Here is a 72,089-nt window from a genome sequence, read left to right as displayed (position 1 = left end):
TACCTACCCACATGCAAGCAATATACACATTCCTACATGAGAGCGAAGGGTGAGAGTGATCAGCTCTGAGTGATCAGTATCTGTGGGCTTGTTTAAGATGCTAGCATGTCCCCTCCATCTTACTTAACAACCTTAGATATGGCTTTAAAGTGGATCAATGCAATGTTAGTACCCAGCACCTTCCTCCCAAGAAATGTAGTTTATCCAACAGAAACGTTGTACTTTGATAAACTAAACGTGTGCAATAATGGTCATGTTAGTCTCCATTTTTGGGGGGTAACCATTTTGAGTTCTAAAAAGAGAAAAAAGAAAAAAAAACTTTTCAATTAAAAAAAAAAAGAAAATCACATGTCCACCAATCACTGTTCATTCCATGTATTTGAGTGTGAAACTGTCCAAGTTGAGTTTGTCGAAGAGTCTGTTATTGATGGGTATACAGGTATCGGAAATGTGCTACAAGCAGGAACAAGTTCTCTCAGCAAAAGGGAGAGGTGAGGCTGCAGGCTGGGGCTGGAGCCGCAGGCCTCTTGCCACACGCTGCTGCCCAGGCAGTCATGTGACCGTCGTCACGGTGTTCAGAGTAAGGCCAGGGAAGGTCCAAACCACATACTTACATTCGAGCGTCAAGTTTTCCAAAACTTAAGTATGCAAGAAGCTGTCTAAAATTTCTGGATGTATTCTTGTACGAATGGGAACACCTAACAACACATTTATGCCTATACATGCATGAAGTGTGGATCGCTCCACGATGTCCTAGTGCTTCAAATCTGCCTGCTTAAAATCACTCAGCGGCAGTAACGAGGGAAGTCACTGACAACCATTAGCAATTTACAAGTGTTGCTTTCCTGATGTTCTTAACTGGATATTATAACAGGAGGTTTGATGAATATATTATCATATATGTATAAGGTCAAAGGTCATGACGTGGACAGGAAGTGCATTCCATATTTGTCTGTGCTACACTCAGACTTGGGAGCGCATGCTCAGAAGAATCCTCTATATGCAAGTATGTGACCTGGAACACAGCTAGTGCCTGCATCACGAACGCTTACTTCATGCTTAATTGCGTCACCTGGGCTGGTTCTGAACACGGTGACGACGGCAACACAGGCAGCACACGCAGCATCCTGGGCGCTTGGTCCAGCTCTCGCCCGCAGCCGGAAAGACGGACCCCTGACACCCAAAGCTCTCCGATGAGTAGATCTCATCGAAACCTTCTGAATCCTGAGCAGCAGAGAAAGGGAGCATTTTACTGGTGCCAGCTGCAAAACAGACTGCTCAGAAAAAAAAAACAAAAAAACAAAAAAAAAATCTTTTGTTAATGGGTAAGAGTGTACTAACAGCAGTCACTGAAATATGCTGCCCCCTTGTGTCAGAAGGAAGGTAAAACAGCACAGTCTCTGCCCACCACTCCAGCAGAGCTACCACCCACCCCTCTATTACTTTTGCAGAGATCAGTGTTGCAGCTTACTGTATGGGCGATGTCACACAAAAACACACTTCTAAAACTGACAGTCTGTGTCAACACAAAGCTCTGTCTTGGTTGTTTTGTTTGTTAGGCCCCTCCTCTTCGGCAGGAGGGCCCAGGGCATTGCTTAGTGAGCCTGTTTGAGGTTTGTACCCACAGTAGTTCCACGTCTTGCGGCCGACACGCAAACTTGTGTCATTGCGGCTATTTTTTTTTTTTTATTTTCCAGTATAGAGCTCTATTGTCTTATTTAAATAAAGTTATTAGCGCAACCAAAAGCAACAGCTTTCTACCTTTACTTATTTGCAGTGTGTGAAACACAGCGGAAGTGTACTGGACTGTGTGCATGGATCTCCCTGAACAGGACCAACCCAGGACGAACGCTTACACGCAACAGCTGCCTTTCAGCGGCTGAGACCGCAGCATCACGGAACAGACTCCCTTATCAGAGAGACGTTTGAGTTATGTGGAAGAGAGTATTAAACTATTTCAAATGCTTCGGTTTCAAATACACTGTATTATACAGATTCCATCCACCTGTCCTGTAAGCTCATGTACACAGGAGCGTAGTGAGAAAAGTTTGTTTTAGTGTTCATTCTGTTTAAAAGTTTAGAAGTGCAATATTGATGTGTGCAAGGAAATGCAATTTAACTGAAAGTATATTAAAATTTATTATTGTCAAATTTGTTAATGTAATTACCTAAATTGCATTCATTTCGACTGCATATTTTCCACATGTAAGGTATTGTTTTTACAACACATTTAAGCCTGCAAGGTTTTAAACAAGTCAATATTAAATTATGATGTTCAAAAATGATCTAAAGCATCGTTTATAGTGTTTTCATAAACGCCATCATGCGTTTTAATGGAACAGATTCTGTTGTGTGTTGGGGCCACAGTTTAAATAATTCCACTGGTAAAATAGCTAAATTTCAAACTGGAAAAAATTAGTTGCGGACAACAAACTAAACAAACCCAAAAGGTGGCCCAAGGCAAACCCCCCAGTCCAAGGCAACAAAGGTGAACTTACCAACACTAGTGATCTCCTCCCGGGCCAGCCACGTCTGGGCTCTACAGCCACCAGTGTTCCGGCTAAAACAAAGGGTTTGTAAGCCTCCTGACAAACTGCGCATTACTGACCCCCCCCCCCCCCCCCCCCCCCCCCCATCCCCCCACCCCCCCCATCCAGATTTCATTAAAGCCATAGTCACCAACCTCTCTGTTTGGAGTTAAAAGTTACCACCATGGAACTATGTTTTTCCTCTTCCTGGCGGAAGCAGTTCACCTTCTATACACACCTGGAGGAGAGTGTGTCAAACTGCGGGACAGCATGTGCCAAAACCCAATCAAACAGAGCCGGTGGGTGTGTGGCCCTAACCCCAACAAAACAACAAAAACTTTTTAACAGTAAAACCATTTGCGATATCATTTCAGCCTCCAGCCAGAAAATCCGTGGAGCACTCATTTAAAAGTATGAAGAGGACAATGCGGGGATCCTTTTTTAATTAGGGTAAGTGATTTTAGGAGTCGCAACATACCACACAACTCGCAGTCACTGAATGTCCAATTACACCGCCGGGTGCTAAATCTTTCTAATGGGTTTTCTAAGAATTCTAAGAATTTTGCTGATGGCTCCAACTCTGCAAACGCTTTCTCGCACCTGACCGATATAGCGATTCAAACTCTGAAGAGGAGGCAGGACTCTGAAAACGGTCAGCAGGAGTCAGCTGACTATGCGTGGCATTCAGTGTGCAAAGGAGACACGCAGGACACAGAAACACTACAACTGTCTTATTGCCGTAAATTCTCTGCAACCAAGGGGTGTCATCAGGGTAACAATAACTGACTTTTAAACAGATAATGTACAGGTCTTCTAAATGTTCTTCAGATAAATGTTCGTTCTTCAGATAATTCAATTCAATTCATTTTTATTTGTATAGCGCTTTTTATAACACAAGTTGTCACAAAGCAGCTTTACATTGTTCCCAGGCCTGAGACCCCCTGAGAGCAAGCCTAAGGCAACAGTGGCAAGGAAAAACTCCCTATCAGGAAGAAACCTTGAGCAGAACCCGGCTCAGAGGGGGAGCCCATCTGCTTCTGGCCGGCACTGGGCAGATAGAGTTAAAGACAAGTTATGCAATGTACTTTAAGATATTTAAGATTGATAGACAATAGTAATTAACAGCAGAGTGATTATAAGAATGTCTCCTAGGATGTCCGGTTCTTGGAACGCAGTTGGCTTTGATGGGCAGGGCAGCGAGGTAGCAGGACTGGAAAACGGGATGAGACATGAGATAAGATTGGGGTGAGATAAGATTGTTTTGATAAATTTAGTATATCGCCGTCTCATTGATTCATGAACACCAAATTCCAGATTTGAGTGATTCTCTGTTCCGTGGCACAGTTTGCTGTTGTTGTTTGTTAGATTTAGATGAAACAATCAAGATCAGTATTTAAGAAATATGGTCGAAATTAACATGTAAAGCGACCAGTGATCAGGAATCGCAAAATTCGCCCTGCGGTCGCCGTGGGTGTGCCGTTTTTATCCAGAAACGCGCGTTTAAGCGCCTCCATGTGAACTGAGGGAGTGAGACGGGAGGTTTAAAATGTCCCCGTGGGACACCATCCGTTCTTATGTATCGTAGAGCAATAAAGGTATGAGAACTGGTAAGTTGTTGTTGACCAACCAGTCAATAACAACAGCGTGATTTAGTGTTAGTAACCCAGAGGTTGCTAGTTCCAATCCCAGGTGGTACGCTGCTATTGTACACTTAATTGGGCAAAGCAATTAACCAAAATTGCCTAGAATAATATTCAGCTGTATAAATGGATAACATCTAAAAAAAAAAATAAGCTCTGGAGAAGAGTACCTGCAAATTCACTAAATTAGCTAGGGACCGACCTACCACATCATTAGCAAGATATTTTACATTGCCAGGCAGCTAGAGAAATAGCTGCGACCGAATGAATTGATTTAACCAGATAACTTCATACATAGGGAAGCATTCGGAGGAGTATGGAAACAAAGTTCTTTAAATCCTCCTTTGTAATATTTATTCACATACTATTTATTATTACTGTATAAAAAGCCTATCATAGGCTAAACAATGTACAGTTTTGCGTTCTTTTAGTTTTATCAGGTCTGGTCTACCCAGTCTGGTACACATGTCCTTTACCCCATAACCACGTCCGTCTCCAAAACGAATGATTATTGGCTACTAAAAATGTATTACCTAACGTGTCCTTTAGAGCAACATTATTGCATCATAATTATGGGAACATTGCACCTACGAACGACTTCTAAATGTACCTTAGGATGTAGTGGTTATTTTATGCCATTAGATGAACGCCAGCCTGCGTCATATTTCTATACTCATAGTGAATAATGTAATTATCTAAAACAGCCAAAACGCTGAGATTTTCCCGGTGTTATTAATGTCACATGTTCAGGTTGTTGTGCTCTGTACATACCGGTCTTCGTGTGACGTCTCTCTCTTCCACTGCTTAACGGGCTAAATACTCTGGATGAGATCATATACCACGTGAATAAATGTTGGTTGGCATGATGTTTAGAGTTCCTGAACAAGAATCCTTACATCCACACACCTACGAAACGTGTCTGTAGTACCTGACAGTATTATAAACATTCATTAAAATAATTTATTAATTTAATGTAAACTAATTATAACATACAAAAGGATACACGAAAAGGGTTCGAGCCCTGAATATCACGATCCTGGCCACCAGATGGCAGTACAACTCCGTATAAAAAAGAAAAATGTTTTTCTAGATGCAAAGGTGACCTGCAGCTTTTGTGGGATATTGAAGACAAAAGAACTAATACATGTTTGCATATGACATAGATTTAATACATATATTTCTTGGAATATAGAATATGTATGATATACAGTACTACAGACACATTACGACTACTTTTTACCGTATATAGTGTATGAAATTTTATGCATAAATGCCTACTCCCTGTAGTGATTGATAGCTTTTGTATAAAGTTACTATGAATTAAATAAGACGTACTGCAAGCTTATAGTGCAACGCATTCTATTCATTCATTTTATGCGTACAATCTATATCTGTGCTTCTTTTATGCATACAAGTGAACATTTGCCGTATTTTCCAACATCATACCTTATTTCGTAAGATAATTTTACAAAATTTATCATTAGACGTTGTCTGCATTCAGTTTGGCTCTGTTTCAAGTTTGTCTAATCGGATTTGTGCTGAACTCCATTTCTCCTCTAATCTCTCGTCTGTCCCCCCCATACCTACTCAGACAGAGAGTCTATAACAAAGGTACGATTCATTCTTATAAAATCACATTATGCAGTGAAAAGCCTCTTGTAATCTCCTGCGCTCTGTCTTTCTTTCGGCCGTATTAACATGTTCCTATTCAACTCTAATTTGGGGGGAGTCGTAATCTCGTTTGTTTGTTTTGTTTTAACCTGCTTACCGTTTCCGAATTCCGCTAAGACCAGGCTGTGCATGGGTACGTGGAAAGCAGTAACTTCAAACATTTTAGCAGCTCCTGTGCCTACACGCCTGCATCCAGGCTACTGCAGCACGACATGCGGTCACAACTGTACGTGACTGATCGCACTTCAGATCTGCCGTTTCTCTGCTTCGCTTTGAGTTCCACCTCATGCAATCAGTTCATAGAGCAATTAGAAAGGCCGCAATCAGAAATCCTAGCTACAAAAAGGCACGGAACGCACACCTGTTACTAAAGGGTCCGCGCAGACTCTTAAATCAATAACTCAGTCATCTCAATTGTCTATTTCATAAATTAATTCATGAATCGTTTTGTAATCGCCAGATACATAATGCAAATGGTGCAAAACCACAACCCCCTTGGGTCCGGCATTTCAACCACCGTGCCACTGTGATCGATACCTGAGAGAATGCAGGACTGAGTTTTTCCCCGAAATGCACGGCCACATTTCCCGGTGAGGGGAGCGCCTGCGCGCGGCGACGCTGTCACTCACACCTTTGAGTGCGCGCGGGTGCGGTGGAGTGGCGCGTGTCACCGTTTCACAGACCTTTTGTGGCGCGAGCGTCGCATTCTTCTCCTTTGGGTGATTAATTGTTTTTTTCGCCTTTCAGACAAATGCCTCCAGGAAGACAATAATCAACGAAAAAATAATAAACCACCCTTTGTTTTACCGACCCTTTTTCTTCACAGGAAAAATAATTTATGGTAATTAGGGCTTTATCGTGTACAATTCAGACGTGACGGTGACATTATTTTGCTGCCAACCCGTGTGTCGCGTTCAGCCCAATCCCCGATCTAATTAAACGCAGGAAATGTCCTGTCTGACTGCGGAAAGCAGGCCAGCCTCGCTAACGCATTACATTATCCCAGCATTGCTTCAGCCTTCAGAATATTACGGAAAACACCGTACAGTAAATTAAAGCTACACCAGTGCAATACTATAGTAATTGTAACTGTACAATAACCATTACGTTACATTATATGCGTTTAGCAGACGCTCGTCTCCGATGCGACTTCCACCGCAAGAGAACGTGTATCCAAGTTAATGTAAGCAACAGTGTCGGACCTGGTTCATTCTGCCGTACCAGCGACTACATGTAGAAACCCACACAGCTCTGGTCCCCATTCTTTACCATGCTGAAGAACGTCATTAGGATGTTGCGCTCTTGTTTCTAATCACAATGTATTCTTAATACTGTCAAACTAGTATGAGGTCAACTAAATACAAGGTGTTAACCATAAATGTTATGTATGTTTATACATTCATATATGTATATGCATATATATGTATATATGCATAATCTCATAATATCATAAAATATATACATATGTACACAGATGTGTAAGTATTGAACTGAATCTGTAAGTATAGAACTGAATCTGACACTTAAGTATGTGTGTGTAGGCAGACACATACTTAAGTGTCAGATTCAGTTCTACATTGCAAGGGCACAGCCCTGAGAGGGTTGAATGCGAACGGGGTGGTGAACTCAAACGGCCTTGTATAAATGAGTTTCCTCCACCAGAGATTACGGGAGGACCTGCGCTTTGGAGAGCCGAAATCAGAAAAAGATAAAGACGCGCGAAAAAAGAAAAAAGTGTAGGGAAATTACAAATACAACTTAGTGCTATCATGCCTCTGCAGAGCTGGAAGGCCAGAGATACGGCAGCAGCGGCAGATGCAGGTGCGGAGGAATGACCTTTCAGAATATCTTAAACAGCACGATGGTCAAACATCCATACTTGTCTACAGCAGCATAACGATTTTGTGCAAGTGCTTTCCCCTGTATCAGTTTAGAAATTGAATGTTAAAGTTGCTCTTAATACAGAACGCTACAACGTCACACCCAGCGAATCAGAACGGGATTGTTTGGGGTGACTAACGGAGCCCCCCTTCATCCATCAGAACATTTTATGTAGCAATTAAGGTCAGACACACCTTGCTTAAGGGATACAACAGCAATGCCCCGCCTGAGGATTTGAACACGCAGCCTCCAAAGGCCATATCTTCGTGCACATCCTTTCAGACAGCAAAGTGATCCGTTTGATGAAATAGAAGTTAAACTCTTAGGAGCATTAGAATGATGTAAGAGTGGGATTCAAACTGAGCAGAGTAAGGGTCTACTTTCAGCCAGCTCACCTCAGACTGACCCGGACTCTCCCAAGCACTTAAAATGCGTTACTAGATATTACAAACAGCAAGACAACAGTGACATTGAATATCCTAAGGATATAAAAAATGAAACAATGAGAAGCCTACTGCCCTTAGTGGTCTATAAATAATTGAATCCTAATAATATTTTCTGCCCAATACAAACTTAACGAATATTTTCCATGGTGTAATGGGAAATGGTAACTAATGTGCTATTACAATGTAATTACGGTATACATGCATGTTATAGTTCTGAATAAATTTGAATAGTCAAAGTGAAATCAGAACATTTGTAACACTGACTACAACCTAAATGTCTGTCACTCTTAATTAAGATGGTGACACAGAAGCAGCTTGTGCTGTAACAGTAACTATATATTTAACTTGTTTATAATTACTAAAATATTATCTTTCTTATCTTAGTTTACTGTCACTAACAAGTTGAGTATGCAAGGTAAGTACAGCAGCCACTGGAGGAGCTGAATTTGTCTTAACCGACAAGGCTGCTGTACCAGGGTCAGTTGTAACTGCCAATGTCACTGCACCTGAATCAGCTGACTTCAGTGCTGCTGTTTTAGGATCAGTGCGGGTTGAGTCCTCAGCAAACTGCTGTGTGCAATGACGGGCGCGGCAGACTGACCTGGATCAGGGCGTCAGGTAAACCGATGGGCGGCGTTAGCGTCCAGCGCTGTACCTGGCGTGGGCCGCACGGCTCTGTAAGGGGGCTGTCACCCTCTCGCTAATTCGGTGATGAATCGGAGTGATGGCGGGTTTTATGGCCGGTGCGGCGGCTTGGGGGGGATAAAACGCTCGTAAACAAGGCCACTCCGACAGACTGGCCAATTCCAGCAAGCGCCGGAGCTCCATTAGCTGCTCTCTTTCACAGCCGCATGACCTTTGGAAATGTGCAGATCTGGGGTATTTCCCTCTGCTGTGGGAGAACCTTCTGAAACCAGAAGGGGTGGCTTTATCATACAGTTCAAAACTCTCCCAGAAAAGGATTTCGGTTTGGTCTGTTACGTCTGCACTGTCTGTCAGCATTGGAATGTTAGGTGACAGAAGGGAAGGTCCAAATCCCATCAGACATGATTATGGATGAGGTGGAAATTTTTCCATTCACAGCAGAGAGAGGCAAAGCTGAACCTTTTTTTGGCAAGATTTTTGAGGAAGCCATTTTATTGGTTGAGGAAGCATAAACGCGAGTGATGTGTTGCATTGTGGGATACAAGGGGAGTGCGGTGCAGACTTCATGTACTCACGAAGAGCACGCATCAGCCACACCACCAGGGGGCGATATTACATTGGCTCCACCGTCTGTCTCCTCAGAAAAGGGAATGGAAATAGCGGGCCTGTAACACAAGGGCAGTAAGACCATTACACAGAATGTGCTTGCAGTGCAGGCAAAAAAAGGAGAAACACATTAGTTAAATGAGTTCCTCTGGGGCATTTGGGCAAAGGAGGCAAAAAATTTGGCGATCACCCTCTCCCAAAAGAGCAGTGAACTAGCTGCAACATACAAGACTATAAGGACCCCCCACATCCTGGCCAGCCAATCAGAGAGTCTGATTTGCATGGTGGTGGGGGGTCGTGCTGTGCAGGGAGGGGCCAGCAGATGGTGTGCTGGGAAGAGACTGGGATGCACTTCACATTAAACAGATCAGTTATCCTTGACAGGTCATGGAGATCGCTACAATAGCATGGTGGGGGGGCTCGTAAAAGGGCAGTTTAACAGAATGTGTGTGGAACCTCTGTGCTTGGTATTGTCAGCGTAACCATAGTAACGTGGAGTGCAGGTCCAGAGTGCTGAAGTGTAGGCCTCTTCCTGTCGCTCAGGTAAGGAGGCAGCGGGTCGGGCCACAGAGGGTTAATGACCTGAGCTTCAGACGCTGGACCACCTGCCATACGCCTCGTCCCTCAGCGGAATGTTATCAAAACCTCGATTCAACGCGGAGAACGTACACATAATTCATATGGCGGCCGCGTGCCTGTCTCCGCGGTCTGTTGGGTCTGAGTCACTGTAGGAAAGGGCAGACTGGCAGAAAGCCTGTGGAACACTGGGCAAAGCATCGTCACCGTAACCATGGCAGCGTCAGCGCAGAGCATTTTGGGTTAAAGTGCTCCGTCTCTGACGCTGAAATCGTGATGGGAAAAAAAAAGATTAGTAAGCATTTCCCTGGAAGTGTGGGAATAAGAAACGCAGAAGTAGAGGACATTTAAGGTTTTACCCGACGCTTAACATAAAGTAGCTCCATTCAGTATGAAGACCTGTTTAATGCATCACTCCAGCTGTATTAGAGGAAGCAAGCTGGGAGGGGCTCATTTGCCTTGACTCAATCATGAAAACTTTTGTGGGGTAGCAATACCGTCTCTGTTTTGAGAGATCTAAAAACTGCCCTCACTCATGCTCAGAATTGCAAGCAACTGAGTTCATCTGAAGTTCTTTTGAAATGCTAAAACCAGCGGCTGGACCTCCTGGTGGTGAGAGCGCCGAGAGGTTCTGGAAGCGCCGAGAGGTTCTGGAAGCGCTGAGAGGTTCTGGAAGCGCTGAGAGGTTCTGGAAGCTGTGGCCGAATGAGTTCAAACGGTACACTCTGAGCGGCGTTTCCTCCGGCTCTGTACCGCATGGCATTAGTGTTTCTGTGCACGGGTAACATACCTGTTCCAGAAGTGTCCTCTCTCCCCTCGTCTCTGCCATGAAGAACCCAGCAGGGTTAAATCTCTTTTCTTTCATACAAACCTTATTGGACTTGCAAATTACACATTCCGCTCCCCTCTCTGTTCCGCTCATGCAGAAGCAATGAGGCAAGACAAATGCAGTCCTCTGACATGCTCACTCACAGCCAACGGCACTACAAATCCCACAGTGCACCACAGTGAAGTGGACACCGGTTGGAGGATGGGTGCCACTCCGCTAGTGCCATCCAGGTAACATATGCAGGTGGCTGATGACTCACAGGGTGTCTGAGAGGTAAGACGAGGAGACCCTGGCTGACCTCCATACCTCTATTCCTGCTGAAACAAAGCCAAGCTGTTCTGTCATCGTTGGTGCCCTGTCACCGTTGCTGAATGACCCAGCTGCTTCCAAACCCAGGCTGCAGGCTTCAGCCTGCACTCGAGGAGGGTGCCTTGTAGACTGAGCCACTCGGAAAACCCCACTGGGGCATCTTTAGAAACCAAAATGGCCACCCTAAAGCCAAGTGGGTACGGGCTTGAATGCAGTATGCTGATTGATAGCCCTTGTACATCTACCACACCTCTTCTGACACTGCTTCTAACACAACAGCTGAAATGCACGGCCCCATTACGACTGGAAAGATAACCTTTACTCATAGCTTTGCTTGGGATAATGTGCTTATAAAAGCCGAGGGTCATGCAACTGAATATTTTAGCATTCAGATTTTACAAAGGAGCAGCTGCATTCAGTCAGGTGTTCCTTTTTCGGAGAAACATAACCCTGGATGCCCTTTCACAACAGTTAATCAGACATCTCATCCTGATAAAAACTCCACAAAAGAATCCTGGTAGCAAAAAATTGGCTGCTTTCTTTAGCCAAAAACCCCCATAAAATATCAGGAGTCAGTTGCTTAGCAATAGCGCTCAAATAAAAAGAAAAAGGAGAGTTTCTTGGAATTTTTCTTCGGTATTTTTCAGAAAATAATCATCACAAGATGACTCCAGGATTATTTTAGAACTATTTTAACTGCTAATTTCTAGAAGCTTTTCAGACTCATTCGCACTGCGCTGGCTCAGACAGGTGTGTCTGCCACAGCCCTGCAGACACTGACACTGTAAATCAGACCGTACAGGCAGGCCTTTCCCCACGGCTGAAGGAGCCGCTCACACTCGGCCCTGTCCGTTACTGCCTGGCCGGCCTCCCATCCCCCCTTCCTGCTGGAGGTCTGAGAGATTGCTGCAGTCCATCATCTACAGAGGCATCCGGACACACAGGGCTGTTTAAATCAGCGTTCTCATCCTTGCACGGCACTAAATTTACCTCGGCCAGGACTCCTAACGACTGACAGATGAACACTCACGGTGACCGGGTCTCCATTCTCATTTCACTTTTGAGTGCCACATTCAACATGATTGATCACACTGTCCTTTTTAAGAAGGCTTGAGAAGGTTGCAGGAATCACAGAAACGGCTCTCACCTGGTGGTGTATCTCACCTTGCTGACAGGACCCGGTTCTAAATGTTGGGAAACATTCCTTCTGTGTGTAGAAATTTACATTAGGTGTACCACAGGGTTCATTTCTTGGCCAAGCGAACTGATTTGGTGGCTCATCTGTAATGTTCGTGGAAGGGGCGTGGTCTAAAACAGAAGCCTGAGTAGCAGAGCAGGCAGCAACGGAAATTCCTGTTACCAACAGGAACTTCTCAGACAAGGAGGAAGTGACACAGAGAAATGGGGGGGGGATTTGTACCAAGATTTTGTTTCGTTGTAAGTTGCTGCAGTTTATAACATTACACGATGAGAGACACACAACCTCGTTTTCATGACATTAAGCACTGATTACATCATTTTCGGGGGAAAATGGCAACTGCAATCCCTCATGACCCAATAGGATAACTAGGACAATGACATCACAGCAAACACATTTAATGACCCTCAAGCTGACCAGTCACTGATTCAGTTAGAATATAAACTGACCGTTTATGCCCAACCCCCCCACCCTCTCTTTCACACACACACACCAAACTCCAGGGCCACGAGTGCTCGGTAAAGCTGGGCACTGTCCACATGAATTACACTGGCCATAAAGCAGTGATAGGAAGACCATCAGTACAGTATATCTGTAAGGCCTTGCAGAGCACTTACTTTTTTATGTGTGCATAAATCTGACCGTAACCGAGGGTGCTGAAAGCCTAGGCTTCTCCTCCTGTTACCTAGGTAGGGATGCAGGGCTGTTGCCGATGTCACTGCTGTCATTTGGTAAACTGTCCTATGAAAGTTTGATGAAATCCTTTATTTCACACAGGAACTGTATACATGATACAAATTGTTACATGCCAGGGTTCGTAGCCTGTTGGTTCTGAGTGGCTGTACTAAATGGCAGTTCAACAGAAAGAATGTGAAACTCTGTGCTGCATAGCGTCATCGTAACCATAGTAACACCGGTACACCGTGTTTTGGGTTAATGTGTTCTGTCTCCAGCTCCGAAATCATGATTGTAACACTGACTAATCTTTTTTTCCATTAAAGCGTGGGATTAAAAAACACAAAAGTAGAGGATGTTTCGGATTTACCTGGTGCTTAAAATAGTTAATTAAACTTCATCTCCTCTGTATGAAATCCTGTTGAATGCCTCATACCAGCAGCAGGTGGGGGAGAATGTTTTTATTGATATTATTTTTTAACTTCTCCTGATGCAGTTACTCAAAGGGAGAGACTGAAGAGGCGGCGGGGTGTTTTTTGGGGGGGCCACGGTCCTTAATGACTGACTTTTCAGGGCGAGACAGAGGTTTGAGATGGAGGACAGAGATTAGCAATGGCAGAATGCTGCTCTTAAGAGCAGAAGGTGCTCAGTGTTTTGAGAAGTGGGAGGTTAGCTGTGAAAAGGTCAACCTGAAACACTGCTGAAATGCAGTACTCCGCCAGTCTCCAGCAGCAATTAAAACGGGTTCGCCAGATGACCAGGAGCCGACGAGAATATGGTATTTGGTGAGGCTGCACAGCTATGCTGGGCATTTCTGCTGGCTAAGAACACAATCATGAGCAAAGAAAGTGCCACTGCAGCCAACGAGGGAGGCCGAGGGTTTCAGAATTTAAAACCACTGAAACGGAAAATTGCAGCGATTGTGATCCAGCAGGTTCTAAATGTGAAAACAGTGCATTTTACTTAATAACTAGTAGTACCCATAGTAATCAAATCAGCATTAGCATTTATATTATTAGTAGTAGTGGTGATATTCAAACCAGAATTAGCATTTATATTATTAGTAGTAGCCGTGGTATTCAAATTAGCGCTAGCATTTACATAATTAGTATTAGTAGCTGTGGTACTGAAATCAGCATTGCTGCTGCTACAGCTCATGTGATAGTTTTTGTTGTGCTCATTATTATTATTATCTTTGTCTGAAACATAATGAACTCTTCTTTATCTGAAGCTTTGAGATATTGTGTAACAGAGGAGAGGGTGACGGACATGCTGCTGGAGGCTCTCTTGCACTGTCAGATAAGTCAGAACTACAGAGAGGCAGTTTCAGCAAACCTCACCTTCGCTTCAGCTACCTGACCACCTGAAGGCAGGAATCGCTACGCATTCCCGCCCGTCAGCTCGGAGCACCGCATGCTGCAGGGGAGCAGGGACAGCAGAAAGGGGTGTTGGTCAAATCCCGTGCAAGTCACAGCTGGTGTGCAAATGAGCAAGGCGCTTAACCTGAATTACTTCAGCCAAAATGCAATGCAACCTAGACAGGGCTGTGTGATACGAAAACACGACACAACACTTACAAGGGAAAACAAACACACTGTCATTATTCACCTGGATGATGGGACTGCTCTAGACTATAGTGAACACCTGAGGTGCTGTACATCACCTACAAACGAAATGAAACACTAATATTTAACACACGAATATCATTTTTACATGGAGAAAAAACCCCATTTTGCCATCCTATCACTTTGCCTACATCAAAAGGAGACTCAAAGAAGTGCACGACAAAGAGATGATAAGCCGAGCACGGGCGGTTTGGCCGCGTGTCGCACACACGGCTCTCGCCCAGCGGTGCCCGCTGATCGCAGCGCCTGCGGTCGCAGCCTCGGCAAGGCGCTTTCCGCATCATTAGCGGCTGTTTGGCATGCAGGAGGGGGCGGAGCTGAGAGGCAGGAGGCGAGCGGCCAATCATGCGAAGGCGGGTGTTACCGCGCGGATCCTCGTTATAATGAGCTTAACGACATTTGCCACAGAGCGCGTGCTGGGAGTATAGCCGCAGGGGCCGCGAGACAAGCCCCCGCCGGCATGGGGGCCGTGAGACAAACCCCTGCCGGTGCGGAGACTCCGCCCTCCTCACACAGCGGTTTTCACAGCTCCACAGATTTCCCCGGTGACCTCCGAAACGGGGGCAAAATGACGGCCCCCTCCGAAACACCACGGAATCAGGCCTCCTGATGGGTTTGCATCAGAACGGAGGAAAGCAAAAACGAGATCCGGCCGTGACCCACGCTTTCAGGCTGCGTGTTCGCCTCTCCCTGCCGCCGGTGGAAACGCGTCAGCGAATAACTCTGACCGACCGAGATTAGCCCGGGTCACACAGGACACCCTCCATGTCCCAAATGCCAGGATGACCTCAGGTTCTCGAGCTCTAGCCCATTAGCAGAATAATAAACAATAATTCACTTTTTCTTACATAACAGTAATGTTCTGCACATTCATTGGGTTCGAGCGATGCCCTGTATCCAAGGTGATTACGTAGCTTACTTTTCAAAGATGAGCATACTGCATATTCTAAAGCTGAAGGGCATAACAGCACAAAACCTGGCAGCCAGCAGGCTGTGAGGCCAGTCCCATAACCCCACAGCAGCACGCTAATGCAGGCTTTCAACAACCTGAGCCAACCGCCCCAATATGAATGTGTATACTCATATAAGAATGTGGCAGGTATGTCTTTATATAGAGATGGGGGGAGTACAACACACCTTTTGTCAGGATGTGAAAGCAATTGATCCATATGTGGAAATGTGGATGGACAGTATCCAAGCCTGATCCAGTACTGCACAGTGTGATCAAGTATGCGTGTGCAAAGATGCCTTTTATGCAACGATGTGCTTTTAATATACTGTCTTTCATAAAAAAAACATAAAAAGAGACATGTTCAGTTGCTGAACCGGAATGGGTTAATTCAACACACCCCTCTCTCCAGACACAATCTCACACAGAATAACAGCAAAACAGCAGAAGAAGCAACACAGACAGGCTTTCACAACTATAGAGTTTATTAGCAATATACCATTTAGAAAAGATCTAAATACTGACTCGTGTGGTACTCGGCTCTCCGTCACAGATCGGGCTTTAGTGTTCTCTCCTCTCGAAGGAAAAAAGATCATCTTTGTGGTTCAGTGTTCCATTACTAAGCTGATGTAAAAGAAGGAAAAAACTCTTGAAGAGCTGGTTGGAAGAGTCTTTTCAAAGGTCAGCGTGAGGCACTCTACTAAGTTTGGACCATAAATGCAAAAAAAAAAAATTTAAAAGAAAAAGGAAAAAAAAACAAAAATAAGAAAAAAGCACTTTCTGGAACAGTGATGCATCAGAGCAGATCACCGTCTCAAAAGCAGGCACTATCCAAAGCCATCTAGGGCTGTTCTCTGAAAGCAGTCTGTACTCCATCTTACGGTAGTGACCTACCATATGTTACTGGAATCATTTAAATTCATTCAGAGTTCCCTGGGAAAAGTGTACTGAGTATTGGAATGGTTAAACACAGGGAGAGTGTTTGGTTGGCCACACAAAGCATAAATTTTGTAGATGGCCCAATAAAGGTGAATTAAGATACGCCTTCCATGGATTTAACGGTCACAGAACAATCTTCGGATCCTTGAAATGATTTCTTTGTAACTCTGTTCAGGAGGACAATGTTACCATCGCCGTATTTACTTTGAGAAAAAAAATATATTTCTATATTTATACGCCTGCCACCATACAGTGCAGAAGTAAACATCGGCTCTGTAATGCATAGTCTCTCTGCCGTGGAGATCACACAGGAAGCACCTCAATCAGAAAATCCGTTTCGCCATTCTCCCATTTCGAACGCGTAATCGGTGTCCGGACACTTCACATGCTAGTTAAAGTGACTACTAATGTGAGACGATAAGGTGGTCACATATCCGATGATATTATAATAACGACAATCGCCACTTATGTTACCTTTCAGATGAAGCTGGGGGGCATGAGATAACAGCGCCCAATAACCGGCCTCAGACGGAGATGATATCACCGACTCCACGTGGGTTCACAAAAAGTATCCGATGGCGGGAAAATCTGTTCAGTTCGGGATCTCCTGCTCCGCCGCCTCCTCTTTCACGGACTCCTCCTCTTCTTCGCGTCCTTCTTCCTCGTCCTGAAAAACAGTCGTCACGTTGTAATGAAAAGAAGAAAGAACATTTCAGAAATCCCTGCATCATGTATCATGCATCAGTATGTGTGTGATGCTGCGCTCTGAAAGGCCCAACACCAAACGTACTGCCAAGGAATTCCCCCATTTTCCGTTTGCTAGTCCAACTCGCTCACCTGAATCAGAGACAAGCTATTAAACTGTGAATCACCAACACGCCTGTATAAAACATGGCTCTGGCTGTGTACGCAGGCTGCGGGCTGCGCGTCGGGCCGAACCTCCAGGCTGCCCGTGGGCCGCGCGTCGGGCCGAGACTCCAGTCTGCCCGCGGGCCGCGCGTCGGGCCGAGACTCCAGTCTGCCCGCGGGCCGCGCGTCGGGCCGAGACTCCAGTCTGCCCGCGGGCCGCGCGTCGGGCCGAGACTCCAGTCATATCCTCCCCTGTGGGTTAATGAACACGTCTCCACCTGCGCGTGATTGTCAGCTCAGACCCCCAGGTAAAGGTCTACATCTGCGAGCCGGCAAACCCCCCCCCCAGACAGGTCTAAACATCACACAGCATAACAGCGCTCCGTGTCTGTACCCATTCATTATGCTTTCACTCACGGGAACCTTGTCCAAACAGATTTTGATGAGCATCCTCTCACCCCCAAGCCCCCCCACGCAGCCATGACCAGTCCGGCCGTAAATCCAGCAGCAGTGACACCCCCCACACACCGCCCGCCCGGCTCCCTGTCCCATCCACCAAATCTCCCTGACAAGCCTGCCAATTTTCCAATTACCTGTGCTGCTATACGTTACAGCGGGACCAGTCAGCTCTTAAATGGGAGAGAAGAGCCAGGGCGGGCCCGCCGCATGCTAACAATCCCATAAACCCCGACAGCGCTGCCGCTCCCCTCCAAATTTACGGCCTGTGGCACCAGACCCCCGGGCCTCAGTGATGCGATCGCGGGTCGGCGTCGTCGGCACAGGAAGCAGGAAGCAGGGCAGACGGCCCGTTTCCTGCCTGAAGTATGACGCGCTTCCAAAAACTGCTTCCACTTCCTACTGCATAGTTACCATTGAGTTTACCACAACAGAAACCGCTTAATTCACATCTACAGGAGAGAGAAAGGAAGATAGAGAGGGAGGGATGGAGAGAGCAAGGGGAGAAGGAGAGAGAGAGAGAGAGAGAGAGAGAGAGAGAGAGAGGGAGAGGGAGAGAGATGATGGGAGAGAGAGAGAGACAGGGAGAGAGATGATGGGAGGGAGAGAGAGAGAGAGAGAGAGAGAGAGAGAGAGAGAGAGAGGGAGAGGGAGAGGGAGAGGGAGAGAGATGATGGGAGAGAGAGAGAGAGAGAGACGGGGAGAGAGAGAGAGAGAGAGGGAGATAGGGAGACATGGTGGATATAGACAGGAGGAGAAGGAAGGAAAACAAATGTAAGCTTCATCTGTTTCCATGCTGCGGTTATTTTCCCTGGCGGACAGCAGCATGTGGGGACCTCAGTGCTCACAGACCGCCGGCCGTTACAGCCCACATGCACCACTCTCATCCCCCCACTCCCAGACGCTAATGAAACCTCCCCAGCAGCCCGTCTTTTAAACGTACCTGCACAAACACCGGCCTGCTTTTTCACTAACTCTGAAATGGAATAAAATGCTGTAGCTCAGAGTCTGAGAAGCTCAGGAAATGCCACTCTGCAGATCGCAGCTACCCCTGCCTGACACACTGGTCTCCTGGACAGGAGGTTGCTGGTTTGAAGCCCCTCGAGCCCCGGGCCAGTAAACACAGCCCTGGCGCTACTGTGCCACTTTTTTCGCTTTTCTGCTCCCCTCCCTCTTTTTCCCTGGTGGCGGAGGGAGCGTCTCGGATTCCGGATCATTCTTTCCCAGACAGCCCCTGACAGACTGACATTTGCTCTGTGAAGTATTCTGTGGCAGCCATCAGGAAAATTCCCCCCTCCCCCCATCCCGCCACAAACCCATAACCCTGGGGAGGGAGGGGGGGGGCCGGAGGAGCTGACAGGGCTTGGCTTTGTGGGATATCTCCATCGCTTCACTCTCCTCCTTGCGGGGGAACAGACACCAGACGCCCCCCCCCCCCCCACCTCCCCGCTTTCGGAATACAGTGTCTGCTCCCCCGAGGCCGCTGGCAGTCACAGGCACATGTGTGGTAATGAAATGACACATTTTTATTCTAATTGCGTTTCGATTTTGAAAAGAGGGGAAATGGATGTGTGCGTCTGCAGACTGCAATGCTGGAAAGGAGACGTAGGGGGCAGCAGAGGCCCGTTGAGTGCGACGCTGCGCTCCACAGCCAATCCCTGCTGCGCACATCAACGCCAGTCACCCTGAGGAGGACCACAGCACCCCCCCCCTTCCCCCCACAACTGCCCCCAACTCAGCGCACCTTATCCACCTCACAAACTGGGATTAAAACCAGAGCCGTTAAAACAATTAAAACTTCATTTAAATAAGCTTTAGCATCCTTTATCAAGCCGGCACAGTCCAATAAGAATTAGCCGCTAATTAGTATGAGTTGTGTTCTTATCGTGTTATATAGGTTCACTGTATTTACTCAGGCCAGTGTGTACGTGTGTGTGTCTGTGCATGTATGTGTTTCTTGGGGGTGGGGGTTGCTAGCATTGCTCTATGCTCATTTCGCATAGTGAACACACTGGATTTGGGAGTTTTATGGGGGGGGAGGCACAAGTAGAGCATGAGGAAAAAAAGATAACAAATAAGCCAAACCTTCAAAATGACCTGAAACTGCTTCCCTCCATACTGACAACACTGTTGCTGAAAATGAATAACAAATATCTACAGTACCAGAGGACCCATCCCAGCTATGTGTGCGTGTGTGTGTGTGTGTGTGTGTGTGTGTGTGTGTGTGTGTTTGTAAGTGCGTGCATGTCTATGTGGGTGTGTGTGTGGGTGTGTGTGGGTGTGTGAGAGTGTGTGCGTGTCCATGATTTACCGTTCTTGCTGTCACTCAGGAAATTACAGAGCTGCATCAGGTCGTAACTCTCGGTTCATTAAGCCAGTCAGACTGTGTGTTACTCGCTACATTTAAGCACCCCGCCACCCCTCCCCCGCCCCCCTGTCCCCCTGCTCCACCACAGAGCCACGCGAGTCACCAGACAGCACAATTAAACCTGATGACTGCGCATATTTGCGATTCCTACCGCATTTATTACAAAGGGCATTCATTAATCTCGCTCTCCGAGAGCGGCTTCCCATTTAGTGAGGCGTGACAGATACTGGGGTGAACTTACCAGGAGACACTTAATTAAATCAGTGGTAGAAACGCACATGCAGGCCCTTCTATCAGGCCTCGATAAGAGCAGACGCACAAGCTCCGAACAGCTACCTGCGCAGAAAAGAGCCTTCACACCTATTTCACTTTAATTGACGTGAATATAAAAATGAGTCAAGCGTAAGTAAAGTTTGCAAAACACCGACACTCGACTCCGGGAATCCGAGTCTGCGTATGAATCTGTATTAATCACACAACGTGGATTACTAAAAACAAAACACATTCATAAAGGTTTTATTAACAAACTGGCCATTTAGTTAGAGCACTGTACTCAGTGACTGAGGTAGAGATGGTGCTGGTATAGGTGGAATATTCATATTTGAGAATCTAAGAGCAAGGTGGATATCCCAAGAAGAGCATTCCCTGTGCTGCAAAAGTGGACTGACAAACACACACCCACACACACACACACACACACACACCCACACACACACACACACACACAGACCCACACACACACACACACAGACCCACACACACACGCGCGCACACACACACGCGCGCACACACACACACACACACACACACACACAGACCCACACACACACACGCGCACACACACGCGCGCACACACACACACACACACACACACAGACCCACACAGACATGCGCACACACACACACAGACACACACACACAGACCCACAGACACACACACAGACCCCCCCCCCCCCCACACACACACACAAACACACACACACACACACACAGACCCCCACACACACAGACCCACACACACACAGACCCACACACAGACCCACACACACATGCGCGCACACACACACACAGACAGACACACACAGACCCACAGACACACACACACACACACAGACCCCCCCCCCCCACACACACAAACACACACACACACACACACACAGACCCCCACACACACAGACCCACACACACAGACCCACACACACACAGACCCACACACACACACACACGCACACACGCACGCACACAGACACAGCCCTGAACAGAGTACAGCACATGAAGTCTTTGCAACGCTACATCATCTGCTGTCCCGCCCATCTGTGTGATTCACTGGACCAATGAGACGCAGTCCCCTACGCAAAGGAGGTGTGTCCTCAGAACAGCCCCTCCCCTGCAGACTCTCTGGGTGTTGTGTTTCATACGGGGCTCTGGTCCAATCATAACACACACACAGCCCACACATGCCTCCCATAAGCATGCCAGGATTCTCGCTCCTGTGTGCCAGAAAAAGGCATATCCTAAAAACAAACAAACCAACCAAACAAATGTTCAGACACACTCCTATTTGTCTTTTCCCGGGGTAACTCAACATTTATTAACTGAAGCACAGAAAATTCAGCTAACTCTTTATCTGAAGGCGTATCATTGCTGGGGACAAAGAGCAGCAGAGAGAGAGAAGAAAGCCCAGCCTTTACCCGTCAAATGGACGTCACGCACACAGCAGCATCTCCGTTAGCTAAAGGCCCTGACAGCTGAGAATCAGCCTCCTTCCAAATGCAATGTCACCTCTGCGGTCACTGATAAGCCAGACCGAGGCTATTAACAACACCTGACCCGCAAACACTCTGCTCCCTTTAAGTATCATCACAACTTTTACTCCTGCAGTCCACAGGCTCGTTTAAAACCCTCTCATGCCCTGCTGGACTCAGACTCTCTCAGTCCTCAGCAGGGAGGGCAGACTCTGGCAGTTTGTGGCTGAGGTTTTTTACTGCTGTTGCGGTTCAGAGTATTAGCGGTTTGAGGAAAGCCGGAAGCCCCTGGCCTACAGCCACCCAGGCCTACAGCATCGCAGTCTACTCAAATATGAAAAAAAAAAACCCCCACAAACAGCGGAAGCTGTCACTATGGCAACGAGAGTGAGCACAAGGCGAAGTTAAAGAGCTCGTCCTTGGTATAATGGACAAAATTCCCGCTGTTCATCCAGATGTCTGGCGCCGGGGCGTCAGAGCAGTGAGAGACGGGCCTACGGGACCAGCGCTGTGTTCAGCGGGCTTTCTGACGTCACACCGCCGAGCGGGCTGTCCGACACACCCGGTCCTCCCACCGCGTCCCGGCCCCGGTCCCTCCGGCCCACGCGGGAACCCGTCTCCTGTACACCTCACGGAGGCCGCGCTGACGATGCGTCTGCCTCACACGAGGAGACGCGGACCCCGCAGAGATCTGGTAATGAGCTGGGCAGGAGCCGGCACATGGGCAGGAGTGGGGGGGTCAGGGAGGAACGGGCAGGAGTGGGGGGGGGGGGTCAGGGAGGAACAGGCAGGAGTGGGGGGGTCAGGGAGGAACAGGCAGGAGTGGGGGGGTCAGGGAGGAACAGGCAGGAGTGGGGGGGTCAGGGAGGAACGGGCAGGAGTGGGGGGGTCAGGGAGGAACGGGCAGGAGTGGGGGAGGGGGGGGGTCAGGGAGGAATGGGCAGGAGTGGGGGGGTCAGAGAGGAACGGGCAGGAGTGGGGGGGTCAGGGAGGAACAGGCAGGAGTGGGGGGGGTCAGGGAGGAACTGAACTCCCATGACTAACATACAGCAGAATGTCCGGGCCTTGTTAGAGCAGAGACTCTGATCCCTCAGGAGCCTCCTCCATCTTCAGAACCGAGACCAACCCACCTACTGCTGCAGACTGACTCACAGAGGGTTCCTGGCCGTTTCTGTGGACCGCTCTAGTGTTAAGCACTCGAGGTTAATCTCCATCTCTTTTGTGATCATTCACATATGGCCGTCTCCTGGATCACTTTAGCGCCAGGTTAATCTCCATCTCCTTTGTGGTCATTGGTAAATGGCCCTTTCTTTGGAAAGCTCTGGCGCTGGATTAATCTCTGTCTCCTTTGTGATCTCTCTTCGGGGCTGTTTAAGTCTGACCTCAGATGCTGCATTAATTTCCTTTATGGGAAATCCTGCTGCGATGTCAAAATAGGTGCCTGAAGGCCTCATTTTCGCACAGAGCGGCTCTGAATGATGGCTAATTAATCAGTACATCTGTAGCGAATATTACGCGGCACTGCTTCCGAGTGCTTGATCGCTTCCTCTTGGTGGCGGCTCTGGCGTCTTCATTAACGCCACGCCGACCCGACAGCTTGAGTGGCGTGAAAGTGTGATGCAGTGATTACAAACAAAACTTCCGTACGACAAAACGGCATCCGGTGTAAAATAACAACGTCAAAAATCATATACTGACTTGATGCTTGTAAAAAAAAAACAAAAACAAAAGCAACAACACATCATATGGACAGAGCAGCACAGTGCTGAAATATAAAAACATTTGGTGAAATTTGTCCTATGCCTTCTTCAATCTAACTGTGCAGAACTACCTTTTGCAGAGTTCAGCAAACTCGTGCACCTCTCCATCAAAGCATGTTAATGTGGGCCAATCCAGAACCAAAGTAAAGCATCTTAACACCTTCACTGCAATGGCCCTACAGTATAAATCACACCTTGAGACCAGCACTCTGAGGGCCACAGGAAGTCTCCAGCAGGGCCTCCCACTGACCCTCACTGACAAGCAAGGAGACAGGGTGAAAACAGAAGGGTTATTCAGACGAATAACCAGTGATTATTCAACATTATACAGCATATGCAGACTCTCGTCTGGATGCTTCACTCGGAGTTCACACGTTATTTCTGTAATCAGCTTTGGGATCCGTGTGACGCGTTTCCCGCGGTTCTGCTCCAAGCCCGGGCCCTTTGAAAAGACGGCCAAAGAGCACTGGTGTGAACAGGGACGCACAGCGCCTATGATCAGCGCACCAGCCGGGGCTCAGGGCGTGCAGCTGACCGACCGCGCTCTCAGGAAACGTAATTGCCTCTTTCTCATGCAGGAGATAAAGGTATGAAAGCACTTTCAAAAATCGACAAAGCGTTTTTGACACATTCGAGACTGAAGCTCGGGGCCTCCCTCGAAACAATAATGTTTTCCACAGCTATTAAAGCGAGAGGAGACAGGCGTGGTGACAATCTGCACCGCGAATCCTGCTGGCTGCAGGTGGGAGAAAAGCGTTTTTTTACTCCGGCGCTGAAACGCAGGGAAAATGCCATTAAAGCCATGACTGAGGATCTCCTTTTCCACAGTCAACCCAACGGAGCGTGACACTTAATTAAGTTAATTAGGCTAACTTAATTAGGCTGTTTTGCAGGGAACTGCTCTGATTAATGGCGAAGCCGGCAAAAAGTAATCTTCTCAAAATGTGTGTATGACATCAAACCATTTACCACAGTAGCTGCCGGCTAGCGCTTGGATGTACAGTGTATGATTCCACACACTGGGGGCTTCCAGCACTGGGAAAGAGCTAAAGAGCTATGAATCCACACCATTAACCATACAAACATTCATCCAAAGGTAATCACTTAAATACCAGATTATTGACCATCCGAAAGCTACAATGCTTTATGAATATAGCGACTGGCTGGGGGCAACATTGTTTCCAATGTTCTTTTACGCAGCCAAGTCACCCCCTTCCTGAGAAGCGCTGGGGTCCAGCCATGCTGATGGTCACATTGTTTTTTTTCCGTAAGGTTCTGGAACAGAGAGGGTTGTTCCTGTACTTCGACCCTGTGGAGCAGGTGGGCAGGCTCGCCCGCAGGTAAAGCACACCTGTGTGAGCCTGGTGCTCTGTAACAGCACAGCGCTCTGTGCTTTCAGGAGGAATGCTGCTGCTTCAGGTCACAGCCAGGGCCTCCGGTGCGTTTCGGGACCTTTGTGCTGGGATCGCTGGTCTGCCTTCCCGCCTCTGCCCCAGAGAGAGGGCACCGAGCCAGTCACCGCTGCATCACCATCTGACACCATGCCACGGCATCGCATAGCAAAGGTTCATTTACAGACATTGTGAGCACAGCCACGGTGCTGCTTCCTGACACAGAGAAAATGAGAAAGCAGCATCAAAGCTCCTAGAAACTAGACATGAAGGTATGCACGATGATATGGGTCACTGTGCGTTTATCTCTCAGTTTTATTAATGACAAACAGGGTAATATCCTACCGTACTGCGGTTCGGATGACAACACTTTTAAACAGGAATCTTAAAGAATCTCCCAGTGCAAACATTCTGTGTCAGTCTTAACTGCTTTTCACTCCGACAAGGTAGCTATCGGGGTGTTTCATCTCTGAGACCGCGTGGACTTTACGGGGTGTAAATAAGCATTAAACAGGCTCCCCATCGCCAACTAACTGGCTCTGGATTTAAAGGCTGTCAGTGCATTAAGGACGACCGTCATTTTATAACGGGAATCAATTCGGCGCTGCGCGGGATGAGGGCGGAAGGCGGGCGGCCTTCATCTGCGGGAGGTTTATCTGACAGGCGCAGGCGCGGGAAAACACTGCGGCATTAATGAACTCAGCCCCCGCATAATAAAGCGCTCACCGCCGGTCCCCAACGCGGACACTCGCAAAGCCAGGCCCAACCCTCAGCACCAACGAAAACATTTATAATTTCAGAGGGAGGAATATAATTAAACGACGCAATAACAAATCAAACGCTTTTTAAACAGATAAATCACATTCGAAGACGGATTTTCAACGTTTTAATAACGAAGGACTCAAGAGCGGTGACCTTTAAAACCGTAATGAACAAACATGAAATACGGGGAAGGGACGAGAGGCTTGCAGCCCGAGCGAAGGCTGAGGATTTCGCGGAGAAGGAGACAGGCAGCTCGGCTTCGTGTAAACTAAACTTTCCAGTCTTTGCTCGGTGTTTTGTAAATTGCAGAATCCGGTAATGCGTTCAGAAACCTGGAGAACTTCCGTCATGCTTTCTGCACTTTGATTAAAACGGAGGCGCCATGACAACAGCGCACACGTGTGCCGAACTCGCGCGTGTCACCGTGGAATGGGCGTTTGCAAAGTAGAACAAAATCACCTCCAGCCTCGTGCTTCACGGTCGGTGCCTCTCCAGAGCACGCCCATTACGAGACCACTACGACCAAATGAGTGATATTTTCCCTCGTAATCTTTTGTGTGAGAGAGAAAGAAACATTTTAAAATAAACACATCAAAGTAGAGATGGCCACGGAAGCATGTGCATTTAAAGTTGGCATTTCAAAGTACCCATTTGCAGAGGAGGGCGCCTAGCACTCGGGGTGAAATGCTACGCTCCACGGCATTTACCGCTGCATCAGGAACATTTTCTTAAATACTGTGCTGGTTTCAAAAGTTTTTTTTCTCTTACCTTAGTGGAATAAATAGCTTCTAAGAACAAAACCTGTAAGAAATATTTAACCCTTCCCCTCCTGAAACACTTTAGTGAATGGTGTCAGAAAATGTAACAAATTTTGTCTGCAAATCCCAGAGACACAACTGCACAAGCAACCACCTCATTTGAAAGATTTTTGTACTCAGTCTACGAAAGAATTTGACACAATTTAGCACCCAAGAAAGGTATATTTTGATGGTCAATACGTACGACGCAAATTAAATTTTAAAACACGTATTAATTAAAATACAATTATATATTGCAGTCAATGTCTAGATCAGAATTGGAACGACTGTTTGCACTTGCCCCTCGTTTGACACACTCAAATTCCATATTCACAGCACACCATTTAGTTCTAACAGTTCTGTTAACTTTGGACCTTTTTAAAGTGGGGGGGGGACACGCGCTGTCGCATCATGCCCGTAATCTTGACGTGTAACGATGTATATGCAAGACGGTTTGGGGGCACAGAGGGACCGGGAGCTATGGATTTACACGAAGAGTCTCCTGAGGATGAGTCCTAAATCGGAGCCCGCCAACATGGGTTTGGGGAGCGCAATTAACGAGACTGATTCCGGTCCTGGAGGCGCCCTTTCCCCAGCCGGCGTCCGTGAAACGCGGCTGAAAAGAGCACAGGCTTATTTAATCCCTGCCTCTCGACTCCCACTCCTCTTAAGTCTTCTGGTTTCCCCCGCGACAAATCACGCCCACTGCTTTTGTTAAGGAAAGAGTACTTGGGGGAAAGTGCGGTACAGTCTTTACCGGCAGAACAGCGGGGAGCCAATCAGCTGCTTTCTTCTGGCTGCTCTTCACACGCAGGGGCTTCAGGCCGAACGCAGTTACAGCATCTTCTCTTCCATCTACAAATGTGCAGCCATTGCAACACCATTCAACCGGCCGCGTGCCCATTACGAGAAAAAAAATGTTCCTTGCACTGTTAAAACTGCTATTATAGTGGCCCAGTAACAGGCACACAGCGACTCTCTCCACAAATGTTAGGGATGGGATTAATAAGCGCATGAAGTGCACTGCATCAAGACAACCGTAACAAAGATATTTATTTGTAAAAAGTTGTTTTTTCAGCTCCTTTTAGACAAGATGAACGTAATTTTGAAATGACATCAGATGTGGTAGGACGTGACGAAACAGCCTGTTCTTCCTGTGAGATGTTTTCAGTGCGGTTTCGCGTTTTCATGCCAGTCGAGCAGCGTCCGTTAACCCCCGCTCTCCACACGCACGGGGCTCGCGGGACCGGCTGCCCTTTAGAGGATAAATTGAGGGCAGTTACATTTATGAACTTAATTAGGTTCCGAAGCAGCCGCACTGGCTGCCGCGATTACGGCGTAATTCAATAAGAAAAACGTTACTTAAGGAGAAAAATCCTTGCAGTGGAACTTGCCATTTTCTGGAACATTAAAATGAAAACGGAGCGCTACCTAAAAGGTCCTGGCCTGGGGCATATCGCGACAGGGACACATCTGCTCGGCGCGCAGTGAATCCGAGGCTCTTGGAGATATTTCATCCGGGGCAGGGGGACGGAGGAATCCAGGAATCCGGCGAGCACGGCCCCCGCCGGTTCGCACAGTTTCCTCGGGCGCGCGCAGCCATCTGAACGCTCTTAAGACTTCAAACATGCGCTCCTTCTCTTTGATCCATAATTAAGAAACCAAGAGCGGCGATAAGCCCTGATGCGAGGATTCCTCGTGGCGTGCGGGACGGTAATTCATGCAAGGGTATTGCAGAGACATTCAAAACACCAAGTGCACCTCTCATACTGTAAGGGAAATATTTCCTCCCCAAAGAAAGAGGAAGTTTTGATCTAAACGGTTTGTTCCATCTCCGTTGCATCGATCTCTCTAACAGCAGAAACGAGCATTTTGAGGTAAATATATTAAACTTACACACCAGCGTGATTTAATCTAAGGCAAAACATCCCAGTGGAAGCTAGGCACGGAAAAAAACAAATATATTTTATTCAATTCCGAATATAAGCACATATCTTTTAAAATAAATTTACATTTTTCTTCAACCACTTTTTTATTTTATCTTTTTCTTGATATATTTCTTTGTATTCTGATAAGAAATAAAGTTAAATGTCCTGAAATAAGAAAGCAAATTCCATTGTTTGATAAAGTTCAAATAATGAAGTCACTTGGAAAACTGTATTACATTCTTTTTTCGAGATAAATGCAATATAACGGGACATCTATTTTCAGGAATCCAAGGCAGTACGTTCTTAATGTAGCCACCAGCACACTGCAGTTTCGATAGCTGGGATTTTTTGCACGTCTTATCACTACTGAAAGCAGTTTTGGAGTGGGTCTGTGGGTTGGCCGATGAGTTCTGATGGATTTTACCTCAGTGCAATAAAAATCACCAAGCTGTTTGATATATATATCTAAAGACGATCAGGTAGACAGTCTTTTGGTGACAGTGGGAACCATCTAGAAAGCAACACTATACTACAAACCTATTCTGGGATGTGACTATTTTTAAAAATACGAACCCAGAGACAGCCTCCAACGAGTAGAGGTACTGTCACTGAACTCAGTATTTACTGAAATGATCGTCTTTGATTGCTGGCTCAAAGGCAGGCTAAGCAGCAAGCCTATTCTACACCCTTAGATTCAGGCGCCCACCCCCCAGCCCCTCCCAGACTCACATCCAGTCCCACCTTGGAGGAGGAGGTGTCACACTCCTGGCAGATCCAGCCGTAGCCCGTCTGTTTGGGGGACTTCTTCAGGGGGGGGTCCAGGCATCCGAAGTGGTAGCAGAGGCGGCACTCATCACACCTGGAAGAGTAACGTCAGGGACAGGAGGTCACCTGTGTGGTAAACCGCAGTGAACCGTCATTTGGGTGGTATATCACACCTGTCTCCTTTAGGATTCGCCGTTCGTATCTTCCTATAAATTCTTATTATTTTATTCTGTCATAATGGGTAAACTGCCCTTAGGACACTTTGTATGTAACTAGCGCCAAAATAAAAACAAAACAAAAAATAGGGTAAATAGATGGAATAAACTTTGTTTTACACTCAGGAGAACACCTTCCACGTCTTAATTGTCTGACCTCACCCTCTCACATCACACCAGCAGAATCTTAACAGCAACTGAAAAAGCAAAAAAATACTGCAGATTCTGCAGGCAGATGGACAAAATGTATTCACCGGTTAAATGTCAGAATAACCTTCAATGTAGTGCCTGTGTTTTAGACTCCCTCTCTATCCCTCTCTTCTGTCCATAATGAAGTAATCATGTTCTAATCAACAGAGTGGATTCAGATTTTTCAGCACAAGTCAGACTAATGAGGTAACAGCCAAGGGTTAATCAGCTTTCTCTTTGTGCATCTCGGTTATGCCAGCAGCACACCTGTAGGGGGCAGTGCAGAAAGCTACAGGGCAGACAGTAACTTTAAACTGGCACTGAAATCAGACCCAAGGAATGGCACTGCTATGCTGGCACTGAGTGTGGTTTCCCCCAAGCAGAAAGTGTGTCACCCTGGGAAAGAGAAAGAGGCTGTGTGTGCTAATTATGTTAAAATGGCCTTTTGAGATGGCCTGTCCTGTATTTTCATGACATGGATCATCCGAGAGTATGAAACACTTAGTGACCTGCATTCAGTTCAGTTACAGTTGTACGTGGAGCTCCAGCAGGTTGTATTCCTCTGTTAACAGTGATAAACAGTGTTAAAGCAGGGTATGGATCATTCTTCAGGGAACACACAGCGGCCTGCAAGGCGCACACAGATCTCCTCCACGACGGCCCTTTTCTCCAAGGATTGCCCCATATTTCCACAGCTCCTCAGAGGTTAAAGACGTCCAGGTTCCACCTGAGAGCTCCTAATCTCCCAGCTCTGCTTCCCGACGGACAGAGCGGACACATTCCTCCCCTGAATCTGTGGAGAGGGTGGCCTCATTCTCTGCAGACGGTGAAACGATACAAGGCAACAGAGGGCCTCCTCACATTAAAACAAATCAGGAGGCAGTGTGGCAGGTGGCTGTGTTTTCATTCCTGCATTGTGACTGTGTAATATAATAATAAGATACCGCTTGCCTGTCTGACCACAGTTACAGTTCTGACACTGACTTTCACTGAACTCTGTATTTACATTTATGTATGTATTAACAATGTGATATTCTGCAAGTCATAAGAATTATAACAAGATGTAACTGATAGCAATGATAATGTTCCATTTTTACAGTGGGGAGGTGACAGCAATGACCAGCTGGAGAGAGATGCAGCGGATTCGCACCCGCTTCCTGAGACTCGCCCCGCTCCCTGAGACTCCCGTCCTGTTCTCTGTGACTCTCACCTGCTCCCCGAGACTCGCCCCGCTCCCTGAGACTCGCCCCACTCCCTGAGACTCCCATCCCTGCGACTCTCGTCCCGCTCGCTGAGACTCCCGTCCCGCTCCCTGAGACTCGCCCCGCACCCTGAGACTCGCCCCGCTCCCTGAGACTCGCCCCGCTCCCTGAGACTCGCCCCGCTCCCTGAGACTCTCGCCCCGCTCCCTGAGACTCTCGCCCCGCTCCCTGAGACTCTCGCCCCGCTCCCTGAGACTCCCGTCCCGCTCCCTGAGACTCCCGTCCCGCTCCCTGAGACTCGCCCCGCTCCCTGCGACTCGCCCCGCTCCCTGACACTCTCGCCCCGCTCCCTGAGACTCGCCCCGCTGCCTGAGACTCGCCCCGCTCCCTGAGACTCCTGTCCCGCTGCCTGAGACTCGCCCCGCTGCCTGAGACTCGCCCCGCTCCCTCCGACTCGCCCCGCTCCCTGAGACTCTCGCCCCGCTCCCTGAGACTCTCCCCGCTCCCTGAGAATCGCCCCGCTCCCTGCGACTCGCCCCGCTCCCTGAGACTCTCGCCCCGCTCCCTGAGACTCCCGCCCCGCTCCCTGAGACTCCCGTCCCGCTCCCTGTGACTCTCGCCTGCTCCCCGTGTTCCCCGCTGGCTGGCTGTAAGCGCTGTCGCTCCGGGGAGAGCCGCGCTTTATTAACCGCACGCGTACCGATTTGCTGTCGCCTGCTTTAATTACTGCGCCCTAATGAAGCTTTTGTAGCGGCGGTGGCGGGTAGCGCAGCGAGGATCTCTGCCCGGTCATGCGGACCTATGGAGGCCGCTGAGATGATTACCTCTAATTGGAATTCAAAGCCACGCCACGGCTCTTTGTTTTCGCTGGATCTTTTAAGCGCTAAGAAAGCCGCGTTTGTTCCTGCGGGTTTCAGCCGCTAACTGCGGAGAACACTCCCACAGGAGCGCGAGAACGCTCCTTCCCCTACCTGCAAGGGAACACGCTGCGTTACGCCGCCCGTTACAGGTAAAGGTACCGAGCTGCTCTTACCTGAGGGGACGCGACTCCCACCGGCACCATGTCTCTGCACTTCCATCCTTTTTTGATTTTTTATGATAAAATATCTGCTTCAAATCTCCAGCTCAGTCTCACAGTGATGATCTCTGCAGCTGTGGCAAAAGCAACATGCGCTCTGACAGACCTGCAAAGTGCCAATGGCACTACAAGCCCCACAATGCACCACAGCGAAGCTGGTGCCACTTAGGGGACAGGCACTACCACACCGATGTCATCCACTGGCCGACCTGCCCACGCCTATCCCTGGCTCTCTGGTGGAACAAAGCCTCCAGGTCACATGACACGGCCAGTTTGTAAAACAGCCCAGCATTAATTGAGAGACTTGACACCATACCCTTCTGGTTCAGTGCACTGCAGTACAGTCAGAGCCTCCCTCAGAGCCTCCACCCCGCTGTTTTTGTGCCGGTAACTCCACAGGCACGCGAGCACACCCCGGTCTCTCTCTCCCCCGGGTCCTGACACTTCAGACTCCTTCATCTTGTGAAAGCACTTTGGGTCTGCTTTAATCACAGCCGAGATTGGAAAGATAGGCATTTTTTCCCCTTCTTTAAAGGCAGACAGAATCCAATCACTCCAAACAGAGGTGTATTGATTGATATAATCTTATTAAGATGGTAAAACCGCAATTGATTGCTTTTGTCTGCGACATGTGTCCCTCTCGGCCAGTGACTCGTATCAGTTTCACTTGGTTCAGTCCGGGGGGGGGGGGGGGCATCTCCTGCACCCTCCTTATCCCAGCTTATCTGCTTCCCGGAGGCTCTCTGAGTGCCCCCGTCCCCCGTCCCCCGTCTCTCGAATGTCTGTCTGAGGAAACTTTGATGGGAATCTCTGCTCCCGCTTGCTGGAGGACAGGCAGCAGCAGCGGGGGGGGGTTGGGGGGTTGGGGTTGGGGGATGAGTGGATGGGTGCAGGCGGTAGATCCACGCACATTTATAATTGTCCCCCCCCCCCAACACGGAAACACACTTACTCCCCCCATTCCAGGAGTGCTTCAGGCAATTAAGACTGTCTAATCACCATACAATCAGCTGCTGGATTGAGTGCTGCTCGTTAGGAGCCTCACGCCGTCGCTCTTTCATAAGCTTTCCCTGAGTTTCCCGGCGTATGAACGCTGACCAATGGCCTCACAGCACAGGCGGGTGCAGAGGAACGCCGTGAGCGCCGTGGCTGTTAGCCTCCCCCTGCGTGAGCCCCACAGCTGTCCTGTCATGTCAGACATGTAAATCTTTGTACAATGTTGCGCTCATATTTCATGTGTCACATTACTACATCACTGGAGACCGGGAAGGGGCAAATAGACACCACATAATTAGCACAGAACGAGTAACAGAGGTGCAAGAACATGGAAAGTAAAGTGGACTAACACACGCACACACACACCCACACCCCCACACACACAGACACTCACACCCACACACACACACACACACACAGATACACACACACACACCCAAACCCACACCCACACCCACACCCACACCGATACACACACACACACACACAGACAGGCTGCTGACTGCGTTCACTGACTGAAGGACACCCCGTTTCGGGCCATTCCTGCCGAAACGAGGCGCAGAGACTAACGACAGGCCTGGGATCGATGCGGCACAATGCGGCTGCCATCGACTCGGGCACCACAGAACGCGCGGGCGGCACCGGGAGCACATCACCCTGCATTCAGACCTCCCACTGTTTGATTTACTGTTCAGGGCTCTTTGCAACATTATTAAAGAGGCTCCTTTTAAACAAAGGGGCAGCACACAAGAGAGAGAGAAAGAGGGAGAGAAAGAGAGGGAGAGAGGAGAGAGAGAGAGGGGGAGAGAGGAGAGAGAGAGAGAAGGAGAGAGAGGGAGAGAGAGAAGGAGAGAAAGAGAGAGAGAGAGAAGGAGAGAGAGGGAGAGAGAGAGGGAGAGAAAGAGAGGGAGAGAGAGAGAGAGGAGAGGAGAGGGGGAAAGAGAGAGGGAGAGAGAGGAGAGGAGAGAGACAGAGAGAGAGAGGAGAGAGGAAGAGAGAGAGAAAGGGAGAGACAAAGTGCTTGAACTCGTTGGCCTGTGTGAGGACGCTGTTTGTGACAGGTTAGCAGGTTCAGGTGGGTTGGGCTGCAGGGCAGGGAGAGCTGATGCCTCCATTTTCCCTCTTTTCAGTGGAAACTTCTTGGCTGCTCATGTGGCAGAAGCTGGCAAAGTGCCCATGACCCTCTGACAGCTGTGTCACAGCAGATACCTGCATTACATCACCTGCCCCCACGCGCGGCATACACATACACACACATACATCTAACACACACAACTCACACACACACACATATATACACAACACTCACACACCACGCAAACAACACACACACTCATATACATACACCTCACACACGCATACACATACACCACACACACACACACACACATACACCACACACACACAAACACCACACACACACACACACACACACACACACACACACACACACACACACACACCACACATGCACATACATGTGCATGCACCACTAAACCAGTCAGTTCTGTGTGGTCTTTTAATGGGACAGAAAGGAGGGAGTCAGCAAAAACAAAATGGTGGCATTAAATCACCTCCCAGCCCGGTGTCAGGCCCGTAATGGGAAACACGGTCGTCATGGGAATGGCTGCAGCTCTTCCAGAACACTCCCTCTGCTCCCCACTCAAGGCGGCGCCCCAAATATAACCACAGCACATAACCTGCTGAATATAACCATAGCACATAACCTGCTGAATATAATCACAGCACATAACCTGCCGAATATAACCATAGCACATAACCTGCCGAATATAACCACAGCACATAACCTGCCGAATATAACCATAGCACATAACCTGCCGAATATAACCACAGCACATAACCTGCCGAATATAACCACAGCACATAACCTGCCGAATATAACCATAGCACATAACCTGCTGAGTATAACCAGAGAACAGTGGCAGTATGGCCTGCTGAATATAACCACAGCACATAACCTGCCGAATAAAACCACAGCACATAACCTGCTGAATATAATCACAGCACATAACCTGCCGAATATAACCATAGCACATAACCTGCCGAATATAACCACAGCACCTGCTGAATATAACCAGAAGTCAAAAAGTCAAAAAGTATAATAGCTTGCGAGATAGGTAGTGGATAAGTGAATGGTTGACTAGCGCAACACAACCTCAAAGAGAAAGACAAACTCATAGAGAAAAAGGCTAGCGAATCTGCACTGTGCACAGCAAACTGGTGTTAACTTTCACTTCACCGACTCCTCTTTTATTGTTTTGGAAAGTAAGGCTACCCAGCTAGCTAGCCAGTCTCGAAAGATCGTCTTTAGAAAGAGTTCAGCAGTAACTGTCCATTTGCAGCTTCCAAAGATGAAGCACTTCTCCAAAGACTGAGGAGAAGAATGCAGTTACTGACAGAATTCAGACAGCTTCAGCAGCATCGCTTTCCAGCTTGCCAGCTCTCACACGCAGGCGCGGAATCCTCCAGAGACCGGATACAGGCTTCACTCCCCAGTGATTAAGAGTGTGACACGCAGAATCCGGGCAGAATGTGATCCGGAATCAAGCGCATCGGTCCCAGCCGCCTCGCACCGGCCCGTGTGCCGGGAGGAACGGACTCAGAGGCGCCGCCGGTCCCAGGCCATAAATTAAAGATGACAGAGGGCGTTAAACACACAGAGCAGCGCTGTGGTGCCGTGGGTCACTGCAATCAATTAGCGCGCTGACACTCATTTATTACAGAGATGATGAGGTGAGAAAGTTGAGAGTTTATTTAAAGCCGGCGCGGTACAGGGCTGGCGTTGCATTTAAATCCTACACACTCACACATACATGTGTGCACACTCACACACACACATGCACGCACGCACACGCACACACTCACACACACGTATGCACAGACACACACACGCACACACGCACACACACACGCACTCACACACACGGACACACGCACACACTCACACACACGCACTCAGACACAGACACACACACGCACTCACACACACACATGCACACACGCATGCATGCACGCGCTCACACACACGCACGTACTCACACACACGCAGGAGCACCGGCGTTACCTGTATCCTGTGCTGCTCATCGGCTTTCCGAAAACACAGATACACCAGAACTACTGAGGAAAAGGATGGATGAGGGAATTAATAAAGAAAATGAATGAGTGAATGGATGAATGAATGAATACCTCATAAAACACACAAATCCTAAACTCCACAGTCCACACGCACACAGACGGACTCTTCACCAGCCACAGGGTTAATGACACCAGCAAGCCAAACACACACAGTCACACACCTCACGGCACCGGTACCAGGACATACCACACACCCAGAGGCATTGTGGGAAAGAAGGGACACCACACATTTAATCATTTACTCAAAAGAAGAAAATTTTGCAAAAAACAAGCAATTACAGTTCGGCCTTCCTGGAGTGGGGGGAAGGGGAGGGGGGGTCACTCTCCCGGGAAGTGCGTAAGTCAGAAGCAGATTAGGAGAGTGTGCGAGTGTGGCTCTCTCCCCAGCACCCCGAGGAACAGCCTTTCAGGGCAGCCGATGACATCTGTCAGCTGCACTGTAAGGCTTAGAGACAGACACACTGTCAGCAGAGCAAGCTGTGGGCCTCAGGGATGAGAGGGAGAGAGAGGGGGAAGGAGGGAGAGAGAGGGAGAGGGACAGGGGGAGAGAGAAACGGGGGAGAGGGAGAGAAAGAGTCAGAGGGAGAGGGAGAGAGCAGAAAGAAAAAAGCAGAGAAGGGCAGAAAGAGAAGGAGGGAGAGAGAGGGAAAGTAGTTCTGGCGATGTGAAAAATACACTGTGGTGTTCCTATTCTTAAGTTACATAAAAGCACAGGCCCACTAAAAGTCTCTACACATACACTTACACATACACATACACGCACTGACCTGTCTAAGGAAAGCAAGGCTTTTTCTGAACACGTATCACTACTGCTACCGTAATTCTGAGTATTCCTATCTACACCTGAAGCACTGGCTCAAGCAGTCATTCCACAGAGATAAACTACTTTCTCTCTACTAGCGGTACGAACAGCACAGCACAACCAGAGGACAACAGCCCAAAGTTCAAGAGCGTCTCCGATGAGAGGTGTTTCGGCAATAAAACACAGGCGTCAGGGCCGTATTACGGCAGATACTGCAGTCAATAACATCGATCGGATCCCCTGATGAGCGTTTCTCCGTGGCCTCAGACGACGGTGAGGGCCACGCCGGCTCCCGCACACTCGCCTCGGCACAGAGACGCCCTCCCAAGTTTAATCAAGTAGTCCCAGTCGCATAAACAATCCCACAATCCCTAGCAGCACAGAAACGACACAGGTGAGACGAAAGAGTCCTGGAGGGGTGGGGGGGGGGGGTGGAGAGGGCGTGTTTGTGGCACAAAAGTTCAGGAGAGCCAATGGCATCTTAGAGAGAGCTGCTCCACGGTCCACAAAGTCCGTATCGAGAGAAAGGTCCAAAAGTCCGGCACTGCTCGACCGCTCAAACTCAGGCACACAGACGGCACGCCAGCCAGCGTTGACGAACAAGTCCACAAAAAGCACGGAAACATTGAGCCTCCAGCCGGAGTCGGAGAGAGTTTTCCTTACATCGACCCTTCCTGTCCCACGGATCCATGACCGGCACAAAGTCCGCGGATTTCATTAGCGGAGAGTTTTTTTTTTTTAAGAAAGTAAGTCCAGTTTTTCCCCAGAAATTCTCACTGGACCGTCTGTAAGCCATGCCATTTTCCATGGCGAGGTTCGGAACGGGAGGAGGGTGGTCACGGTCGACGCTCTGCAAGTCCTGCCCGACCCCCCGATTCTTCAAACGGTCAAATTTGCCTTTCTAAGCCAACGGTCATCTGTCCAGAGTTTTTAGAGGGAGGAGGGTGCCCCGGCTCTCACAACCTGTGCAATGCAAAGATAGAAAGAGTCAGGGCAGCAGACCTCACACCCTGACCGCAAACATCATCTCAGAACCTGACCATAAACATCACCTCAAACCCCGACTGCAACCACCTCCCCCAACCCCGACCGTAAACACTGACCATAACACCCACCCCAAACCCTGACCATAAACACCACCCCCTAACCCTGACCGTAGCCACCACCCCTAACTCTGACCATAAACACTGACCATAAACACCACCCCCCAACCCTGACTGCAACCACCACCCCAAACCCCTACTGTAAACACTGACCATAAACACCACCCCCTAACCCTGACCATAACCACCACCCCAAACCCTAAGAACAAAGCTCACCTCAAGTCCTGACCATGAACAGAACCGTGAATCCTGACCATAAGCCACACCCCAAACCATGAGCTACCCAGTGAGCAATAAACGATGACTGCACTTGGATGATTGCTTGTGTTTTTCCATGAAATATGAAACATGAACTGGATGATATTCAATGTCACCAGGAGATTAAAACATCTAATACCACAGTATACTATAACAGGCACCACTGTGTTGAGGAAGAGGGGAATTCTGGGAAAAAAATCAGTTCTGCTTGTTCACATTTGACTCATTTTTCTTTGAGAGAATCCAACTGTCAGAATCCAACAAAATACTACAGTAACACTGTATGTCCCCAGACACCAGAGTACAAAACAGCCTTTTACACCAGCATGTGCCTGTATGTGGTGGGTGAGGTTGCTCCTGTGTTATGGTATGTGCGGAAAGGCATGTCCAGACACACCTTAGGGGCAAAGTATACCATGCAACATTACTACACTGTGAATATGAGCTTCTCCTGCTGAGAGCTACCGATCCTGTAACGTCCTGTACTGATCCCGGCCCAACCAAACCGTAATCTCGTTGGTCACATCAGTTCTACTGTCAGTCCCAGCACAGCCTGTAGGGGATGACAGAATAGTCACTGTGCACCTTCACAAATGACCGAGAGAAGCAGAAAGGCAGAAGCTTTCTCTGCTGTTTGCCTGCTGCAGGAGAAACACACACCGCTGCATTTAAAGACCTGGAACAAACTCCTAACAAATCGTGTAAGCAGACAGGTGAGGTCGCTGAGCGCCTGTCTGCAGGGGTACCTGTGCGTAACGGCAGATCCCCTACCCGGCATGGCGTACGGGCACAGTGTAATTTCTGTGGCGCGTCAAACGCACCCTGAGCTGCGGAGCGCAGATCGGAGGGTGTGGAGCGGGAGGGACCGGACTGCGTTAACCGGGAGGGAAAATTATTAACGGCCACATGGAGATCAACCACAGCAAACAAAGTGTCACACGCCGATTACGGCCGTCTCCCTCCCGTCCCCCTCCCGTCTCCCTCCCGTCCCCCTCCCGTCCCCCTCCCTCCTACTTCTACATGTGGTGCTACTCTGCTCACCTGGTGACGGATGTGTGCGTTTGGAATTTTATCAGGAGTAGTCATGACAGCAGAGGAGGTGTGAAATGGACTGAACCAGGTACAGAGGGGAAAAACGGTCAAAACAGCCAATCACTGAGAGCCTTCATACTGCCACATTCCTGTTAATCCTTTTAAAAGGTGTTTGACATAGATATCAGAGCATGCAGGCCGAATTCAACGTGTGCTTCTGAGAAGCGCCCGCATCGCACTGTACCAGCAGCGCAGTGATACATTATTACATTACTTTCCATTACTGTCATTTAGCAGATGCTCTTACCCAGAGCGACTTACATGGGGTACGATTTTCACGTTACCTACTTACACAGCTGGATATTTCACTGAGGAAATTGTTAAGTTAAATACCTTGCTAGAGGTTACGGCAACAGTGGCCCAGCGGGGAAGTGAACCTGCAACCTTTCGGTTATGAGCCCTGCTCCTTACCAGTGCTCCACACTGTACTTGCATGTTAGACGGAGATGCAGCCCTTGGTCTGGATCTGTGTGACCGGCATTACAGAGGGCTCACAGCACAGTCTGCATAGAGGATGGGTGTGCAGCCAGACTGCTATGCTGCTTTGTGCTACTTAAGTGACTTCAGACACACTCTTCATTAAACAATTTACACATTATTTTCTGCTAATTTAGGTGATTCCTCCTGCTCTCTGCACACATACACACACACACTCTCTATCACAGATATGCACACACACACACACACACACACACACACTCTCTCTTACACACACAGACTCACACACTCTTACACACACACACACTCTTACACACAAACACACACACACACACTCTCTCTTACACACACAGACTCACACACTCTTACACACTCACACACACGCACACACTCTTACACACACACACACACGCACGCACACACACACACACACACACACACACACACACACACCTGACCAGGTTCTCGTTGTCCCCGGGGCCCTTGCAGGTTGCGCACTCGGTCCTGGTGTCGTCGGCTTTCGGCTTCTTCTGCATGGCTGACTGCCGCTGCCTCCGCTCCCGCAGAGGCGGTTCCTATGGAAACGCAACACAGCCGCATCTGACACAGGGGGTTCACAGGGCAGGGGCCAGGGGTCAGGGGTCAGGGCGGAGGCGGCCTACCTCCTTCTCCTCCTCACAGATGGAGACACGCTTTCTTTTCTGGCCTCTGGTTCTCTGAAAGCAAAACAGGGTTACTGAACACCGCAGCACAGTCTTACTGAACACAGCAGCACAGCCTTACTGAACACAGCAGAATACAGGCTTATTCAAAGGCAACCGGACATTTGACCACTCTCCTAACTTTCTATGTAAGGATTTTCACCATCTGTATGAGCCCTGGTATCAGAAGCAGGGCTAAACCCACAGAGCAGTGTAACCCCATTCTACAGCCAGGAAGCACATGACACACACACTGAAATTCAGGGAAGGGAAGTGAATGGTAGAAGCACAGGGAATATGCGTACCATTCTGGTAAATCTCTCGGGGAGGGGTGCAGTTGTTGCGATGATGGCTAAGGTGACCCGTTCAATGGGTGAATTAACAGCTAGCTAACTTGACATTTGCCTCACTGCAAAATGGCTCGAAAACTGGTCTAGAAAGGTTGCAAGGTTTGTAACTGGTTGATAAAGAAGCAGCTTAGAGAATCTGAACAGTTGCAACATATAAACAGTCAACCTTTGCAGAAGTGACAGAATCAGATCAGCAGGAACACACAAGTCACTAAACGCATCAGAAAGAAATAGTTTGACGTTAGGAGGTGTGAGGTTTCCCTCTGGGTCCCGTTCTGTTTTAGCGACCGCCTCCCTCTCCAGCTGAGGGTTCCGGGGCAAAATGGCTGCCGTGGATCTTCCAGACGGGCTCTGCTCAGCGACGGCGGTTTGGGGGCTTTTATAAAGGCAGCCCACTGACTGCAGTATTGTCAGGGTTTCTCTCTCTGTAATGAAGTGCCGGAAACGCGGCCGGGCTCCTTCTCTGCGTGGCGAGGCGGGTCTGAGACGGCTCTCCGAGCCGGCAGGTGCAGCGAGGGGCGGGAGGCTCCCCGGCAGGGAAGAGCAGCCGGGCGACATATTTAAACAGATTGTGAAAACAGTTCCATCTGTCGCCTCTGGCTGGCCAGCGTCGGGCAGATGGGGCGCTTATTATAAATGCTGAGTTATAAATCGCATTATCCCGTTATAAGAGCATCCGCCCCGCCAACGGGCCCTGTCGCTCCCCGCACCTCCTCCCATTTCCGTGGTAACCAACAAAGACACTCGTTTACCGCAGTATTTACCCATTATGGCAGACGCTATTAAAGTAATCTCTAACGGCCCGGAGTGGCACGCCCCCCTCTGAATTTAAACGCCACCAGGCGGGTCTTTGGTCCTAACCCTGGAGCTGCAGTCTGAGGTACCCTGGAGCAAAGGAGGGACCTTCCTCTCTGCTTACCGAAACCCTCACAAACAGGCCGGACTCAGTAACCCTCACCAAATGAGATGTTCCCTGTTTGTGTGGGATTTATGAAATTGGACTTTGGACACTCACAGAATGGATGTAGGTAAAAACACTGCTGTGTGCATAGTGAATAAGGAATAAGGACATCCACCCTGTCATGGGTTCACTCTGCAGTGGGTATTTAGCAGACTGTGGATGTTTGCCAAAATAATGATATTTACCATGCAATGGATATATTACAATGCCACAGCCACTGCCACAGGTATTTGCAATGCTGTGGACGTGTAGTGTGCTGTGGGTATTTACCCCTCTGTGGGTATTTACCCCTCTGTGGGTATTTACCCCACTCTGGGTGCTTACCCCACTCTGGGTGCTTACCCCACTCTGGGTGCTTACCGTGCTCCTCATTTGCATCTTCTTGGGTTCAGGTGAGACGTCCTGCGGAATGAATTTGATTGGCCCCTTTATCTGCCTCCGGGACCTCTTGGTGCCGTCTGGGAGCGTCTCCATGGCGATGTCGGCCTCATCGCTGCTCGCCTGGTCACACTCCGAGCACTGCCTGTGGGGGGGGGGGGGGACAGGCTGTGGTCACAATGGGGACCTCTCTCCATTGATTCCAGTATCTATGAGCATCTTGGAGGAGTTCCTGGCCTTTGAGGTCCTGCTGCTTTGGTCTGGTAGCAAAGCCCCACTGCTTTTCCAGAATAAAGGAACAAGGATGCCCCTGACTGCACGGGCGAGAGCGAAACACACAATCACACTTCCTCTGTCACCACGACGAGGACAGACCCAGATGAAGGCCCAGCATTCTGCTGCTCAAACAGACACACTTTCATTTGCGATTGTCACTTTTCGTCACACACAGCACTTCACCCGCTCGATGGCTCTGTGCGAATACCGACCCATCAGCAGTTCTCCTCACGCCCCATCCTGCTGTACAGGGCCTTTCAATCTCACAGCCCTCACGCTTTGTCTTTACTGCTGAGGAAGGACTTCACGCAAGAGCATAATGCATTTTTAAAAATTCTTTCATAAATACCTGAGTTAATTTCAATGACCATCGGAGTCTTGACAATGTGCAAGCATTTTACAGAAATGCAATATTCCTCTCCCACTCCAACACCGCCCACGCCGTGCCCCCATGCAGCCCCACCGCTCCCCCTGCCTCACCCTCCACCCAGCCTCCCTCCTACTCCCTCTGGCCCCTGCCCCTCTCTGCAATCACCCCCCCTTCCTCGAACTGCTCCCCCTCCACGGCCCCTCCACGCCGGCCACTCCCGCTCTATGGCCCCTCCCCCTGGTCCCGCCCCTTCCCCTCTCTCACCAGTAGCTGTTCTTCGTCTTCTTGGGCATGCGTGTGAGGGGCGGGTCCAGGCAGCCCAGGTGGTAGTAGAGCTTGCAGGTGTCACACAGCAGCAGAAGGTGCTGGTCCTGGTTCTTCTTACAGATCCCACAGCTGCAGGGAGACATGCAAACTCCTCAGAGCCAGAAAATACCGCCACCCACACAGGGCGGGTCTCTGAGAGGAACACGCACATCAGTGGACTGAAACTGGGGAGGAGCTTACCTGTAGAGAACAGCTGGTAGGCTGGATGATTTCCCCGGGGCCCCGCCCTCTTTCTTGCTGGGCTTCCTCTCCTTGGGGGCTTTCAGAAAGGGTGGAGAGTTCAGCTTCTGCAGGGGCGGGAGGGGTGTTAGTGTGCACACATGCACGCACACACGCACGCACACACGCACACACACACACACACACACACACACACACAACAAACATGCTAATAATGACAGACAAGCAGGTCTGTGGGTTTGATGCCCCTGCGTGAGCCCATGAACAAGACAATAAAATTCAGCAATGTGTAAAAATGTGTAAAAACACAATACAGCATAGAGCTGGAACAGCACAGGCATTGTTCCTTTCAGCTGGACCGACTCTGCTGGCCCTTTCCACACTGGCCTCTACTGCCTCTGGTGGTAAAGTGTGGTTACTGCAGGAGGAGCTCTGCCTGTCTGTCAGTCAGTCAGTCTGTCAGTCAGTCAGTCACAGAGGCAGTCTGCAGGGCTGCTTCTTTCAGCATGAATGAGTGGGAGCATGAATGAATAAATGGATAAATGAGGGAAGGAGAGAGGGAGTAGATGGATGAATGAGTGATTGTATTAAAGAGCAGTAGAGTGAGACAGAGGGGCAGGGTGGGGGGAGTGTGGGGTGGGGGCGATAATCCAGGAGAAGAGTCAGCCCATGATTGGCGTGTGAATCCCACTGATTCCACCTGGATATCTGTAATCACTGTGAATCCCCGGCAATCCCATCAAATCCCTACGGACCGCTGCACACCAAGAGCAGACTATATTAAAGAAGTCATTTCCTGAGCTCAGCCAGGTTCAGGTGGAGTCATACAGCAATAACACCAAGCTCCACGCAAATTCTGCTCAAAATCTCCCTGCAGCGGCGTGAAGCAGCGGTCAGAGCAGCAGTGTGGAGCAGTGGTCAGAGCAGCAGTGTGGAGCAGTGGTCAGAGCAGCAGTGTGGAGCAGCGGTCAGAGCAGCAGTGTGGAGCAGTGGTCAGAGCAGCAGTGTGGAGCAGCAGTGTAGAGCAGTGGTGTGGAGCAGCAGTGTGAAGCAGTGGTCAGACCAGCAGTGTGGAGCAGTGGTCAGAGCAGCAGTGTGGAGCAGTGGTCAGAGCAGCAGTGTGGAGTTTCATTTTACTTCTGAGCATAGACATAAAGATAAAGCATTCCAGCAAAAACACAAGGATGTAGATATCTGAGGACATCAATAATATAAGGTAATGTAGCAAATGACCGATAGCAAATGAAAGAGGAAAACCAGACGACACAGAGGCGTTTGCGGTTTTGACTGATGCTGCTGCTTAAAGGTTGCACATTTATAATGATGTGATTTATGAGTGTCATTGTGAGAACAGCAGCATTTCAGCTCCACCACGTCCTCCCAACACATTACTGCGCTATTTATCCCTCCAGCCTCACGGCTCCCACATGCGGTGTTACAATCATATCACCGGAGCCCCGCACCACAGCAAGGTGCCACCCAGGACTCGAACCCCTGCCTGTCCACAGCAGAGGTTAGCATTCTAATCACCATTCTGCTGCTCCCCACCTCACTCTACCACCCCACGCCCCGTCCTCCAAGACCCAGCCCTCTGACATGTGAGCCTCACCCCTCTCATGTGTAAGCCCCACCCTCTCAGATATAACACCTACCCCCTGTCATATGCCCCACCCCTCCCAAGTGTAAGCCCCACCCTCTCAGATATAAGACCCACCCCCTGTCATATGCCCCAGCCCTCCCATGTGCAAGCCCCACCCTCTCAGATATAACACCCACCCCCTGTCATATGTCCCACCCCTCTCATGTGTAAGCCCCACCCTCTCAGATATAAGGCCCACCCCCTGTCATATGCCCCACCCCTCCCATACATAAGCCCCACCCTCTCAGATCTAAGACCCCCCCTCTGTCATATGCCCCACCCCTTTGTCCTTTAAGGTCCACCTCTTTCTCATGCGCCAACCAGTTTTTCCTCTGTGCTCCACGCCTCACTTATAAACCCCGCCCCTCTGTTCTATAAGCCCCACCCTCTTTCAGACTGTGTGTGTGTTGGCACGGGCTGATAAAGAGCGGCCATGGGAGACCTCTCTCTGCGCTGCGTCTCACACACATCACGCAATCGTGATCGCTGGCTGTCGCTCGGCAACACGGCTGTCATGCCCTTGGCCACGTGATTGGCGGGTCAGTCAGTCTCCGGTAACGGCAGGACTTCAGATACAGGACGGGCCCCTATTCCCCTGTCCCCCTGTCCCCCTGGCAGGCCCCTGTCCCCCGGCGCGCCCCTGTCCCCCTGTCCCCTGGCGCGCCCCTGTTCCCCTGGCGGGCCCCTGTTCCCCTGGCGGGCCCCTGTCCCCCTGGCACGCCCCTGTCCCCCTGGCGGGCCCCTGTCCCCCTGGCGGGCCCCTGTTCCCCCTGGCGGGCCCCTGTTCCCCTGGCGGGCCCCTGTTCCCCTGGCGGGCCCCTGTTCCCCTGGCGGGCTCCTGTCCCCCTGTCCCCCTGGCGGAACCCCGTTCCCCTGGCAGGCTCCTGTTCCCCTGGTGGGCCCCAGTTCCCCTGGCGGGCTGGCGGGCCCCCGTTCCCCTGGCCGGGGGGGGGCTCAGGTACGTACCTGTCCCACAATGCCTCCCATCAGGGTCCAGATGGACTGGCCCTCACTCCTCAGCACCCCATTCACATTCTGCAGGTCCTCCAGAGACTCGCACAGCTGGGGAGGCAAACACACACACAGTATGTACACCTGTATGATTATTCCACACACCTGTATATACTATTACCCCACACACCTCAAAACACACGCAGCACACACACACACACACACACACTCACAGCACAAAGATGAGACACGTATGAGATTCCACAGTCACAGCTGGACCTGTGACACATCATGCTGGAGCACTGTGCCTGACTCTGGCAGATCCCGTGATTAGGGGCTCAGACCTCCCCCTCTCTCCGTCTATCCTCCTCCCTCTCCCCCTCTCTTTCTTCCACTCCCTCTCTCTCCCCCTCTCCCTCTCCCCCCGCCCGGGTGGGCCTGCAGAGCGTCTCTCTTTCCGCAAGGCTGGAGTCGTGTTAAAGCGCAAGGCGTGACACAATTAACAGCACACACTCCATTAATAATTCTGATTATGCAGCGCAACAGACTGAACGGCACATTAACTCCGCCTCCTCCTCCCGCCCGTCATTCCCCACGCCACCGCGGCTCACGGCTCCGCTCGCAGGAGTAATGCTTCCACGGGCCGAAGATCATTTCAATCATTCTCACTGATCCTACTCTTTTCCAGGGCTTCCTTCTTCCAAGAGCATCGTAATGTAGATGATGTGAATGCCCTCCTTTAGGGGTTCCAGTCTGTAGCGGTACACAGTGGGTGCGTTCTGTTACCCAGGGAACACCTCTGGACCAGGGCTACTCCACTCCAGCCCTCTGTCTAGTGCTCTCAGATCTGGGGAGGGAGGCTGAGCTGGTCAAACTGAAACAATGACCTAAAGATAGCCCTGCAGGCACTGCGGCCCTCCAGGACCAGGGTAGAGTAGCCCTGCAGGCACTGCGGCCCTCCAGGACCAGGGTAGAGTAGCCCTGCAGGTGCTGCGGCCCTCCAGGACCAGGGTAGAGTAGCCCTGCAGGCACTGTGGCCCTCCAGGGCCAGGGTAGAGTAGCCCTGCAGGCACTGTGGCCCTCCAGGGCCAGGGTAGAGTAGCCCTGCAGGCGCTGCGGCCCTCCAGGACCAGGGTAGAGTAGCCCTGCAGGCGCTGCAGCCCTCCAGGACCAGGGTAGAGTAGCCCTGCAGACAATTGTGACCGCAGTGCTAAACAATGACTGCAGAGTTGTGACCAAGCTATTGAATAGTGACCGAGCTGCTGAAGAGTGACCGCAGAGTTGTGACTGTGGCTGTAACCAGTGACCGCAGGGCTGTGACCGTGCTGTTGAGCAGTGACCGCAGGGCTGTGACCGTGCTGTTGAGCAGTGACCGCAGGGCTGTGACCGCGCTGTTGAACAGTGTCCGCAGGGCTGTGACCGCGCTGTTGAACAGTGACCGCAGGGCTGTGACCGCGCTGTTGAACAGTGACCGCAGGTCTGTGACCGCGCTGTTGAGCAGTGACCGCAGGTCTGTGACCGCACTGTTGAGCAGTGACCGCAGGTCTGTGACCGCGCTGTTGAACAGTGACCGCAGGGCTGTGACCGCACTGTTGAGCAGTGACCGCAGGGCTGTGACCGCGCTGTTGAGCAGTGACCGCAGGGCTGTGACCGCGCTGTTGAGCAGTGACCGCAGGGCTGTGACCGCAGGGTTGTGGTCGTACCGTGTTGTACTCCACGTGCAGCTTCTCCTGCTCCGTCTCCAGCTTGTCCTTCAGGTTCTTCTGCTCAGAGATGTTCCCCTGGATCTGAACCATCCGCATGTTCCGCTCTGAAACCCAGCAGAGAGAGCAGAGCAGCACGGCCCATCAGAACCAGCTTCCACAGAGGATCACGCACACACACACACATAACGAACATCACAATCCCTTCATATACACTACAGACTCCCTTCAGACACACATGAAGCTTACCCCTCACCAGTCCCACTTCCCTGTACCACTCCCACTCTCTCCTGTACCACTCCCACACTCCCTCTTCCACTCCCACACTCCCCCTTCCACTCCCACTCCCCCTCTTCCACTCCCACTCCCCCTCTTCCACTCCCCCTCTTCCTCTTCCACTCCCACTCCCCCCTTCCACTCCCACTCCCCCTCTTCCACTCCCACTCCCCCTCTTCCACTCCCACACTCCCCTCTTCCACTCCCACACTCCCCTCTTCCACTCCCACACTCCCCTGTTCCGTACCCAGGTAGTAGTTGACGAAGTCGGCGGTGAGGGCGGGCTGCTTGTGCTTGCGGCGGCCGTCCACGCTGGCGCTGGTGTCTGACGTGTCGACGGGGAAGATGTCGGTGCTGATGCCCATGAGTTCCGCCTTGCGCATCAGCTTGCGGATGGCCGAGGCGCTGGAGGTGAGGGGGCGGGGCAGTTTCTCGCGGGGCACCCAGGCCTGCGGCCGCGTGTTGCGGGACAGCTCCGCCTTCGCCCGGTACTGCTGCAGACGGGTGGAGATCCGGGCCTACGGGCACGCGCACGCACACACACACACACACACACGGACGCACACACACGGACGCACACACAGACGCACACACACACACACACAGACACACACACACACACACACACACACACACACACACACACAGATGCACAGACACACACAGACGCGCGCACACACACACACACACACACACACACACACACACGCAGACACACACACACACAGATGCACAGACACACACAGACGCGCGCACACACACACACACACACACACACACACACAGACAGACACGCGCACACACACAGACACGCGCACACACACACACAGACATACACACACACAGACGTTCCGTACACATACACACACAGACGCACGCACACACACACACAGACGCACGCACACACACACACACGCACGCACGCACGCACGCACGCACGCACGCACGCACGCACGCACGCACGCACGCACGCACGCACGCACGCACGCACGCACGCACGCACACACACACAACGAGCAGTGAGCAGTACGTAACTCAGCGTAACGCTTTAGCTTACATTTAAACCTTATATTTAGATTTGGCTCCGTCACCTCAGCGGTGACTCCTGCCCTCGGACCCACCTGTGCCTCGGGAGTCAGCTGCTTCTCCCGCTCCTGCAGAGACATCTTGCAGTACGACTGCAGCGCCAGGTAGTTCTTCCTCTTCCACTTCCTGTCGAAGCGGTCCGCGTGCTGCTTGCAGTAGGCGAAGAACGGGTCCGCTATGTCCTGGGAGAGAGCGCGGAGAAGGCACCCGGCGTGAGCATCGCAACATCACCACTGCGTCTCCATGGTTTCACAGCGTTCCAGCTATGCACTGACTTTTCAGTACTGTGAAATCCTTCATAAAATTGGAACACCCCAATACATCCAACCATAAACCATAATTTTAAAAATTATCCCTGGAAGGACCTGAAAATAAATTTTACATGAACTATATATAACAACAGTGTGTTGAACCCGTCATGCATGGGCACTTGTGAGCGCATATCCTGCCCTGTTACAGTGAACATAAACTTTGCTGGAACAAACCTAACATTCATTAAAAAGAATTGCATGAGCAGAAGGTGAAACTCAGGGATTGTGTTTGGTTGTCCTTTCCCAGGTGTGTGTGTTGGGTACCACACACTCTACAGCTTCCCTGCACCTCAGGGTCACAATCATCGGGATTTCATTACACACAACTTAAACTTTATTAATCTCTAACGGAACATTCTGATCTCGTGACAAGCGTAAGAGACACAGCTGATATGTTTAAAAAAGTATCAGCTTATTGATACTCTTAAAACAGATACCAGTTCAAATCACATGTCCGTATCACGGTAGAAACCCAGGACTGGGATTGCTTCAACAGAAAAAGACACTAGAAGGTCATTATTAATTACTGGAAATAATTTTCATTATAGGAGTTGATGTCTCTTGGTATCCTGTAGGACACAGAACAGTGTCCATCTCAGGCCAGAGCACTGTCTGCAGGTTAAACTGCTGTGAACCCCCCCCCCCCGGGTCTGCAGCGCTGAATGGGAGAGAATCGTTCAGGCTTAAGGTGTCGGCGGATGCTATCAGCGCGCTCACCTGTTGATAGGAGCCTCTTCCACAGCTGGCTGCATTAATGGGATTGCATTGAGTCTGCAGTATGTGGACTGTTTACCGCCGCGGACACCGGCGGAATGCACAACTCACCTACTCAGGCCCACTCTACCCTGGCCCTGGAGGGCCGCAGCGCCTGCAGGGCTACTCTACCCTGGCCCTGGAGGGCCGCAGCACCTGCAGGGCTACTCTACCCTGGCCCTGGAGGGCCGCATCGCCTGCATCTATCCTTTAGCCAGGTGCTTCACTGCTTGATTAAAACTCATTTAACAGATCCATGATCCATCCTTTACGGTAACAGTTCATTAAGAGTGCTAACGGTTCACAGAGAGCTGTATAAACCTGCTGGACTGCATCTATCTGAGGCTGCTTCACAACGCGTTCCCCTTAGGCCCTGGGGAACACCTGGTCCTGGAGAGCACAGGCTCCTGCTGATGTTCCAGGTCTCTGAACATCTAATCACTGAACACAGTGAGAGTCCTGCGCTTGACCTGACTCAGCCACACATTAAAACTGGGCAGGACCGCAGTGCCACATTACACAGAGCGCCAGTCAGACATGGATCAGAGCCCGGAGAGCAAATTTACTGGCTTTAATCCTCAACACGCAACCTTCAGGTTTTGACTGTGGCTCTGACACTGATCCGCTCTGATCCTGTGCTGTGCTTCGCCCCGGGCAGCAGGCGGGGGGGTGGGGGGGGGGGTTGGTCCTGTGGCTCCCAGCACTCTGCAGCGTTCCTGTGATTTACCCCACGAGACCCCCCCCGCAACGCCCATCGCCAGGGAGACGGGACGTTACAGCCCATAATGGACGATATCCCACTGCTTCTCCGTGCTTTATAACCGCTGCAGTCGCTGTCATGGCAACGGCCTGGCTGATGGACGGCAGCGGCGTTTTTAAATGGCTCGGATCTCAGAGCCATGATTGCACCCGGTACTTCTGAGGAGCAGCAGTTTGTAGTCACACCCTTTACATCTGTGAAGCAGCGCTGGATGAAGCCATAAGCATTCCTCTGATACACGTGCCCAAATTCAATGGCTGGTTTTCACACTACGATTCCCACAATGCATTTCAGGAGAGGGAGCGCCAGGCCACCGACAACTCTCATCGCCAGCCAGTGCAATGCGTTGGACGGGACAGCCTGGCCTGGCCTGGGAGACTTTACTGGCTGAACCCACCCGGGATGTGACCCAACACCCCCCCCCCCCGGGGGTCTCACCTCCTCTGCGGCGGCCTCAGACAGCAGCCCCTCCCTCTGGGCGCAGGTGACGTGGAAGTAGGAGCGGCACATGCCGGCGTCGCAGCTGATGCACACGCCCGTGCGGGCGAATCGGGCGTCCTCACAGAAGCTGCACTCCTGCAACACAGGGCGTGGCGGGCGTTAACCCTCACCCCTCGCCCGATACCTGCTACCCGCTGCTCGCCACATTACACAGAGCTCAAACTGCGAGGAGAACATGCACAACTCTATGAAAAGCAAAACCATTTCCTGTTCCTGTCCACGGTTCACATTTTCCTCTGGCACCACGCGTGTGAAAACCAGGCTCTGCTAAAAAACTACCAAATCTACTGTAAAAGGAAAGCATGAATACGTCGTAATAAACAGCACATTTGTTCTTCATAACTAAACCAACACAGTCATGAGCCCGTGTGCCATGCAGCGGCAATTTTGGTTCACAGTGAGCCAGTGGTGTGAAATGTAGCTGATACTCACCTTGGCACCGTACTTGGAGTAGTTCATCTCTGTGAGTGTCACCGGGCGGAGCTTGTCGATGTCTCCAAACGCCACTCCCGGGACGTACAGCGCGCACACCACATGGACCCACCTGCAACAACAGGAACACGACGCAACCGTAACGCAACCGTAACGCAACCGTAACACAGCCACAAAGAAACAGTGTAACAGACCACTACCCCACTTAGGCAGAGCCCACACGCAACACAGACACATCTACAAACACAGACTCCGCACCAATCACATCCAAAAAACACACACAACACACACACCACAAAAACATGACACCATCACAACAACCACCACACAGCGCTGTGCGGGACTGCAGTGAGAACCAGCACTAAAGATAAGGAGCTGGACCAGGCTGAGAGGAGAATGCGTCTCAGGTGCTTTACGGCCGAGGTGAAACCAAGGGCCATAAACGGCCTGAGAGATGACATGCTTTAGGGTGTGCTTTATGCCTGCTCACAAAGGCTGTGGAACAGGCCCTCATTCTAACGAACTCGACAGGCCCTCATTCTAACGAACTCGACAGGGCCTCATTCTAATGAACAGAGCAAGGCTGATTTCTTTGGCAGGCCTCTCTAAAACCCAGTGTCCAATCTTCTGTGCGTTTTCAAAATGTGACGTGTATCGAACAAGCACGGCCACAGAAAACGGGTCTCGTTAAGAGACATTTCGTGTAAAAACAGGTGTATTATCGCATCCTCGTAATCAGGAGAGGAGACCCTGAGGATGTGCCGCCGCTCCAGGGCACGATTCACACCCGACTGATATCTTAATAACGCGCAGAAACCTGCAGCCAGTCACTTATCAACCGTCAAAAAAGAGTCTCCGACCGCAGCCACATCCTCTGCCCGGCCCAAACGCCGCCGTTCTGGGGAGGGTGACGTGATTTTAAATGCTGTCTTCTGGTGAAGAGAATCCTCAGTCCAATATAAAGATATCCATCTCCCATAAGCCTTTGCTCCTCAGTTTAATTTGCTGTGTTTTTCATGCTCTAGTGGAGTAGTAAATTCAGCTGCAGGCTGGCTGAGGGGGGGTGAGGGCGATAACGCGGCGGGAGCCTCCGCTCTCTCACCCACCCACCCCCCCTCAGCCCCCCCCCCACACTGCACCCCCCCCGCGCGTCTCCTTTATGCAGCAGCGAGACAGCATTCTTCCCGTTGCCGGGTGCCTGAAATTATTTTTCTGAGGCATTGTCTGCACAGCGCAGGGGGAGGAAATCGCCCTGATTCACGGCGGTCTGAGACGTTCCGGGTTTTACAGGAGGGCGTCTGACCGGGGGAACGCACTGCCCCGCTCTGAGATGGACCGGGATGCCCTCAAACTACACCCCCCCCCCCCCGGACCCAACACACCTCTCCATCACCATTCCATGTGCTTCTCCAGGAGGAGATTCAAACCACTCATCAGTTACCCTGGCAAAAGCCGGATGCCTTTCTGACGAATGGTGAAATCCCAGGGAGAGCGCTTGGTTGGACACAAACGGAGAGAGGACGGCCCCAGGCCTGACGAGGGTGGGTCCTTGATGTGTCCAACCACACTCTTTCCCGGAGTTTTTCCCCTCTGTTGCGTTTCTCGGAGGCCGAGCTCACAGCTGATGAGAAGCGCCCCTCAGGTGGACCCACCTGCCAGCGTCGGTCTCCTTGAAGATGCCGTCCTGACTCGGACACAGCTCGCAGCTGATGAGAAGGACCCACCTGCCGGCGTCGGTCTCCTTGAAGATGCCGTCCTGACTCGGGCACAGCTCGCAGCTGGGCTTGATCCCGTTCTTACAGGCGTCGCAGAACCAGGGTTCCGTCGAGTTCTCCGACGCCGAGCTCATGATGGAGTCGCTCTCACCATCCACACCATAGCAACCTGGAACCCACACACGCAGAGAGGTTAGCAACCTCCCCCTCGCAGAGATATTTCAGACAGAAAAACCTAAACTGCAGAACAACTTAGCAATGCATTCAGCTCATGTATGGAGGCACATACAGGACCGAATTTCTTTCATTATGTGTACAGTTTCTTTATATCGCCGATTCTCAATCCTGCTCCTGGGGCCCCCCTGCTCTGCACGTTTTCCATCTTTCCCTGCTCTGCCTACCTGACTGAACTCATCAGTGGCACTCTGGATTAGCTGAGCACACCTGATTTAATCAAGCAGCAAGGAGAGATGGTAGATACGCAGGACAGGGGGGCTCCAGGAGTAGGACTGAGAAACACTGCTTTATATCATCGTACACACAGTGACACTTGCTTCATTTGCCTATGAAAGGTCTATGAGTCTGTAGGGTGTGAATCAGCAGCTACAGGCAACGCTGTAGCGATTCTATTAAGGTAGAATAACTCATTAACTCATACTTCCATCATGAAATCAAGAGTATGTGAGAGTATGTGTGTGCGCAAGAGTATGAAGCTTCAGTCAGGCACAACTTCTGCGAATCTCACTGACAGTGAATAATGGTTCTGTCTACTTTTTGAGGTTTTTTTTTTTTTGACTGAAGACGAGTAATAGGGGAAATCTGACCGAACGCTGATGCTGTTAAAGCCAAAGACTCGAGTCTGAAGCACACAAGGACGTGTTGATGCTCAATTTCCTGGGGATTCCAGACTATTACAAACCCAGGCGGTATTTCACGGCCTCTCTGACGCTGACGGAGCATGCCTGACAGCACGGGCTGACAGAGAGAGAGAGAGTATTCCCTGCAGGAGGTCGGGAAAGGGTGGGACTCGCGAATAAAACTTCTGATGTTCCGCGTGCTGTGCGCCAACGCAAAGTTCAAACACAGCAGCGAGGCTGGCATACACTCTCAAACATACACAGGTAACAATGCGTTCCGACAGAAACCGACTACAAGTGAAAACCTGACATTCAAAAAAAAGAGTCAGCTTGAATAATGGAAAGCAAACAATCACTTTTCTCCCCATCCTCCGTTTAATTTTCCTCTGCAAGAGAGAAAAGGACCGCAAACGAACTGCGGCTAACCTGCACAGCTCTTCCTCATGTTCATTTTCCTAAAATAGCACGAGCGATCGCCGGGTGCTTAGCGCTTGATTGGGCCTGGCGCCGCGGGGTGAACGTTCTGAGCGATCGGTATACTGCTTTAACATACTTAGGGATGAACTGCTCAGTAAAGCCTGGTGTTCCCTTTGAACTGAGATACAAGGCTCAAACCGCTAAGCCACGGGGGTGCTGGCTAATATGAGCTAAGCTGACAAAAAGTGATGACGCCAGGATAACTTTATAATCCCCCAAGTGAAGATTATCCTTGTCAGGAAACGACAGTTTGGCAGTTTGAGAAGGGGGGGGGGGTGTAGACTGAACCAAGAGTCACTTTTAACCGGACGGAGATTTACCGCCATGCAGAAGAGACGGCACTGGCACAGCGTGTGCGGAGACATGGCCTAATGGCTCTGACACGCAGACTCATTCCCCTGAATCTAAGGGACAGAATTTTGCACCTGAAGCCGCTGTTAGAGCGATCCGTCATCCTGACAGCGGCGGCAGCCTCTCTGGCCTGGGCCTGGCAGCGGGACCGCTAATGTTCCCCTCTCTCTACCTTCACCCTTACAAGCGCAATTAACGCCGCTAATCTGCCCGTCCTTCACAGGATTCCCCCCCCGAAGGGCAATCTTCCCTGGATTAAAAACTGCATTCCATTATAATCACCAGCCTCCACCTCACAGCCCCGTCACTGTGATTCCGACTGAAGTGGAAGTGCATCGGTACTCATGGGCGGACGCACAGGTCTGGACTGGTTACGAGCCCTGCTCCTCACCACCGGACCGCACTGCTGCCCCCTCACTCTGAGCGCTGTCCGAGCGCTGTCCGAGAGCTGTCCGAGAGCTGTCCGAGAGCTGTCCGAGAGCTGTCCGAGTGCTGTCCGAGCGCTGTCCGAGTGCTGTCTGAGCGCTGTGTTCACTGGGTTCACCGCGTGAAAGCTGCAGCCTTTGTAAGTGCAGAGTTGCAGTCGAACGCAGATGAAAGCGACACAGTGGGCCTCCTACTCCACTCCCTCAGCAGCTCATTTCAGGGAACCGCACCGTCCGCCATTAGACTAAAGACAGGCCATGCTGGGGCTGACTCCACGCGCTCCCCCCAGTGAGGAGCCGTGTGCTCAGAGCGTCGTGTTCATCTCCACAGGCCATGACCCGCACGTCCCCGCGGTGAAGTGGCCAATCACAATCTCCAGCACACAGAAGGGAAAGAACACATCGAGCAGCTGTGCGGACTCTTCAGCCCGCCGCGCGCCGCCGGTATCGAGCTGCTCGCTTACACGCGAACACGAGGCAACAAAAACCCCCTCAACCGAATCCGTGCTCAATACGCTTCGAGAACACAACGCCTGACCTTTTCAGCATTGATTACCAACTGACTGAAAATCTGCTTCATAGCAAAAAGCATTTGAAAGGAAAAAACACTCACGTCTGCACCAGGGAGATCTATATTTAGTGGTGAAAACAGTGGTATCAAATGATCTTACTCAATATCTGCCAAAAAGCATGATGTGGATTAGCCTGTGAGAGATGATGGATTCCCCCCAGATAAGCTCTATTCAATGCTGTGAATACTGAGGGTTTCGGCTCAAGATGAAGAGGCTGTTTGCTGTCCCTGATGTTGACAAAGTCGATGCTCAGAATGTGTTTCAGACGAGCAAGGAACAGAACGTGACCCAAACTCAAGGAACGAGGGGAATCAGGGATGTTACACTCAGAGCTGGAGGAAAGGGGGGGGGGGGGCAGTGGAAAGAGGGGAGGGGGGACAGTGGGGAGGGGAGGGGAAGAGATTGTTTCAGGCTGGAGAGGGAAGACAGATGGAGAGCACTTTCTCTCACACACCAGCGCAGAATTAAAACTCGATAATAAGCACGAGAGTGATCTCTGTTTTAAAACAATACAATCAGTCCCAGGCCCAGGAATCCATGAAGACAATCCAGAAAGCATCATTTTCCTCATTACACAGGGGAAAAAACACCCCCACTTTTGGAACCAGATGTCGTCCTTTTTGCTTCACGCTTTAATTTGATTTTTTAATCCTGTTTCGACAGAAAAAGGAAATGCTGTTTCAATAACGGATGCAATTCACTGCTCTCTCATCCTTCCTCCCTCTCTCAGCAGCAATGGCTTTCCTGTCCAAACTGCTCACATTACCGTTATTATAATCTCCACATAACTGTTTCACATCTTGCGTTTTGCGTTACTGAGTTTCACTCAAATTTGTGTTTTCCATGATGAGACCAACTTATCCAAATCCTTCCAAACGAATGTAGTGTTTACGCCACCAACTATACACAACTGTGTTTTGTTTCTTGAGCAGAAAGTGCTTGTTCATGGGAGCGGTCATTTATTACACGCCAGGACCCAGCATGCAGCCCCTGCAGAGACAGTGATGTGGAATCTGTCGGGTGGGCAACCAAACACTTTCCCTGGGGTTCGCTCTCCAACACTCCCTGCTCTCTGACAGAAAGTGACCGTATGCTCGGAGAACAGCGCCAACGGGCAGACTGCTGGGTTCCGCTGGGTTCCGCTGGGTTCCACTGGGTTCAGTGCAATATATCTCTGCCTGTCACATCCTGAGACACAGTGCAATATATCTCTGCCTGTCACATCCTGAGACACAGTGACAGGCATCAACATGGCATCACGTTATTGTATTTAAAAATATCATCAGTTACAGTATTAATCGTGTTATTAGTGTTATTAGTTATTACTCATTATTACAAGAGAGAAACATGGAGGGGAGAGAGAGAGAGGGAGAGGGAGAGGGAGAGGGAGAGGGAGAGAAAGATGGAGGGGAGAGAGAGAGAGAGGGATAGAGAGACAAAGGGAGAGATGGAGGGAAGAGAGGGAGAGAGGGATAGAGAGACAGAGAGGGAGAGAGAGAGAGCGAGAGGAAGGAACAGAGGGAGAGAGGGTGTGCTCTCCCTCCTCTCATCTGCACTCCTTACAGCTCCCTCTGCTGAAGGGTAGTGGGACTCGGCAGAGACAGCAGGAGGTGAGAGGTGGAGCTTCAATGCCTCAGCGGCGGATGATAACGTCTCTGCTCTCCTCTAACTCCCTCCCTCCCTCCCTCTCTCCCACTTTCTCTTGCCTCCCTCTCTAACTCTCACTCCCCTCTCTGCTCTACCCTCTCTCTCCCTCTCTGCCCCTCCTCCTGAACCTCCTGTCTCTCTCGGGGGTGGGGAGGTTTCCCAGGAGAGGAGGGGTTCAGACTGAAAAACCACCATCCCTGTCTGACCCCACTGTCTGCACTATTCATCAGAGAACACACACACTCACACATTCACACACACACACACACTCACACACACACACACACTCACACTCACACACACACACACACTCACACTCACACTCACACTCACACTCACACTCACACTCACACTCACACTCACACTCACACTCACACTCACACTCACACACACACTCACACTCACACACACACACACACACACACGCGCACACTCTCACTCACACACACACGCGCACACTCTCTCACACACACACGCACACTCTCTCTCACACACACGCACGCGCACGCGCACGCACACTCACACATACACACACACACACATGCACGCCTACGCACACACGCACAATCAGTTAGTCACCCAGTCATTCAGTCCGTGAGTGAGTGAGGGCCACAGCCATCTCCAGGGTTGCTTCTTTGAGTCTCTCCCTGCTGACACCCTGGAAGGAGGAGCAGTCAGACAGGCTGACAGCGCTGCAGTCTGTAAGCCCTGCTCAGGCTCTGGTGAGCAGAAGGACCAGCTGGAGTGACTCAGGGCCCCAGGGAGAGCAGCCCTTAGAGGGACAGCAGAGAAAACTGAGGCCCTGGCTTCGGCCCAGACACTCTGTCTCAACAAAGTTTGCCAACATCCAACAGTTCACTGAGTGTGACCACACCTTCAACCAGCACCCTCCCGAACACAACCGAATCCCTGCCGCAGCCTTCTGCATACAGCTCCACGCAGCCGACCCGAACCGGTCCAAAAGCACAAACAGCACACAGAACAGACACACACCCCGCCCGGGACACCCACTCAAACATCACATCTATTTAAATCACAGTGCTGGCGAACCGCGCCTGCCCCGGTGTGGTGGACAGGGGGCGATGCTGCCGTGTGGCTCCGGCCGTGCTGGGACCGTGTCCGGCGTGTTCGCTGAGGCGAGAGCTCATCGGTCTGAGTGACGGCGCGGTGTCACAGCGAGCGTGTCTGACGCCGAGCCCGGCCGTCTGCGGGCCCCCAGGGTGCAACGCCAGCCCGGTGCATCTGCTCTGAGACCCACACAGCTGGGGAGGGACATGCACATACAGGAACAGCTGTCCGTACGGCGGGGGGGCTGTCAAACTGCTCCTACCTGCTCCGCGGACAGCCAGGAACATGCCACTTCCAGGAGGCAAATGAAGGAGAAAATACACCTCCTCCTGTTCCTCCTCTTCCTCCTTCCTCCCTCCTTCCCCCTCCTCCTCCTCCTCCCTGCCCCTCTCTCGGGAGACCCATGTGTGAGTTGTTCTGACATGAGGCTGACAGCTCTCCCCTCACTCTGACGGAGTTATCAAAGTGCAATAAACCCATCGGATTCCAGGGCTCCGATACCCTCTGCTCCACAGATTCCATTACGGTGAATGAAATTCCAGCGAGGAGTTCCTTTAGACAGAGCTGTGCTGTGGAGAAGGTGCAGCCCTGACAAATTAGCTCGGTAATGAGATTTATTTCCATGCTGATGAGTGTAAACTCTCCCACTGTTTCTGCCTCTCTCCTGTTCATCACTCCTGAAGTGTACTATGAGCACTTGCTTACACTCCTTTAAAGTGAAAAGTGCTTCTCTCAGACACCTGAGTGAGTGAAAACATACCCCCTCCACAAAAATAAATTCAATTACAATCAATGGCCAGTGTTTTCATTTGACTCTGCTCTTTACAGAAAATTTCTGCCAAACATATTAAGAGGTGCAGCGGACAGAACATCATAAATTTCCCGGGATCATAAATCCCAACGCCAGAGCATCTTCAAGGAAATTGTTTTGTTTTCTGCTGATGCTGACAAGGGTTTTTTTTTGACATGCCACCCATAATACATCTGCCACGGGGTCACGGTCCTGACCACGAGATGAAAACATTAGCCATCTCAGTCCTCAAACTGTCACCGTGACAACGGCATCCCAGAGAGGCCGGCTACAAAGACCTCTCCGCCCGGCTCCTGTCCTGCCCTGCAGGTTCCCGCCCTCTAAAGAACTGAAAGGGTTAAAGAAAATGGTATCTCCCTTTATGACATCACTCAGCCAATGAGAGAGCACTCAGCCCATGAGAGAGGCAGCAGGAATCCACAGCGTAGCTCAGACTGTTTACCGAGCAGATACTCATCTGGATGTGCTTTACGCTAAACAGCCTGTCGGTGCGAGGGCTGAGAGCGTGCCGATAAGCAGGTTCAAATATTCATGAGGGGGTGTGGCTGAGGGCGGAGCGTGTGCAGGGAGGAGCCTGGCTCGCAGCACACCCCATCCTCCCCGAAACGGCCTGTGGTCTGCGCAGCGGCACGGCCGAGCGGGCCGCTGAAAGGCGCTATACTGCGCCGATTCCCGCTGAGAGGCAGAGAGGGGCTGATAAGGGGAGCCTGAAGAGCTGCCTCTCTGCACCGCAGGCTCCGCAGACACACCCCTCCCTCTCCATGGAGATTACCCGCCTCTCAAAGGAATGGAAATATTAAAGAGCGAGAGATAAGCCCAGGAAACGGTGCTATCTGCCAGCCACGCTGCGGCGTCTGCGTGTGTCACTGTGTGTGTGTCACTGTGTGTGTGTGTGTGTGTGTCACTGTGTGTGTGTGTGTGTGTGTGTGTGTTCCTGAATGTCTTTGAATGTCTGCCTGTGTGCATGTGGATAAGTGTGTGAATGACTGTGTGCATATGTGCATGCAAGTGTTTCTGTATGCAGGGGTGTGTGTGTGTGTGTGTGTGTGTGTGTGTGTGTGGGGGGGGGGGGGGGGGGGGGGGGTTGCATTCTGGGGTCTGATACTGCAGTAAGGTTCTCAATATGATGGAGGCCGTGGCTGTTCAAGGTTATGCTCTGACTCTGAGCCCCATCGTTAAGAGTTTCAATCCCTCTCACTGCTCTCCGTCACCGCGGTAACTCAGGCAGGGACATTCACTGAGGCCACAGCGTCGACACCCCCCGGAGCCCTGCCAATGAGGACTCAAACAGGGATGGCACCACCCAATCAGACTTCAGAGGGAAAGAGCCGAATCCCATCAGTTACAGTGGTTAAACATGAAAGGCCCACTTCACTGTCCTGCTGAGCCTTACTGGTGTCCTGAGAACACCTCACACCTCGACCAATGAGGCAAGACTCAGGCTGCAGGAAGCCCAATGCGCGGGTGGAGCTAGCAAGGCCTGTCAATGTTAGTGCCACTGATAATACCTCTATAATTAAAAACAATGTTAGTCTTTAAGAGAAATAAAAAAAGTAAAAAAGGCAAGTGTCATAATCTGTGTAGCTTGTGTGGTCAAGAGATACGAATGCCTCTGGAATGCTGTAAAATGTTGCTCATTTGTTTCACGCAAGTTTTCATCCCCTCACAGTTAAAATACCCCAAGATACTAATATAACTGTTTTCATGTAAACCAAGGTTTTGCTTTATTGTTGAACTTATAAACATATGTACACTCATAACAGGGGAGGAGCTGATGCATTGCATCCATTGATTGGGGCACTGACTGATTGCGGGCTGGAATGTAAAATGTTGAATGTTGCAACATGACTGTATTTTCTCTGCAAAACTCAGGCGGTGTGGGGCAGGTGCGGGGCAGGTGTGTGGAAGGTGTAGGGCAGGTGCGGGGCAGGTGTGTGGAAGGTGTAGGGCAGGTGCGGGGCAGGTGTGAGGCAGGTCAGGTGTGAGGCAGGTGCGGGGCAGGTGTGGGGCAGTTGTGTGGAAGGTGTAGGGCAGGTGCGGGGCAGGTGTGTGGAAGGTGTAGGGCAGGTGTGCGCATGGTGTGTGGAAGGTGTGCGGAACGTGTGAGGCAGGTGTGGAGCAGGTGTGTGGAAGGTGTGGGGCAGGTGCGGGGCAGGTGTGAGGCAGGTGCGGAGCAGGTGCGGGGCAGGTGTGTGGAAGGTGTAGGGCAGGTGTGCGCATGGTGTGTGGAAGGTGTGCGGAACGTGTGAGGCAGGTGTGGAGCAGGTGCGGGGCAGGTGTGAGGCAGGTGCGGAGCAGGTGCGGGGCAGGTGTGTGGAAGGTGTAGGGCAGGTGTGCGCATGGTGTGTGGAAGGTGTGCGGAACGTGTGAGGCAGGTGTGGAGCAGGTGCGGGGCAGGTGTGAGGCAGGTGCGGAGCAGGTGCGGGGCAGGTGTGTGGAAGGTGTATGGCAGGTGTGCGCATGGTGTGTGGAAGGTGTGGGGCAGGTGTGAGGCAGGTGTGGGGCAGGTGTGTGGAAGGTGTAGGGCAGGTGCGGGGCAGGTGTGTGGAAGGTGTAGGGCAGGTGTGCGCATGGTGTGTGGAAGGTGTGCGGAACGTGTGAGGCAGGTGTGGAGCAGGTGCGGGGCAGGTGAGCGGAAGGTGTGGGGCAGGTGTGCGGAACGTGTGAGGCAGGTGTGGAGCAGGTGCGGGGCAGGTGTGAGGCAGGTGCGGAGCAGGTGCGGGGCAGGTGTGTGGAAGGTGTAGGGCAGGTGTGCGCATGGTGTGTGGAAGGTGTGCGGAACGTGTGAGGCAGGTGTGGAGCAGGTGCGGGGCAGGTGTGTGGAAGGTGTAGGGCAGGTGTGCGCATGGTGTGTGGAAGGTGTGCGGAACGTGTGAGGCAGGTGTGGAGCAGGTGCGGGGCAGGTGAGCGGCCGCTGTACCTTCGTGCACGGTGACGCCACAGTTGTCACACTGGATGATCTCGTCGGCGTCCTCGCTGTTGTCTCCCAGGCACACGCAGCAGATCAGGATGTGCTCCATCTTCTGCGAGCTCCAGGTCTGCGCTCTGTCCGGCAGCAAGGGATCCTGGGAAACAGGAAGCAGACAATGGGGCCCTCTCAGCACAGCTCCCCAAATCCGACCCTGATCCATCCCGGGGGTCAGACATCACGGCAGGGGCACCCAAATCCTGTCATGTAAGATCTGACTTTGTTGAATAATCTGAGTATCTTATTTATTTTCTGACTGTGCCTCCAGCTAAGCAGATTTGGGAAAATCCTCCTGCAGCACTGTGTCCAGAGCAGATGAGCATCTGACTGCGAGAGCCGATACCGTCAAAGCTGATAACAGCAATATCCCTTACCACTGAGCACATGGACACGGCCGCAGCATCAAATCTATAAATGAAAGACAGTCATTTAGAAGATTGTCTTCCAAACCCAAACCGGGCTATTTTCTTGCACAGATAAGATGGGCTACAATACCAATCCTACAGATAGGGTTTCCATGGCACTGAGCAACATTAAATGGATGCGAGCACGCTGTGGCTATGACTCCGGCTGCTATATAAATCCGCAGAGCGTTAGCATGTGGGCGCTCCGAGCTAACCCCTCTCACCTCGTTGCTCTTGCCCTGAGACAGGCTGAGGCTGTCATTGGTCAGCTCCTCGTCATACGTGCTGACGTTCTTGGCGGCTTTGCGTTTTGGCTTCTTCTCCTCCTTCTCGCTGCTGCTGCTGCTCTCCTCCTCGTTGTCGTCCTCCTCCTCGCTGCCGCTTCCCTCCTCTTCCTCCTCCTCTTCCTCGCTCCCTCCCTTCTGCGCGGCGGCCTTGCCCTTCTTCTTCCCGGCGGCGGGCCTCCAGTCGTTGTCGTCCTCGCTGTCGTAGTCGTCCATCTCGTTCAGCTCCTCCATGGTGGTGAAGTCCAGCATGGGCCGGTTCCGCCGCAGGTTCCACTTTTTGGGCTCGCCGGCGCCTTCCTCTGCTGGCGCGGCGCCACCGCCACTCCCGCCACTCCCTCCGGCCTCAGGCTCCGCCAGCTTCTCGCTCCTCCTCCTGCCCCTGGTGGCCACAGCCTCCTCCTTCCCGCCCTTCTCGGGAGGTTCCTTGGCATTGCTCTCCTCCTTCTCCTCGGCCGGCGCCTCCTCGGCACTCAGCTCCTTCGCCTCCTCGTCCGCCACAGCCTCCTCGTCCGCCGAGCCCGCGGCGTCCGACTCATTCTCCGAGCTGGCGGCGCTCTCCTTCGACCCGTCCTCATCGCTGCCGTTCCCGCTGCCCTCTGACCCTGCGGGAGGAGGAGACGCTGTCGGACACGCTGGCGAAATGCCACGACCGCCAACGTGTTCAAACCCCACCCAACAACAGGCCCGCGCTTCCAAACCCCGCCCAACAAGAGGCCCACGCTTCCAAACCCCGCCCAACAAGAGGCCCGCGCTTCCAAACCCCGCCCAACAAGAGGCCTGCACTTCCAAACCCCGCCCAACAACAGGCCCGCACTTCCAAACCCCGCCCAACAAGAGGCCCGCACTTCCAAACCCCGCCCAACAAGAGGCCCGCTCTTAAACTAAGCACGTGTGACTCTGCAATCAGTTCAAATCCCTTTTGTCCCCCCCCCCCCCCCCCATTCTGCTCAAGTTCTTTTTACTGGCCTTCTGATGGGAACTCCTCAGCAAATTATTAATACAGACACAAAAATAATAATTCATATTGTAAATACTAAGAAAAGTGGAAAAAATTATCTACTATGAACAAAAGTTTCTTTTTGCTCCAATTAAAGCATGAAATTATTAAGAAATGCAGGACTCTTGATTAAGAACTCTTAAAAGTAATGTGTCTTGGAACGGCAATTAAATTCAGTTCATCAAATTAAAGTGCACAAGCTTACCGCTGTTCTCTGAAACATTATCAGTAGTTTACCTTCCAATTCTCATCAAACAAGCCTTCCTAATTGGAACTTGAACTTGAAATATGAAGTTTTCAGGAATAATTAATTGAGAGTGAGCATGAACCACTGGGAAAGAGATCAGCTGGATGCAGTGAGCTCACACAGCAGCCATACCTCTCCAACAATGAGACACAGATAGCTGGTATGGCCAACCAGAGAAGTTCCCTGGGTTTTGTGTTTTGCTCTGTGTGTTTTTTTAACACACAGAATGAGGTGACTGCACTGGGTTAACCCTTACACCAACGCCGTGAGAATCGCTGAGATGAGGTGGCTGAAATCCTCCCCCAGATAAGCAAGTGATACGGATAAAGCCACGGAGACTGGGTACAGGGGCAGAAATTCAGCATCCCACAAGCAGCCTGCAGCATAAAACCACAGAAAAACCAAAGCAAAATGGGGTAGGCCCCCCCAACCCATCCCACCTTACCCCACCTTACCCCACCTTACCCCACCCACAAGGGCCTGCACAGAGAAGAAAAATGTACACTTTTAATAACAAAAAGCCAGCATGTATAAAACATTTTTAGTACTTTTTTTTTTACCTTGACTGCTCTTCTCTCAAGTGTTGTGGAGCATGGTGTTAATGAATAGTTGTATTAAAAATAACAGCAGACAGCACAGCTACACCCCCAGCAGGTTTGGATGAATTAATTTGGATGAATCTATTAGCAAGGCCTTCATATCTTGCTAACGCGACATATACTGTGTCTTTATTGGAGAGCTGAACTGACACTGTGACAATGCCAACGCATGCACTTCTGCACTACAATTCAGCATGTGTGTGTGTGTGTGCGTGTGCGTGTGTGTGTGTGTTCACGTGTGCTGAAAGGGGCGTCTAAAAAACTACAGTTCTCAGACAATGTGAGAGGATGACTCTGAGCTGTGAGAGGAGACAGGTGAGAGGGTGACTCTGAGCTGTGTGAGGAGGCAGGTGAGAGGGTGACTCTGGGCTGTAAGAGGGTGACTGAGCTGTGAGAGGGTGATTCTGAGCTGTGAGAGGAGGCAGGTGAGAGGGTGACTCTGGGCTGTGAGAGGGTGACTGAGCTGTGAGAGGAGACAGGTGAGAGGGTGACTCTGAGCTGTGAGAGGGTGACTCTGAGCTGTGAGAGGAGGCAGGTGAGAGGGTGACTCTGGGCTGTGAGAGGGTGACTGAGCTGTGAGAGGGTGACTCTGAGCTGTGAGAGGGTGACTCTGAGCTGTGAGAGGAGGCAGGTGAGAGGGTGACTCTGGGCTGTGAGAGGGTGACTGAGCTGTGAGAGGAGACAGGTGAGAGGGTGACTGAGCTGTGAGAGGAGGCAGGTGAGAGGGTGACTCTGAGCTGTGAGAGGGTGACTCTGAGCTGTGAGAGGGTGACTCTGAGCTGTGAGAGGAGGCAGGTGAGAGGGTGACTCTGAGCTGTGAGAGGGTGACTCTGAGCTGTGAGAGGGTGACTCTGAGCTGTGAGAGGAGGCAGGTGAGAGGGTGACTCTGAGCTGTGAGAGGGTGACTCTGAGCTGTGTGAGGAGGCAGGTGAGAGGGTGACAGGAAGGCTGTGCGCTGGCTGTCACCTGAGGCATCTCCCACTTCGAAGTCGCTGTCATCAGAGCTGTCGTAGTCCAGGGCGTCCAGGAGGGAGGCAGCCAGAGGCTTGACCTGCCGGCGCTTGGAACCACGGTCCACTGCGGACCGAAACAGGAGCGTGTCACCATCATCATCAACATCATCACCATCTCCGCCATCCTCGCCTGAAGCAAACCCACCTGCATCGCCCTGGGAACGCACCCTAAACCCACCTGAGGTCCAGCTTTACGCACAGCTCCCAGACCTGTGACATCATCAGCTCTACACTCAGCACTACCATGGTTTAAGGCCACATTTCTACCCAATCTGATCTCAGTTCAACAGAACCCAGACGCAATCAAAACATCATGTGCAAATACGGATACCCTGGACCTGAATTAACTCCCCACATAAAAAAAAAAAAAAAAATTAACCCAGATCAACTTAATGTGGTCCCCTCACAATACATATATTATTTTGCTTTTTTGATGACTCTGTGTGTGTGTGTGTGTGTGTGTGTGAGTGAGTGTGTGAGAGAGAGAGAGAGAGAGAGAGAGAGAGAGAGAGAGAGAGAGAGAGAGAGAGAGAGAGAGAGAGAGGGGTTCTTAATTTTCGTAAGATTAAAAATAAGACCTTCCTGGGACGAATGTCACCCTACCTGACTTCCAATGACCAGTGAAAACATATCCTTCTACAGAGAGTTATTTGACCTAACACTCTGTTTGAAAATGGAAAAGCATGTAACAGCACATCCTTTCAAATATTTTAGATGGTGTTTATTGTAGCTATGTTCCAAAATCAAACTGCTCGATACTAAACTGATTACTAACACTTAGATGATACAGGCCCTGAATACAGCCTGCATTAACGGCAATACTGCGAAAATACTTTAAATTCGTGCATACAGAACTGGCGCATCGAAACGTTCGAAAATAAACAGATATGAAAATCTAATATCCACCAAACCAAGGGGAAAGCAAATGTGTCGTGCATGCTTCTGCAAATATTCCTGTGACAAGAGCATTCAGAGCAGTCTGCACTGACCAGGACTCAAATGCTGCTAGTTAGCTAGCTACATACAGTAGGTGGACGTTAATTTCACTGCATTGCTAATGAACTGCTGAAAAAACGCAGTCCATTGCACCACAACCACAAACGCAGTAAGCCAGGTAGCCAGTAACCTCAAAAATGTATTCAAATAAACTGCTAAAAAAGAGCTAACGTCAGATAACGCTAGCCGGCAGGTATAGGCTGCATTCTCACACACCGAGCTACGACTGGTAAATCATATTACAAAACAAAGAAAGAGCTTCTTACTAAACGTAGTCTGTGAGGTAAAGTTCATTTTCATTTTACAGCTAATTTGTAAAAACCATGCCACGAATAAGCAGGGGAAAGAAAACGACTTGCTGGCAATGAAAGCTAGCAATCCAGCTAGCTAGTTAGCTGACGAGCAACGCGACAGGCCAAGGTGGCTAACGGCTACCGGCTAACGCTAGCTAGATTCAATAAGGCTAAGTGCCGCGTATGCTGATGTTTTCCATAATGAGGCGGATATTTAGGGCTACATTTAAAGATTTAGACCTTTAAGCTCGCGTTAAAAAGTATGAAAAATGCCACTCACTTTATCGGATTTCACGTTTTTTACTTGAAGGAACAATGGCACAAAGGACGCCCCCTCCAATACGCTCTGTGTACTACGTAGCCACATGCGGAGTGACGTCACGGCGAGGGACGGACACGGTAACCACAGCAACGGCAGGCAGCATCGTCCGCATCACCCTGCCGCATGTGCAGCGTTCATCCAAAGCCACTTATGAGACCATTATGGTAAAGAGCATCAGGGCATGTAACCATATTCACCAAAACACAGGCAAAAGTAACAATGGCAATTTAGTGCAAGTCTCAGGCCGACGTGCAGGTGAACGTTGCTAAATACGACGCGTTAGTTATTTAGTGTGCAGGTAGGGTGACCAGATTTTTAAAACCCAAAACCGGAACAGAAAAGAAGACGAACATCACGACCTAAAAACGCATATTAGGCACACTTCCTAAACCAAACGATGCAGCCTACCATTGGTGCAGCAGTTCAAAGACTGTAATACACTACAAATACAGAGTGTTGCTTAGAAGTAACAAAGCTTTATTAATTGAAGAAATAACAAAGCTTTATTGATTTAACCATTGGCTGTTTTGGAGATCTTTTTAACATGGAAGAACAATACAGCTCATGGATTGTTTAACTGCTTTGAAAAGCAGTTGAGGCCGGGATGACCATGCACGGTATTAGGGTGACCATACGTCCTCTTTTTCCCGGACACATCCTCGTTTAGAGACGCATGTTTTAGGCCCCAAAACGAGGACATGTCCGGGAAAAAGAGGACGTATGGTAACCCTAGCGGTATATATACAGCTAGAGCAGAAGTGCAGGGCTGGATGTCGAGACAGGACTAACAATTTGTGAGGAACCGCCACTCTGCACCAAAAGATCGCCATCGTCATCTCCGCGAACAGCTCACCAATTGAAACGCGTTGCAACCCAGTGGACTTAGGCTGATGACGGGTATAATTTTGGAGAATAACTTGAAGGCATATTTTGATAAAGGCTTTTCAGTAAGGTTTGCCATTTTGTCCACGGCTTTATATAATGTGATTTTTTTAAAAACACTGATAAGTAATTACTGCTACTTCACATGTGAAGTCTGTGGGAATCTTTGTGAGTTTTTACCTTTCCCATATATCCTTATAATGAAGTATTACATTTCAGTTTCGTTAAACAAGTTTTTATCTGCAAAGATTACACGTTAATATACTTAGCCTTAGGATTCATTAAGTTATGATTTCACACCCACACACACAGTCAAAGCTGCTTCACATCAAAAATTGGCATATTACATTTACTGGAGCATATTGTTGGCTATCTTGCAATAAATAATAAATAAACAAAAACTTATGTGTCAAAATAGTAAATTTTGAAAAAAAGACAGAGCATGTCAATGCCATAATGCTCTGTTACCCTGGACATAGCCTGGTGTCGAGGAATTAAGATTAATGAAAGTGAGGTACATAAGTGAACAAGTAAGTAAAGAACAAAGTAAATAAAAGAGAAGAAAGTTCCAGCTTCAGGCAGGAAATCAGTTACTCTGAGCTCACAGAGCAGCACACAGCCATGTTCTGTTGCAGAGGGCTGTGCTAAGATCAAATCTTACCCAGAATTTAATGGTAACGATACTCCCTCATAGTGCTGGTAATTTAATTAATGCAAGAAACACTTTGTCTTGTTCAGTTCTAAAATAAGACACCTTGAGCCGTAATATCTGAAATGCCTCCACTTTCGCATGTTGCAGAGAACAAATTAATTAACAGTTTACTGCTTCATTTCCTATGTGGACTTCTGACTCTTCAAGTGTTCACACTTAGACGAGAAAAGAAAGCTTTCGCTTCGTTTCAGATATTCACGGGCATAAGCAGCACTTTAAGTAATAATAACTTTAATTGCGACTGTAGACTTGCTTGGTCCAAAGGCCTAGTACTCTCAGCTGGACAGGCAGGCCTTTTCCCAGACTCCATTTGACTGGATTTCTCTGATAGTGTACAGCATAGTTTATAATTATGGACCATTCGGCAGCCCAATGCCACACTGCTGCTGCCAGCATCAAACAGAGGATTCGACCAATGAGAGACATGCTGTCCATGGGTCTGGCTCAGAGCTACCAGACCTGAGTAACACCAGCCTCATCTCTACTCCTGTGGAACCAGGGAAGGTTTTTTGGGAAGATGGACACATGCTGGCCAAATCCATCATGGCTGGACACTCAGCTGGTGAGTGGAGATAGCAGATCCTTGCGGCTGAAATCCGTCTTTGGACAATGCTGGAATGACTTAATCTGGAGAAGCGGGTCAGGGATGGATGGGAGATAAGAACATTTGGCACCCCGATTCCCCCATCGCACACAGGCTGCTATTGTGGGCTGGATGTAGGATTTTCGATTTATCAGCAGAGAGAAGGAAACATTTAAAAACCCCTACAACTGTGAATCTCCTTGGGACCGGACAAAGGAGAGAAGCAACGATTGGAGAGTAAGGTTTCATAAACCCCATAATGGGTGCGGTTATGAGGTGATGTCAATCACCATATCAGTTCACTCTCCACAGCAAAACACTTGGCTGGTCTGTGATGCTGGGGGTATTGAAGACTCGCTCTCCTGTCAGTTACAGAGGAGGACAGCTTACAAAAGGGCAGTGAAAAGAAGAAGTTATTCAGGTGCATAAGGTTTTCTTGTTTTGTTATTGGGGGAAAGCACAGGGGAGAGACCTGATGTTGCAGGTGTGGCTGTGCGGAGTTTGGCTCTGAGTGTGGGGACCGGTGTGATTTTCCCTTTGATCTGTCTTGGTTTGCTGCCGGTGGCACAGGGCTGAGGAGCCACGGCAACGCCATGGTAACGGGCTCTGCTTGTGTAAACTGGCAGTCACCCGCAGAATTCCTTGAGTCAACAAAGCCAAGTCACAAGCGTCTTATCTGCCCCATCCCTCACTCTGTCCCTGTGTCTGCTGGCTGCCTGAGGACACACACACGCACATGCACACACATGCACGCACACACACACACACACACACACACACACACACACACACACACACACACATGCATGTGCGCGCACACACACACACACACACACACACACGCACACACATACACACGCACATGCATGTGCACACATACACACACACACACACACGCACATGCACACACACACACGCACACGCACATGCACTCACACACACACACACACACACATGCCCACGCACAGACACACACTCACACACACACGCACACGCACACACGAGCACGCACACAGACACAGACACATACAAATATGCACACACACTGTTGAGATTAATGTTTAACTTTATGAAACATGAGCCAGTATGTATATATTTTTTCTGTTATATTTTGGTTTTGTTCCTATTTGTTTTGTTCTATATTTTTGTTCTTATTTCTTCATGGACATGAATAAATATGGAGGGCACGATATACAGCGGACAGTGAAACAACAAAATAGGTAGTAGCTTTTAGCAGTAAAAAACAGAATTGGAAGGAACACTGTCTGAAAAAAACACAGTTGTTTTGTTCTGGCTTGTTTTCAGCACAAGGTTTGTTTCTGTTGTCCTCTATTGACTTTGCCAGTTTAGCAAACACGGCGTGATTAATATAAATGAGGCCAGATTGATCCCGATACACTGCGATGGAGGAAGACTGATGGGGCAGCCAAACGAAAGAGATGATTACGATTGTCCTTGTGCAAGATGACAAATCGCACTGTACCCCGCTCCGCAGCCGGCCGCGTTTATCGCCCGGCATCTCGGGGCCCGCTGTGGATATTATTATCAATACTGTCAGTTTCCCATTGCTCTTATTACTCTTAAAGTGTACGTCATCGGACGGGGCACAGCTGAGTGCAGGGCAGTGCACTGGTGTTCACCTCCTCTGAGACAGTCAAGGTCGAGGTGGTGACTTAGTAACAAACAGACTGTTTAACTCGAAAAACTTGAGGGTGTACTGTAGAGTTTAGTCTGCTTTGTTCTCCTTAAATCGACTGATTAAGATTGATTAATTATGTCTGCTGGCTCTTGTAGCACAACAATATATACACACGGAAATCCCCAGTGATAAACAGCCTGTGATACAGTACTATTATATTTCCACATGGCATGGCTTGAACATGGATAAATATCTCTTTAAAATGTGGGGAAAAGCCTGCAAGCTCTGGCAAGTGAGGAATGAGTGAGAAAACCCTCATCTGCCACATCTCTGGGAGGTGTGGGGTTGTATCCCACCGCTGACACCAGTGTGGTGAGCGGGGGAGTGAGGAGTGAAGCTGCA

At 50.2% G+C, this 72,089-nt stretch overlaps 1 protein-coding gene across 4 annotated transcripts; it reads right to left on the bottom strand.

The window, feature by feature from the left end:
- Positions 1-16,709: 16,709 nt before the first annotated feature.
- Positions 16,710-67,900, bottom strand: phf14 (PHD finger protein 14). Of its 4 annotated transcripts, none has more exons than XM_036515721.1 (18): positions 67,830-67,900; positions 66,214-66,324; positions 63,342-64,006; positions 62,666-62,810; positions 53,547-53,706; positions 51,823-51,934; positions 51,328-51,465; positions 49,101-49,247; positions 48,227-48,497; positions 47,704-47,810; positions 46,016-46,111; positions 43,411-43,517; positions 43,168-43,299; positions 42,240-42,402; positions 40,530-40,583; positions 40,321-40,442; positions 29,303-29,432; positions 16,710-17,184 (listed from the first exon to the last, which is right to left on the bottom strand). In XM_036515721.1, coding segments are annotated over exons 1-18 (2,736 nt in total). In that variant the 5' UTR covers positions 67,831-67,900; the 3' UTR covers positions 16,710-17,109. The 4 variants fall into 4 exon arrangements, with proteins under 4 accessions (XP_036371614.1, XP_036371615.1, XP_036371617.1 ...); XM_036515722.1 differs by having other exon boundaries at positions 29,315-29,432; XM_036515724.1 differs by lacking the exons at positions 16,710-17,184; positions 29,303-29,432 and adding an exon at positions 37,403-37,939.
- Positions 67,901-72,089: the final 4,189 nt, after the last annotated feature.

This window comes from Megalops cyprinoides, chromosome 21 (assembly GCF_013368585.1).
Source record: "Megalops cyprinoides isolate fMegCyp1 chromosome 21, fMegCyp1.pri, whole genome shotgun sequence".
Classification (NCBI taxonomy): Eukaryota; Metazoa; Chordata; class Actinopteri; order Elopiformes; family Megalopidae; genus Megalops; species Megalops cyprinoides.
This window is presented reverse-complemented; position numbering and strand designations above follow the sequence as displayed.

Excerpts from the sequence above, each read along its gene's own strand:
- phf14 (XM_036515721.1), bottom strand. Across the intron at positions 47,811-48,226 it reads CTTCGTCAACTACTACCTGG|AGCGGAACATGCGGATGGTT; the intron begins GTACGGAACAGG and ends GCTGGGTTTCAG. Across the intron at positions 29,433-40,320 it reads GACAACGAGAACCTGGTCAG|GTGTGATGAGTGCCGCCTCT; the intron begins GTGTGTGTGTGT and ends TTACTCTTCCAG.